Genomic DNA, 72,089 nt, shown 5'->3' with positions numbered 1-72,089 from the left:
TCCTATGCTCTTGGATTGGCAGGATTAACATAGTAAAAATGGCCATCCTACCAAAAACTATCTATAGACCCAATGCAATCTGTGTCAAAATTCAATCACAATTCTTTTCAGACCTTGAAATAACAATACTTGGTCTCATATGGAAAAACAAAAATCCAAGACAGCTAAAACTGTTCTTTAAAAGAACTTCTGGAGTTATCACCATCCTTGATTTCAAGTTGTAGTATGGAATGGTAGTAATAAAAACAGCATGGTATTTTCATAAAAACAAACAGATTGATTAATGAAATCAAATCAAAGATAAATAGAAGCATAAATCCACACACCTGTGGACGCCTGATATTTGATAAAGAAGCCAGAAATATACAATGAAGAAAAGAAAGCATATTCTAACTCTTTTAATTTCATAGCCTTTGCCCATCAGATTAAGGGCATGGAGCAAACTTCTCAAGGAAATCACTCCATTTCTCTTCCATATCATGATAACATTACTATTGTTGTTATAATATCTGAAACAATATGTTCGGACTCCTCTGGTGTTTGAGTGCATACATGTTCGTGCCTGTGTAGAGCTATGTACGTATAACTACTTGGAAAGATGAGTGGAGCAGAAAGGCAGACAGCTTAAGAAAGTATTTGAAGATCATTCCCCATTTTAGTCCTGTGATTTTCATGATACAATATCTAGGAAAACACAGAAAGAGACAAGAGTGCATAATAAACCAAGAAAGTAAGATTGACAACTAATCTAGTGCCAAAATCTTAGAGGAATTTCCTCTAATTACAATATTCATGAAGTGGAAAAGAGAAACACAATTGTCAGCTGACATTAGCACATAACTTGTCACTTGCAGGAGACCAAACTGCCAACGTGAAGGACAGAGCAGAAGCAGACCTCCGCATTTCCTTTGGATGGGAAATACAGAATCCATGACAGGTAGCAGGCACAGAATGGCTGTCAAGCCATAGGTGTACAAGACACAATGCGAAAACTGATTCCAAAGCAGCTATGTGCGTTTTACATGCATACGTGTACCTATTCATCTTCGCATAAATATGCATACATGTGTACTCATGTATATGAATGTGTATGTGTGCACTTTCACTGAGATTCCTCAATTTGGGTTGCTCTTTAAAATTAGACTCAAAGATAATAACTTTCAGGAATGCTCTAAACCTGAGGGCAACAGAGTTTTATGGTGACATATTTATCTTTCAGAGAATACCTTAAGAATAATTGGCACTATTGATCCAGAAAATAAAAGCAACTCACTACTTTAGATCATCCACAAATAATTTTTTTCAAGTCCTAATTCTAGCAAGTATTTACTACCAACTTTGAAAATGGAGGTCTTGCTGGCTGTCATGCTGTGTGAGTTTTGCCCTACCTTTTACAATCCAAGTGACCCTGCATGATTAACTTAATATAGAACGCTGTCAATTCTTTCCCATGCTATGCACATATATACATTCACTGAATAAATATATATTCAGGCCAGCTGTGGCGGTACATGCCCATAATCCCAGTGGACCTGAAACAAGAAAATTATAAGTACAAGTGTGAATCAAGCTACATCCATAGCGTGGCCTTCCTCAAACATAAATAGGGAAATCCTGCATGTTGATGTGCTTAAAGCACTTCAGTCTGTCATATTTTTATATTAATACCGAATCTGCACATTTGATGGAGAATTAAAAGGCAATTAAGATTTAGAAAGCAAACACTTATAAAGTTACAAAGGGAAACAGAAATTGGAAATGTTTTCTGCTCCGTAATCTCGATAAAATAGAAAAAGTATACATCTGAATAAAAAAGATGAAAGATGAGATTATATGAAAATAAGTTGAGATAAGAAGGGACGGGCTTAAGAGTCAGGAAGAAGCACACAGGTTGGAATGATAAAGATTAGAAGGAGATTAAAGTTGGAATAAGAGAATAGAAATCTGCATTAAAAGCAATAAAGGGCAACATTAAGACAATAGAAGTAATGACGATGAGTTTAAACTTTAGAATCTGCAAAAGAAATGCAGAGTGAAGGAGAAAACCTCACAGACACACATCTCAGCGACAGAATGAAGTGCTGCCAGAAAGACAGCTCAGTATACTCGGCTCTTATGAAGGCACACAGTTACTGTTATGAGAAAATAAAGGTTTTGTAAACATAGGCTTGATAATGCATACTGTATGTATGCAATGAGACAGTGTTTGCAATAAAAAGGATTATTAATGTGCAATACGTATGTGACTGGCATTTGAATTTTCCATGTGCTTGTGATCAGTGCTTCTTGTCACTGCATGAATATAATGTGCAATTTAAGAAAAATGCGAAAAAATTTAGAGAAAAGAAGAAATTATTTTTAAAAATTTCACAGTTTTTTTAAGAGAAATATTATTAACTATAGTATTAATGGTTAAATGCTGTGTGTTTGAGACTGAATATGAATATTTTAAAGAGATCATGCAAACATTGCAACTATTAATGGAATTTAATAGTGAATGGTTCATTCATAATTTTAGTTATATATTTTCTGCTCAAAAGCAGGATTTGGAGCTGGCAACATGTCTTAGTGACCGCGTGCTCCTTTACCATGGCAAGATGCTGGGCTTGAGACACCACGAACAAACCAGAAACATAGGTGCCTTCAGTTGGGATCTAGGACCAAAGCAAATGACCATGAGAAAATCAAGGAATTGCAGAAACTTACGAAAATGAAGAAATTTTCATATCACTCCAATTCTCATGAACTCAGAAACAAAATCTAAAACAAACTCTCCGGCAATTTTGAAGACTGTTCTTGAAGAAATTTTCTATGCAATTAGAAATCAATGCAAACAGGATGATAATTGATCAAAGGTAAATATAGAAACAGATTGTTATAGAAATACATTAAGTGAATCTCTTCATGTGAAGCGATTATGTGACCATTCTCTCCCCATAATCAATTCTACATGAGCAACTTTTAAAATTTAAAGTATTTTATATATTCTAAGCCAAATAATACAGATTTGTCTTTATCGCATTTACAACATTAAGTTATCATGTAGCTCTAGGCCTTGATTCACTTAATTCTGAACTTAATCATGGAAAAACACTTATTTATTTGAGGGTGCTGCCAAACTCAGTTTTCTCATATTTGTTTTGTGGATAAATAATACTGTATTGGGTTAAATGGATGCATTAATGGGTAGGCTGAGGACACAGGTCCACTTCAGGAAAAGTGTCGGCAATATTGTGAAAACGATGGAAGGACCTGCTATTTTCATTGTGTTTAGATTATACTTCATCTTTACAACAAAATATGACCATCGTGAAGACAAAGAATATTAATGTTATCAGTTAGGACTTTTTTTGCTTTCTTAGCAGCTTAAGTATGAAGGATTGAAAACGTCATTCTTAAGAATGAAAATTTAAAATTAGGCAATAAAATATCTAAGGCTTGGGAAAGAAAATCATACAAATGAGATAAGAAGGAAAGCAGTGTCCATGTCATGTGTGTTTCAGACATGACTTAGCACCATCACCGCAGCATGTTACACTGCTGGCAAGTACCGGCTGTGTATTCCCAGAGGGCTTGAATAGGAGAGAAAGGACATCTGACGTAAAACTAGAAATGCGTACTGATACAAGCTCCTCTCTGAAACACACAGAGGTACTCATTATGCATAGTCTGTATGTTTTATTTGCCACACTGGTATTAACTTCATCTCCTCCTTTTTTTTAAAAAATTGAAAATAGTTTTTCATATGATATATTCGTCTGATGGCTTCCCCTCTCCCAGTTCCACCCAGACTGTCCCTACCTCCCCACATATCCAAATCCCCACCCTTTCTTTCTGTCTCTCATTAAACAATAAACAGGAAACTTATTGTAAAAAGCAAAGAACAGAAGAACAAAACAAACAGAAAAAAAGCAGAATACAGCTACAATGCGCACGCACACGCGCGCGCACAAAACACACACACACAGACACACAGACACACAGACACACAGACACACACACACACACACACACACACACACACACACACGTACAAACAAATCCTGCAAAAAAAAAACCCCACAAAGTTGAAAACCATATTATATGTACTCATTGACTGGTGGTTTAGCCCCTGGGACCTCTGGTGGGGTCTGATTGGTTGATATTGTTGTTCTTCCGAAGGGGTTAAATCCCCTTTAGCTCCTTCAGTCTTTTCTCTAACTCCTCCATTGGGGTTCCCATGCTTAGTCCAGTGGTTAGCTGCAAGCATCCTCATCTGCATCAATAGGGCTCTAGCAGAGCCTCTCAGGAGACAGCCATATCTGGCGCCTGTCAGCAAGTACTTCTTGGCATCAGCAATAGTGACTGGCTTTGGTGGCAGCATATGGGATGGATTCCCCAGGAGGGGCAGTCTCTGGATGGCCTTTTCTTCACTCCTTTCTCCACTCTTTGACCCTGTATTTCCTCCCATGAGTATTTTGTTCTCTCTTCTAAGAAGGACTGAAGCATCCACATGTTGGTCGTCGTTCTTCTTGAGCTTCATATGATCTGTGAAGTTTTTCTTAGGTACTCCAAGCTTTTGGGCTAATATCTACTTATCAGCGAGTGCATAACATGCATGTTCTTTTGTGACTGGGTTATCTCACTCGGGATGATATTTTCTAGTTCTATATATTTGCCTAGGAATTTCATGAAGTCATTGTTTGTAATATCTGAGTAGTACTTTATTGCGTAAATGTACCACATTTTCTGTATCCAATCCTCTGTTGAAGGACATCTGGGTTCTTTCTAGCTTCTGGCTATTATAAATAAGGCTGCTATGAACCACCAACCAATGAGTACAAACAGAGGGACCCATGACTCCACATATGTAGCAGAGGATGGCCTTGTCCAGCATCAATAGGCGGTAAAGCACTTGGTCCTGTGAAGGCTCGTTTCCTCAGTGTAGCGTAGTGCCAGGGCGTTGAGGATGAAGTGGGTGGGTGGGAATGGGAGCATCCTCATAGAAGCAGGGGGAGGGGAGGGGTATGGAAGAGGGGGGAGAAGGGGATAAGATTTGAAATGTAAATACATCAAATATCCAAGAAAAATAAAATTAAAAAAATAAAACCATATTATATAAGTAAATGACCAGCAAGATTTTTTAAAAATACACAAGCAAAACATCATACAAAATCCTCCCAAGAATACCATTGACTGTTTTTTGTTGACCAGACATTGCTGAACATGTGGCCTGACATTAAGTGTGGTTTGTAGACCCACCCACTAGAGAAAACTAGTTTTTCCTTTAAGAGTGGTTATCAATTTGGAGATAGCTTCTGGGTTAGGGATACAGGCTTGTGTCTTTTTCTTGCTCAGCACTGGGGCCTCAGAGCTGTGAAGGCCCTGTTCACTCTGTCACTGTCCTTCTGAGTTCATATGCATGCCTTCCAGTTTTGATTCTCTGTTTTGTTCCTATCTACTCTATGAGGAAGTTCCTCTCATGATGGCTGAGCAGGGTGCATCTAAGCATAGCAGAATGCCATTAGGAGTAATTTTAGTGCTACATTCCATTAGTATGACACTAGTATTTGACTTTCCATTGTGACTCTAGCCTATCTAGTCTCCTGTGCATAGGGCACCAGAGCAGGTACAGGGATGAATTCCATCTATAGAATAGTCCTTAAATCCAATCTAGCGGTGGTTGGTTACGCCTACATCTTTTGTGACACTATTGCAGCCACGTGTCATGCAGCACTGCAGCATTGTAGATCAAAGGGTCAATAACTAGGTTGGTATTCACTTTTCTCCTCTGGAAATGTGAAGAGTGCTTTCCAGTACTAGTCACTGGGTGTGAAGGCTCTGGATAGGCACCAGGTTGACTTCCCCGTATTCAGTTATGAATTCTGAATTATGTAGGTGTTCTCTTTAGTAATATGACCTCACCCTCAGTTTATGAAGAACAACCAATAAACTTGGTAATAGCCTAGGTTTTTGAGGGGGTTTCTATGAGGCCTGTTGGTCCAACAACTTAACTATATGTAACATTCTTACCACTAGACACTTCCTTTCGTGGAGAGATGTCTATTTAGGGCTTTGCGTCACCTGGTATTTGGTATTTCCATTGATAAATTGTCTTTATTTCTTATTCATAGATTTCATTTGATTCTTTATGTTTATCTTATCAAGCATGATATTTTTGTTTTAAAACTATGTCTTTCTCACATTTTCACATATGTAAGTCAGAATAAAGCAAAAACAATCACATCATCGTACTCGTCAGACATATGCACAGATTCTCAGTGGGAAAAATAAGTTATTACAGCTACTGTGAAAAACAAAATAGATCTGCCATAGAACACAGCTATCTCACTTTCAGGTGCACATTTTTATGAAAATAAAAATTAAATCAGCATAGAAAAGAGATACCTGCTGCCTAAATTTATTCCAGCACCATTCGTAGTAGCTAAGCTATGGATTCAAGCAAGGTGATGATCAGCACATGAACGGATGAAAGTTGTTTTTCTACACAATGAAATCTTATTCCACCATAAAGAGCAATTAAATCCTGTCATTCCCGGAAAATGAATATAACCTGATGCTGTTGTGTTAAGTGAACTAAGCTAGACACAGACAGATAAAATCTGCATGTTCTGTTTCAGGCTTGAGATCTTCATAATGGTTGCCCTGCATGACTGTGAGAGGTTGCATGGATAAAGGAATGCTGGTTTGATTAGAACACACTGTAGGTCATAATATCAAATGATACTAAACCCTAGTAACGTGTATAATTTGTATATATTAGTCATATCAAAAGTATATGTTTAGAACCTGACATTTATTTTATCTATTTAGACAAATAATGAAGTTTAAGCATACTGATACTGGCATGTTCATGGTAAAATTTGAAAGGTTTGGTTTAACTATATATCAATATACAGAAGATGAGCAGGGGTGAAGAAGTGGGATGGGGATAGTGTGAATAAATATGGGCAAAGTACAAAGAATATATATATATATATATATATATATATATATATATATATATATCCATGATACAGCCCACAGAATGTAAGAAGTATATGAAGGAAGGCCCAAGTGAGGGTGCTTCCATCCCATTTAGAAGAGGGATTAAAATAATCATAGGAGGTAGAGGGAGAGAGGGACATGAGTGGGAGAAGGGAGGAAGAGGAGAAAAGGGGGCAGTTATGAGGACAGATAGGAGAGAACCACAGAGGGCCAGGGTGAATGGAAATATGCAGCTTGCAGGGGATGAGGTGTGTGGTTGGGGAACCTCTATAGTGTCCCAGAGACCTGAAATGTGAGAGGCTCCCAGGATTCATTGGGGATAACTTTAGCCAAAATCTCTAAGATGGGTTCCAGGACCCCAGTGGAGGGATGGGATCACCAATCTACCTTCAAAATTTTTCACCTGGAATTGTTCCTATCTAAAAGAAATCGGGAACAAAAATGGAGCAAAGAGAGAAGGAAAGGCCATCCAGTGACTGACACAACTTGGGATCCATCCAATGCATGGGCACTAAACCCTGACACTATTACTGATACTATGTTGTACTTGCAGACAGGAGTTGTCTTCTGAGAGGCTCTACCAACAGTTAACTGAGACAGATGCAGATGCTTACAGCCAGCCCTTGGACAGAGCTCGGGGACCCCTATGGAAGAGTGAAGGGAAAGATTGAAGGAGCTGAAGCTGATGACAACCCCATAGGAAGACCAACAGTCTCAACTAACCCTGACCCCTCAGAGCTCCCAGAAACTAAGCCACCAACCAAAGAGCATACATGGGCCCATCCAAGGCCTCCAGCCTCCAGTAGCATAAGAATGTGTTGTCTGGCTTCAATGGGAAAAGATGCACCTAATTCTGTGGAAACTTGATGCCCCAAGGAAGGTGCATGGTGAGTGAGAATTAAGTAGCTGCAGATGGTGGGTAATGGGGTTGATGGGTGGGGAGAGCAACCTCTCAGAAGCAATGGTGGGGTTGTTGTGAAGACCACTTGGTGGGGACCCAGAAGGAGGGCAACATTTGAAATGTAAATATATGAGGTTGGAGAGATGGCTCAGCAATTAAGAGCACTGACTGTTCTTCCAGAGGTCTTGAGTTCGATTCCCAGCAACCACATGGTGGCTCACAATGATCTATAATGGGATCTGATGTCCTCTTCTAGTTGTCATCTGAAGACAACTAGAGTGTACTCACACACATAAAATAAACAAATCTTTACAAATAGAAATGTAAATAAATAAAACAATTTTAAAAGAGAAAACAAACAACAACAGAAAGATACTGACAATCTTCAGGAGTCTCAACTGAGACGAACTGGCCACATCTGATGAACATGGCTGATGTATAAAACTTTGGGAATGGGTTACTATGGGATATAAAATAACTTGGTTGTCTCCTCTGATTCATCCCTTTTTAAATTTCTGTTTTTATGTGCATCATTTGTTTCAGACTCAGTAGCATTTACATTGTGCTCTGTAATTACCCATATCAATCAATATTCTTTGTACATTCAATGATTTCATGTATGTCCCTCCTCTTTCTTCAACACTCCTATTCATCTAACTGTTGCATCTGGGATCAGAAAGGTGAGAGATGAATGTAGGAAGTTGGCTTCCTCCCTTCTCTGTATGCATCCAGGACCCCAACCCATAGAACAGTACTATCCATCTCATGGGTTCATTACTTTGCTCTTTTGTCACTAAGACACCAGATGAATAGTTTAAAAAGGAATAACTTATTTTGGTTCATAGTCTCAGAGGGATCAGTCCAGTGCCATGTCTCATGGCTTCATTTTCCTGACTTCATTTTCAGTATAAAGCGACTGAGTAGGACTGCTTAGTTCACAGTAGACAGGAAGACAAAGAAAGACAAAAGGGAGGCAGGATAGTGTGTACAAAGGCTCACCCTCATTGGCCTATTTCATAAAATCACCTCTAGCTGGGGATCAAAATGTTGACTAGATGAAGCTACTACTTCATATGTAACCACAACTGAGTTTAAATAAATATGTATTCCTTTTCCTTCTCTATTTTTCCCTCTGGAATGTTTTATAATGCAATCCCTGACAGTCCAAAGGAAGTGTGTTAAATATTTCTGTCTCTCTATAGTTTAAGTAAAAGTTAATAGTGGAAAATGGATATTAAGACATTCATCTTTGTGAGTGGATAGTGTGGGAACACCCTCATAGAAGAAGGGGGAGGGCAGATAGGATAGGGGGTTTATTGACGGGAAACCAGGAAAAGGGATAACATTTGAATGTAAATAAAAAAATATGCAAGAGGGAGAGAGAGAGAGAGAGAGTCAAACAGACAGACAGACAGACAGACAGACAAAGACAGACAGACAGAAACAGACAGACAGAGACAGACAGAGAGCGAGAGAGCTGAAAGCACTGTTATCTTAAACTCAGAAACCCGGGCATTGAAAACATCACCTTATACTGTAAGTTTGCACCACCTCTAAATTGTTCATTCTGAAGAAAATTGTCATTGATATATCTAAGATAAACTATAGAGTACCTTGTTGATTTAAGTTTGGTTAGTTTTGTGTAGGACGCTAGTCTGAAACCAAGAAAACGAATATTAAAGAGGCTAACCAAGACCCTGACCTTCTGTGAACTCATAAGTCACCAAAGAAAGGGCAGTCGCACCAATACAATGGTGCAGAGCACACATACAGTGAATCATAAGACATTCCAGGATACATTTGATCTCAAATTCAAAAACAAAAAGACCCAATTTAAAAGTAAAATACAACCTTTACCCAGCAATTTGGAGTTGAAAATAATAACCAAGTGATATTTTTCATATAAGCAAAGAAGCATTCTAAATATATGAGAGGGGAGAGGAGGAGGAGGAGAGGGAGGAGGAGGAAGAGGAGGAAGAGGGGGAGAGGAGATGAGAGGAGAAGAGAGAGAGAGAGAGAGATTCAGATGAGTGATAGTACCCTCACAAAATGAAGGATTATGCAGTTTTTGCCTCTCATGAAACACAAGATTAAGTAGTCACAGGATTCTACCCTCCGGGCATATCAATAGTAGCATTATGAATTGAATATCATTTCAGCACATTTAAGACTGAAACAAGAAATAGATCTTCTCAACCACCGTGAGTCACCTGATCCTATTTGTGAGGCTCTTGAACATTAAATGGCTCTTTGAAAATAGTTCTTTTATACCTTAAGTACAGCTCAAATCAGAAACATATATATTTTGCAGCTATTTGAATCACAAGATGATTGAGTTTTTGTCAGTTTAAGAGAGATTATCAACCCTGCATATCATATCTTTGAAATGCCGGTCGGCTTTCGTCTTTTACAGGATTTTGACTGGAAGACTGTGTTGTCTGACACAATTCCGTTTTGACCATGCATTACCTTGTATATTTCTACATTTCCTTTACATATTTTATTCCCCATAAGTAAGGATTATAAAAAGTAGTTCTAATGTATCGAATGTGCTCAGAATCCTAAAATACATGGATTTGTTTATCTCACATGGTAGTGATTGTAAAAAATGAGTTCCAATTTCTACTTCTCTTCACTGTCTTTGCCTTATTATACTTTCTGTACACTAGAAGGCTTAGATAGGAAAGTAAATGTTTAAGACTCAAGACAGCATGGTGGAATGAGGGCATAGCTTTTTAAGCTTGGCAGAGAATGGAAGACCTAATTCCAGTTCCTCTAACCACAAAGGCTACATGCTCCCCCAGATGAAGTTAAAGCTAGTTCACGGAATCATCTGGGAAGAAAGAAGCTCCTAGCAATAACAAGACAGCCAGGCAAGTATAAAGAGGCAGAGACCATTTTCAGCTCAGACCATCTGGGTGACCTATGATCATAATAAAGGCAGACAGAACATAAAAACCCCAATCTGCCACCCAAATAGTCTGAAATTGAGCTAAGGAGGCCAAACCTCTTCAAGTAAAGCAGAGAGTAAGACCACTGGTGACATATAATAAAATTAATACCTGATAAAAATTTAATTAATCTTTACTAGTTATATTCTTTGGTAAGGGAAATGATTTATGAAATAAAAAATTAAAGTAAATTAAAATAAATATGTATTAATGTTTATTTTTATTTTTTTAATTTTATGTGTGTATGTGTTTTTATGTTGAGGAGTACACGTGAGTACTCGTTACACCCTGAAGAGGGAGGTAGATCGCCTGGAGCTGGTGCTACAGGGATTGTGAGCTTCACAATGAAGATGAGAGGGCTAGGAATCAAACTCCGGTCCTCTGCAATGGTATGTGCTCTTAACTGCTAAGCCATCCTTCGAACTCCAACTATTTTTAAAACTGCATCAAGTATCTTAGCCCATTTAGGCAGTGATAATAAAATATAATGACCTAAACAGAGTACAAGGAAATGAATTTTTCCCAGCATTCCTGAAGCTAGAAAGTATGAATTATGGCACTAGGAGATTGGAGTCAGCACCCTGAGGCATAGGTGTGGTCTTCTTACTAGGTCCCTATCTTGTAGAAGGTCAAGACAGCCCCCTAAGCCTCTCATAAAGGAAGAAGCCTCACTCTGGAAGTCCTTGCACTCCTAGTCTGTGATCTCCCAAAGTCCCACCTCCAACCCAGTGTTGGTTATCCTTAAAGATGTGAATTTGGGGCAGCACATAGGAGTAGCCCATAACACAGAATTTTAGAAGCAGAGCACAAGTAAACAATAGTGAAGTGGGATGAAGTTCAAGAAGAAGAGTCTGTCAGGAACAGTGGCGCAGGTCAATAATCCCAGCACTTTGGGAGAGGGGAGATAAAGCATGAGAATCCTTAGTTTGTGGATAATGTGGAGTATGTAGCCAGACCCTGTCAAAAATAACAATAAAAGCAACCACTACCACAACAAAAGCAGAACAATGAAAAACAGACAAACAAACTGAACCATGGTTTAGAAGAGTGAGTGGTGGATTCTCCTATGGCATCATTTATTTAGAACTGAGAGGCTTTTATGACTCTGAAAAGTGCTTCAGTGCGTCTGACCTGGCACTGAGCACAGTGCCATGGACGCAATTTATGGCTGATGAATGTTGGTTCCTTCCCTTGTCTTTTGACACTTGCCCTGCTCTGTGGCATTTAAAAGGCCATGAACCAGTGATTAGAGCCTCTCATCATGTTTGTAAAATGTCCTGACTATAGCAGCCAGCTCCTATGTCTTCCCCTGGTCCTGACTGCTGGAGTTTTTACAGTGCAGTGGAATGTCAAGTTTGGCTAAACACTTTCCAAAACGACAAACATCTCTAAACTTTCTGCTAGACAAAGAATTCTTCACCTCAATCTCAGGCAATTTATTCTAAAAATTATAGAAGAAAAATCAAGGCTACTAGCTATTTCCATGTAACAAACATAAAAGTACATTTGATTTGGTAGTAGCAATATTAAGTCCCAATGGGCTCTGTGATAACCGCCAAGAGAGATGATGCTCCAAGTTGGAGCTCTAATTGTGCAAAGCAGGCAGAGGAGAGACTTTCTGCTGGAATCTAAAGCAAGTGCTCCAGATTTAAGGGAACATAGAAGTGTGTCCAGGATGCAAGAAAACAGCATGAGTAATGTCAGGGAAGAGGCACTTTAAAGTGACATGACCTACAGTCAATTGGAGTGCAGAATTGAGTGTGTGGACCATACCACCCAAAACAGGCAAGTCAAAAAAAGGAAGTGAAGTCTCTTAAAAATTTACGAATGCACTGTGTATGAATCAAAGCAAATATGTTTAAGGGGTGTTTACAACGCAACAACAGCAGAAGCCACTGGAATAAAAATTAATGGAAAAGGAATCATCATTCATTAAATTATTATGTGTCAATTTTATGCAAATTATGTCATCCGTTTATTCATTCAACAACTATTTGTCAATACCTAACACATTGTTATGTACCAGAGGATGCCAAGGTAAAAAAAAAAGATAGCATTGGCGGCTTTACATACCTTAAAGCATTCGAGATGGTAACTGAAATAGTAAACATGAAATGTATTAAGGCATAACTTGCTATGAAGAAAAATAAAGCAAGAATAAAGTCTGAGAGTGTAAGAAACACTTTTATAACTTTATATCAACTTGCAAAAAAATGGATTAATTCAATGCAAAATCCTAAACGTACCAAAGCACATGTCAAGATGAAGACATGATATCATGATTGTGATGACTTTTGCATTCAAGTGACTTTCAAACATAAACTCTTGATCACACATCTTTTGTATTAATAGTTAAAAGGTAACAATACAGAAACATGTTTAATAAGGAAGGGGAGGGGGGAGGGGGATGTTTGCCCGGATACCGGGAAAGGGAATAACACTCGAAATGTATATAAGAAATACTCAAGTTAATAAAAAAATGCAAATAAACATCTTAAAATAAAAAAATAATAATCTTACTGAAGCAAAGTGATGCTGTTTTTTAAAATGATTTTATGTAAGCTGTAGTAATCTTACAAAGAATCAAGCTTTTGACAAGTGGGAAAAAAACAAGAGTTTACCTATAGAAATATTTTTAAATTTTTGTAACACAAATGTGAATTGGAAATGTTATATGTAATGATGTGTGCTAATACAAAATATGTGTTTATAGCATGAGAGCAACATGTCTGCCTCCCTCAGTTTGCATCCCTATGTGATTCATTAATGGAATCAGGACCCTTTCACAAATAAGGGTCAGGCTGTTTTTGTGCCAAAGCAACCAATATGCCCCATCAAAATGTGCTATATCACATAAAGCATTTTATTTATTTAAAAACAACATTTTTATTACTCCCGAAGCCCCCACCCAGCACTAATTGCTTGTCATTAATCTAATGCATTCAGCTAAGAACTCTGATAATTTAGAAAATATATATTATATATACTATTTACCATATATATGCACATTCATACACTCATATACAGATAAAGTTTTTCAGAATGATTTTCTAGAGTATATTAATTCCTTAAAATCTATCTACCAGACAACACCTACAGTAGAAGTACAAATGTAGAAGATTTTATTTCACTGCTAAATCACTGAGGAGTAAATAATAAAGCACAAAAATGACATTAAAATGCACATCTCCACATCACAATGACTTCACATAAGCACACTATAAAAACTTAGGAAATCAAAGGCTTCAAGACTGGGATGTAGAATGTGACATAACACAATCTCCAGTAGCATTCTAAGCAAACATCACTAAGGGGGTAGAAGTGGGAGGGGGGATGCTAATCTAAGGAACTGGAAATGAGCACAGACTGTAAGACTAAAGGCAAAAGAAACTAGACATAAGTACTGTACTCTAGTTGATAAAGCTGTGTCTCCTGGGCTTAGAGGTTAATAACTTGGATACGTCTGTATGTGTACACAGTAATTGAAAAGTTAAATGTTGGCAGATGGTAGGAGCCAGGTTTCTCACTGTTGGAGTAGAGGATACAGATAAGTGGAAAAGTCTCGAATGATCTAAATTGCAAGGTTAGATTCAGAGACATCAGTATGAATTTATATATAACGTAATATAGATACAGATTGTTGCTCATAGAAATTTTATAAATACCTATGCATGCACATGTTACAGGTTATGGTCACAGATTCCCTAGGCATGTCAGCTGAGCATGCCTAAAGTCAAAGCACCCCAACAGCAAGGAGTTTATCTAGAGACAAGATTGTTAACACCAATTTCCATTGAATGGGACCAGAGTTCTTTGGGGAAATGTCTGATTTGAAAGCAGGGATGACCAAAATGCGAATGTTTCACTCCTTCTTTAAAAGGGGAACAAGAATACCCTTGGGATAGAATAGGGAGGAAAAGTTTAGAACAGAGGCTGAAGAAACGCCCATTCAGAGCCTGCCCCACATGTGGCCCATACATATACAGCCACCCAATTAGACAAGATGGATGAAGCAAAGAAGTGCAGACCGACAGGAGCCGGATGTAGATAGCTCCTGAGAGACATAGCCAGAATACAGCAAACACAGAGGCGAATGCCAGCAGCAAACCACTGAAGTGAGAACAAGACCCTCGTTGAAGGAATCAGAGAAAGGACTGAAAGAGCTTGAAGGGGCTTGAGACCCCATATGTACAACAATGCCAAGCAACCAGAGCTTCCAGGGACTAAGCCACTACCCAAAGACTATACATGGACTGACCCTGGGCTCCAACTGCATAGGTAGCAATAAATAGCCTAGTAAGGGCACCAGTGGAAGGGCAAGCCCTTGGTCCTGCCAAGACTGAACTGCCAGTGAACGGGATTGTTGGGGTGAGGGAGGTAATGGGGGGAGGATGAGGAGGGGAACACCCATATAGAAGGGGAGGGGGAAAGGTTAGGGGGATGTTGGCCTGGAAACCGGGAAAGAGAATAACAATTGAAATGTAAATTAGAAATACCCAATTTAATAAAGATGGAGAAAAAAATTTCAAAAAAAAAAAAAGCAGGGGTAGAAAGTGTGCCCTAGAGTACAATAGTGCCAGAAGATAAACAGACACACAGGATGACAAATAATGAGGATTTAGGGCTAGGAGTGAAGGTCGATGATGCAGCTAGCATGCTGTGAGACCTTGGCTTCTACCCAATACTGAAAAATGATTGGATAAACGAATACACATAAGTGAAAAGAGGGATGGAGAGGTATCATAGAACAAACCTGTAAGAGGTTTAGTAGAAAAAAATATAGAAAAATGTAAAGTAGAATAGGATATTAAAGAGTAAAGAATATGCATAAGTCCACACTAATCTAAAGGGATATTAAATTCAAAAGGGCAAGAGACAAATCATTATCAAGACTTCCAAGCAGCTTCCTGACTCTATAGGCCACCAGATACATTATATCTCCTGATTCTTAAGCGTGGGCTAGATACTGCTTGTTTTGTTTTGTTTGATAGAATGCAGACAGTTTAAGTAGAGAAAGGAATAGTAAGTCTGCAGTGGGGAGATCACTGGCAAACACACCCTTAGCATGATGCCCAAGGTCAACAGCAGCAGTGACAGTCCTATTGGCTTATGCATCTTGATTCGATACAACAAGAATAGATTTGCTCCTGTGGACTCTATGTAAAATCCACTGAGACAAACTCAAGACTAAAATGAGAGACACTTCAAAATACCTGAACTGGTCCATTGAAACCAAGAGCAATCAAGGGCATGTAACCATAATAAGAAGTCTTCAGAGGCATGACCACTCAATGTAACACAGGCTCTTGGATGAGATTCAGAAACCAAAAGAATCTGAGTCAAAAGTTGAACAAATCCTAATGGACTATAAACTTTGCTTAATAATAATGCTTCAACATCTTTTATTAGTTTATAGGAAATGTATAGTACAATACTATTCTGTGATACCACTCACACCTGGATTAATTTTACTGTCATCTCAAATATATATATATATGTTTATGTCAAATATATTTATGTTTACTGTTATCTCAAATATATATATGTATGTACATATATATACATAATCATTTTAAATTGAAAACTGATTTCAAAAACTATAGTTGCATATTACTTAGAAACAGATAAAATTTAGACCTATATTCACATAACCTTCCATTCTTATCTTAAATGAAAGAAGACAACAATGACGCCTACAGAGATCAACTAACGTGAAATATCACAGCACTTGCTCAACAACATGACTATTTCACATGTCATATAGACTGCTTCAAGCTCAGTAAGATGTGAATGGAACATGTTTCTTTTAGCAATGTTTAACAGTATCTTGGACTATAATTTTATTTAGAAAAGTAACTAAAATTTCTCAGATGCTACTGATTAAATATTATCAAACGAGTGGGGTCTAACAAGAAAACATTTTCCACAGCGACTCACTAATAGTGTTTCTTTTTTTTTTTTTGCTTTGACTTACATCTTTATATATTTAATCATTTTTCTGTATTTCAGAATTTTTATACATATTTAAAGACATTTTCTTTTTTTTCCTTTTTTTTTTATTAACTTGAGTGTTTCTTATTTACATTTCGAGTATTATTCCCTTTCCCGGTTTCCAGGCAAACATCCCCCTAATCCCTCCCCCTCACCTTCTTTATGGGTGTTCCCCTCCCCACCCTCCCCCCATTACTGCCCTCCCCCCAACAATCACGTTCACTGGGGGTTCAGTCTTAGCAGGACCAAGGGCTTCCCCTTCCACTGGTGCTCTTACTAGGATATTCATTGCTACCTATGAGGTCAGAGTCCAGGGTCAGTCCATGTATAGTCTTTAGGTAGTGGCTTAGTCCCTGGAAGCTCTGGTTGCTTGGCATTGTTGTTCATAAGAGGTATCAAGCTCCTTCAAGCTCTTCGAGTTCTTTCTCTGATTCCTGCCACAGGGGTCCCGTTCTCAGTTCAGTGGTTTGCTGCTGGCATTCGCCCCTGTATTTGCTGTATTCTGGCTGTGTCTCTCAGCAGCGATATACATCCGGCTCCTGTCGGCCTGCACTTCTTTGCTGCATTCATCTTGTCTAATTGGATGGCTGTATATGTATGGGCCACATGTGGGGCAGGCTCTGAATGGTGTTCCTTCTGTGTCTGTTTTAATCTTTGCCTCTCTATTCCCTGCCAAGGGTATTCTTGTTCCCCTTTTAAAGAAGGAGTGAAGCATTCACATTTTGATCATCTGTCTTGAGTTTCATTTGTTCTAGGCATCTAGGGTAATTCAAGCATTTGGGCTAATAGCCACTTATCAATGAGTGCATACCATGTATGTCTTTCTGTGTTTGGGTTAGCTCACTCAGGATGATATTTTCCAGTTCCAACCATTTGCCTACGAATTTCATAAACTCGTTGTTTTTGATAGCTGAGTAATATTCCATTGTGTAGATGTACCACATTTTCTGTATCCATTCCTCTGTTGAAGGGCATCTGGGTTCTTTCCAGCTTCTGGCTATTATAAATAAGGCTGCAATGAACATAGTGGAGCACGTGACTTTTTTATATGTTGGGGCATCTTTTGGGTATATGCCCAAGAGAGGTATAGCTGGATCCTCAGGCAGTTCAATGTCCAATTTTCTGAGGATCCTCTAGACTGATTTCCAGAATGGTTGTACCAGTCTGAAATCCCACCAACAATGGAGGAGTGTTCCTCTTTCTCCGCATCCTCGCCAGCATTTGCTGTCACCTGAGTTTTTGATCTTAGCCATTCTCACTGGTGTGAGGTGAAATCTCAGGGTTGTTTTGATTTGCATTTCCCTTATGACTAAAGATGTTGAACATTTCTTTAGGTGTTTCTCAGCCATTCGGCATTCCTCAGCTGTGAATTCTTTGTTTAGCTCTGAGCCCCATTTTTTAATAGGGTTATTTGTTTCCCTGCGGTCTAACTTCTTGAGTTCTTTGTATATTTTGGATATAAGGCCTCTATCTGTTGTAGGATTGGTAAAGATCTTTTCCCAATCTGTTGGTTGCCGTTTTGTCCTAACCACAGTGCCCTTTGCCTTACAGAAGCTTTGCAGTTTTATGAGATCCCATTTGTCGATTCTTGATCTTAGAGCATAAGCCATTGGTGTTTTGTTCAGGAAATTTTTTCCAGTGCCCATGTGTTCCAGATGCTTCCCTAGTTTTTCTTCTATTAGTTTGAGTGTGTCTGGTTTGATGTGGAGGTCCTTGATCCACTTGGACTTAAGCTTTGTACAGGGTGATAAGGATGGATCGATCTGCATTCTTCTACATGTTGCCCTCCAGTTGAACCAGCACCATTTGCTGAAAATGCTATCTTTTTTCCATTGGATGGTTTTGGCTCCTTTGTCAAAAATCAAGTGACCATAGGTGTGTGGGTTCATTTCTGAGTCTTCAATTCTATTCTATTGTTCTATCTGTCTGTCTCTGTACCGATACCATGCAGTTTTTATCACTATTGCTCTGTAATACTGCTTGAGTTCAGGGATAGTGATTCCCCCTGAAGTCCTTTTATTGTTGAGGATATCTTTAGCTATCCTGGGTTTTTTGTTATTCCAGATGAATTTGCAAATTGTTCTGTCTAACTCTTTGAAGAATTGGATTGGTATTTTGATGGGGATTGCATTGAATCTGTAGATCGCTTTTGATAAAATGGCCATTTTTACTATATTAATCCTGCCAATCCATGAGCATGGGAGATCTTTCCATCTTCTGAGGTCTTCTTCAATTTCCTTCTTCAGTGTCTTGAAGTTCTTATTGTACAGATCTTTTACTTGCTTTGTTAAAGTCACTCCGAGGTACTTTATATTATTTGGGTCTATTATGAAGGGTGTCGTTTCCCTAATTTCTATCTCGGCTTGTTTCTCTTTTGTATAGAGGAAGGCAACTGATTTATTTGAGTTAATTTTATACCCAGCCACTTTGCTGAAGTTGTTTATCAGCTTTAGTAGTTCTCTGGTGGAACTTTTGGGATCACTTAAATATACTATCATATCATCTGCAAATAGTGATATTTTGACCTCTTCTTTTCCGATCTGTATCCCCTTGACCTCCTTTTGTTGTCTGATTGCTCTGGCTAGAACTTCAAGAACTATATTGAATAAGTAGGGAGAGAGTGGGCAGCCTTGTCTAGTCCCTGATTTTAGTGGGATTGCTTCAAGTTTCTCTCCATTTAGTTTAATGTTAGCAACTGGTTTGCTGTATATGGCTTTTACTATGTTCAGGTATGGGCCTTGAATTCCTATTCTTTCCAGGACTTTTATCATGAAGGGGTGTTGAATTTTGTCAAATGCTTTCTCAGCATCTAATGAAATGATCATGTGGTTTTGTTCTTTCAGTTTGTTTATATAATGGATCACGTTGATGGTTTTCCGTATATTAAACCATCCCTGCATGCCTGGGATGAAGCCTACATGGTCATGGTGGATGATTGTTTTGATGTGCTCTTGGATTCGGTTTGCCAGAATTTTGTTGAGTATTTTTGCGTCGATATTCATAAGGGAAATTGGTCTGAAGTTCTTTCTCTGTTGTGTCTTTGTGTGGTTTAGGTATAAGAGTAATTGTGGCTTCGTAGAAGGTATTCGGTAGTGATCCATCTGTTTCAATTTTGTGGAATAGTTTGGATAATATTGGTATGAGGTCTTCTATGAAGGTTTGATAGAATTCTACTAATAGTGTTTCTAATAGATATAGGGAGACAGAATCCAAAAGAGTTCACTCACGTGACTCGAATTTTCAGATTAATTTCAACTTTTTTAAATAATTTCTATAGTTTTTATCTGGTCTAGGGTCTTCAAATCCAAAACGTTTCTGGCTTCAGAATTGAAAAGACATTCATTGAGAAGTTAATTTTATTATTCAATTTTACAAGAGACTAGAGTTAATGTAAGGAGCTATTGTATTCATTCATATACAAGGAAAGATATAGTTATCTCATAAAAATAAATTCTGTAGCAACACAAGGAGGTTGGTCTTTCTGTGTAGTCAGATTGACATGGAAAGCCATGTTACAAATGCTAGTGTTTTTGCATGCTGTAGAAATGAGCAATAAGTGCACACTTCTCTATTCGAACTGTTTGTGGAAGTCGAGTGTATCTCCTGCTTACACCTGCTGCTTCCCCACAGGGCAAGAAGCCAGCAGTATCGTCTCCTGTGCTCATGTTGCCACATAATTAGAATCACCTCAAGGGCCTCAAGAAAATACTGATGCCCGAGCCCCACCTCAAAACAACTGACCGTCAGGATTTCTGGGAGGTAGGACTCCAACCATGCCACATTCTTACTTATGTTTAGCAGCCCTATTCGTGTAACATAAGGAACAGTTGACAATCACTAGTTCCATATCCCCTCTGACTCACTACGCTTTGAAGCTTGCTTTGCTTTGAGACTTTTCCTTTTAAAAAACGTAACATGTAGAATTACAATAAAAACTCCATACTTTGACAGACAGATGCCACTGGCAGACCACTGTCTACAGTGTAAACTGATGAATTTTCATCTTCAATGCAAAGAAACATCTTTATTTATACATATTTCCAAATCACCTTGAGAAAGAAAAGGGAATCATGTTTCTATCGGAAATCGGGAGTCAGAGCACAGCTCCCCCCCAGCATTCGCTAAGTGTCCTGTGAGATTTTCCATCACTGGGGGATACAGAGAGGCTGCAGGAGTCCGGTCTTGATTAGTCCGTGATTATTTCTCGTTTCAAAGTGTATCATCCCTATGGGTCTAAATGGTCAATTCTTGATGCAATCCCTTTCCTCCAATGACCGGTTTAGAAACGAGGATTTTGAGGTGGAAGGAGAAATGGCAATGACTTATTCATGGGCTTATACATGTATGTGAACTCCTTCTCTTCCTCCTTGCGTTGCTTGGGACATAAAAATATCACCAGCTCTTTACCTTCACAGAGGGAGAGCAAGCCTGAGAACAAGGTCCAGAAGAGGATTACTTTATTGCTTTTGTTCAGGCCTTTAATATTTTCTGGTTCAGTCTGAGAAGAGACATGAGCATCATCTTTGAAAATAATTTAAATTCAATAGGCAACTATGAAATGGTAGTTTTAAAATAAAATAAAATTTTCAAAAAATTCAAATATATAAAACATCTATTAAGAAAGAGGCACAGAAAAGGATCTAATTTTTTTAAATAAATGCATTAAAGGCCAGGTAGTTGGATACTGTGCATCTGGTAATAGTTCAGGATCGTTAAGCCCCAGCATTCCTTTGTCTCCTTAAGTGGTCTAGTGTATTTAACTTCCTGCTTCTGCTGGAGTGCTTTGATACTCAAAGAACAGCTGCATATTCTCCACCTAAATATCGGCCTCAGCCTCCATCCATATTTACCCATATGTCTGATTCCACCTATCACAGTTTGCTTTCAAGCCTTCCGCTAGGGAGACACACACACCTCACTGCCTTGTACAGTTGGCTTCATCAGATATGTTTGCCAGGCTGCAGTGCAGATGTTGATCATAAATACATCTGGCTGAATCAAGTATATATGTCCTTTCCCCACAACCTTTTAAAGCCTAAATTTTGTTCTACCTTATTGCTTTCTGTACAGTCCCACAGTCTCATTTTTATCCTATGAAAGGGGTCTAGAAGGGGAACTGTTCCCTTTCCTAAAACTTATTGGTTGTGACTTTCATTCCCAAGCTTAGGACTTCTCTGAGTTTGAGTGATAGTGTTATTTCAAGACTGGAAGAAAAACAAACAACAAAAAGCAGAGAAAATCAGCACATAATGCTGTTTTTTCCTAGTCTCATAGACTTCAATAATCTGGGAAAGTATTCATGATACCATCTATTATCTGCAAATACAAGCCACACTGAAGATAAAGGAAAAAGGAAATTTTAAGCCTTGGCTTGCTTCCACTGACAACTATTAAGAAACCTTATCTGGGGCTGGAGAGAAGGCCCAGCTGCTATGAGGACGTACTTTTCTTCTAGAGAATCTGGGTTGAGCTCTAGCACTCACAGAGTATTTCCCAGCCACCTGTAAGTACTATTCCAGGTCACTTGAGTCCCCCTTCCTGCAACGCCAGGCCCAAACATGCAAGCAAAACATTCATATACATAAAAATAAACACATCAAAAAAAGAAAGAGGGAGAGAAACAGAGAGACAGACAGATACAGAGACAGAGAAACAGAAAGAGAAGATAGAGCAGAGGCAAAGAAATACCTGGCACAGTTCACATCTTACCTATTTCATTCCAGCACACAGTTCACAAGAACCATGGCCCTTGTATTTCTTGTCAGTCTGCTCAACAATGTTCAGTTTCCTTGTACAATTTCTATGCGCCTAAAGCACTTCAAGGTACTGAAAGTAGTGGAAGAATGAAATCAAAGACACACCCTAGAATACGAAGAAAAGAGTAACAGGCTCAGCCTTCAAGGCAATTATGGTCTCATGGAAGAGGGCAGCAATATAAATGTAAAAGAAAAAAATCAATATTATACAAACTAGTGAGAGATTCATGAAACATTTTGGCAACCCAAGAAGAGCTTCAATGATACTGAAAAAGAGAGAATGACAAAGACACAAGATGTGGACTTAGAGAGTAAACACTGCAAGGCTTACAGCAACAAGAAAACAAAGAAAGGAAAGATCTCTGCATGGTAAGTGTCGGTAGCTTTGAGAAAATGAGCAGTGTTACTGTGCCCCTTGGAAGATGAGGAGGACAGGTTCTGTAGAAGGGTTTGAGGATGCTCCTGTGGGACTGAAGAATTCAGAATCATTCTTTAGCTGATAAGGATCCACTGAAAAGTTTTAAAGCTTAAGATGATTTTCCATATTTCTCATAGAAGTATAAGAAAGAAGGTGAGTGGCCATTATTAGGTATTAAATTGCAGGAAGCAGGAAGAAAGGAGCTGGATGGAATGGGTGAGGCTGATGTCAACATGTTACTCATAGCGGTCTGAGAAAAACCCAACCGGATTTTCTCAGGAGGCTGCCTACTTTCAGAGTTTTAAGTTATGAGTAAAGTTCTAAAGAGAGACTCCTTAACATAGAGATGCTTCTAAAACTATGACGGTATAGAATACCGACCAGTGTCAACCTGTGGCAGGAATTAAATGGAATAGAACGTTGAGGAACCTATTTATCCATTGAAGAATGCAAAGCATCCTAGAGGGGATGAAATTGAGTGTTGACTTCCTATGGAGGAATCTCACTGCCATCACTTCTGAGGTCTGTCACCATAGTCACTCTATTTTCTCAAATTTGAATCAACCCAACCAGGAAGGGCCTGGCCATATGCATTTTGGAGAAGGACCACACTCATTCAGATTCCTGCTTCCAGATAAACTGTGAGGTAAAAATTGAGAATTTGAAATGATGTGGGATCAGATATCATTGAGTTGCCTATAAACTGAAGAGCAGAGTCTCACTATACTGACTATTTGAACATCCTGTTTTTCTACTTTCTATTGGTGGAAGGAAAAGAAGTGAAGGGAGTTTGCAGTCAAACATTCTTCGGTTGACTGTGCTCCGTAACAGGAGACCGCAGACTCGGCTGCTCTAAGGAATACTTTTATATTGTCATATATTCTGTGGGATGTGGGAACAACTTAGCTGGGTTCTCTTCCTCCTGAACATCTCACAGTGCCACAACCAAGAATTTATTCATGTCTCCTGAATAAGAAGCTTTAATTCTAGGCTCATTCAGTTTCTTAAAAGAGGCTTTCTAGAGTCCCAGCTCATTGCTCATTGCTGGCTCCTAGCTAGAAACAACCTGTAACTAACTCCTATGGTCCCTTATTATCATGAGTGCTTCTCCAATATAATTCATCTAGCCAGTAAGATTACTAGAAATAAATCCACTATCAAGACAGAATACTGCATATTTCACCACAATAAAAAAGTGATGCTTTCTAATAGTTATATATTCTACTTTGCAGAAGCAAGGCACAGATCCCACCTACATGCATGTAGAAGAGGCTGTTTGTGGAGACGGAACATGAGATAGAAATCATGGAGGAAATCTTACAGTATGGTGCTGCAAAGTCCCACATTAACATCTGTATATTTTTTCATTCTGAACTTCGAGTTAAGGTAGAGATAGGAAGACAGAGGAGAGAAACAGAAATGTAGACAAAGAAAACTGTTGAGTATGCCTTTAAGAAGCCAGTGTGACTGTATTCTACTACTATAACAGAATAACAGGGACTAATTTTAAGAAAATAGTTGGTTTTCCCTCAGTTCTGGAAATCTGGGAAGTCTAAGAGCATACAGCCTACATCCGAGAAGGGCCCTCATTTTGTATCATAATATGTGTAGAAAACAAAGGGTCAATGACACATGGAGAACATAGGGGTCAGACTCTTGCGACAACTGTCCTACTTCCAAAATTCAAGTATTCATTTGCTTATAGGGGCAGGGCCCTCGTGACCTAATCACCTCTCTCTGTATTCACAATGGTAATTAAATTTAAACATAAGAAGATTTGTGAGCTCCAGCAAAGTGCCTATGGTGCTGGCCTGGTATCACTCTCTTCCTTGGTTCCCTGTGGTTCTAGGACTAAATGAGTCTACAAAGGTAAACGCTGACAATCTGTAAAGAAGTAACATGGGAAACCATAGTGCATGACAGAAATGAGCTACATACTTCTTTTTCATAGAAGTTTCTGTGTTTTCATTGCCAAAAGATATTGTTATGTTCTATTTGTTTGTTTTTTTACCTACTGCCCTTCCTTAATGGAACTGGGTAAATCTAGCAAGTCTCCTGAAATAGTTTTTTCTAGTTTTTCTCTTGTTTCTCCATTCTTACTTCTTGTAATATTATTTCCTTGTCCCCTATATCCCACAACCCATGCACACACATCCCATAACTTCTCATATTCCTTCTCTTCTAAACCCATAGAGTAAACTCTGGAGTCAATAAATATCATTCATCTATCTGCCCAGACATGTACTAACTGGGTTTTTATTTAAAGTTTTAGAAGTAGAAATATAACTAGTGCTTACCTGAGAAGGTTGCAATGAAGGTATCTGAGTCCTGCTCCTAAGCTGGGCACAGTGCCTGGCAGAAGAAGCATGTTACAATTGACATCTGTAATAATGATGAATGGTGAGGAAAAATGGTGCTCTATAGGCACAGAAATGTATCTGTGACTTTGGTGCCTAGATTTGTGGAATGGTACCCACTATGTTAGCTAGTTCAACAATAAAGGACACACATCAATCATCCAGCACGCAGTGTCCTAACCTTTACTTTCACCCAAATAAAGGGAAATTTTAGGACAAATGACGACTGACAAAATCAATAGCTCATAGTGTGAGGTACTTAGCTGTTGCCTAATGGGAGGAGTAAATAAGGTTAGGAGTAGATCCAGCCAATTCATGTTAACTTTTGCTTCTTGTTTATGTTTTAAGGGAACATCAATCAATAGATTAGCCAGGAACACTTACTGATCATTTAGGACATTCTAACGACAGTGCCCTGTCTTTGGCTTGTTTATCTCACCATCTGGGGGCACCCACTCATTCCACATTCACACAAACGATGCAGAATGTTCACAGGACCTGTATCACCTCTTCCAAAGGAGCATTAAGAAGGCAATTCTGGTTTGGAGGCATGAACAAGATGGATTATTGGTTGACCATAGGAGTGAGAAAAACTAGAAGGGACTCATGTAGAAAAACCAAATGAGCCATGAAAGGGTTTTTGAAAGCTTTAATGGAGTGAAACAAAGCCTATGGTACAATTATAAGTTTAAAAAAGCGCAAAATTGAAAACTGTATATGCAGCAAATATTCTGAGACATTTATAGTCGAGCTCAGCTTTAGATTATTGTCAGGCCATCCATTCCAATGTGTACCCGTCATTAGAAAAAAAAGTAGCATGATTATAATGGTTTATGATGTTTGGATGGTAGGAACCAAGATAATTACTTTATTTGTTTTTCTCATCTTCTATTCTCCCAACACTCCACAATACAGAACAATGTAGAATCATCTGACAAAAATGGAAAGAATAAAGCTTGTTTTCTTGGACTAATATATATACCTCCTGACTCAGCTAACTGACCTCTGCTCACTCATTTTAACTGGGAAGACATTGCAATCCAAAAACTGGAAGCTCACAGCCTTCCTTGTTATTCCCACAATTCTCATGCTTACATCTGTTGCATGTCCTATGCAATGTAATTCATTTTCTGTTGCCATATTAAACTGTGACCTCTGAAGACAGAGACCATGTGTGACCTCATTATGGTTGTGGACTTTCTGAAGTGTTTATATTACCTGGTATGAAGAAGTAATGACAGACAGGGTTAGGGTCAGGGTTAGGGTTTAGGGTTAGGGTTAGGGTTAGGGTTAGGGTTAGGGTTAGGGTTAGGGTTAGGGTTAGGGTACAAAACAGTATTTAAAACAAAATTATACATATAAAAGAGGGTTAAATGTTGACTTCATTTTAGTGATTAGGAAAGGTTGGGGTGCCATGTTGCTAAGGGAGGGGATCAAGAGCATGCCTGAGGAAGGACATGGTGAAACCAGGCAGGACCAGAACGCTCTGCTTTGGACAGTCACAGCTTACTGAGGGAAAAGCACGTTAAAGATAGACAGGCTGCAGCCACCCTACGATCTCTGAAGTTCAGTACCATGTAGGCCCCCTGTTATAGGGTAAAAGAGACATTTTCTAGAAGAACAGAGAAGAGAATTGGGGAAAAGAAACCAGGAAGAAGGGTTTTGTATCTGGTATTAGGGAATGGCTTTCCTTCTTGGTTTCACTGGAGTCCTGAAAGTGCTGCTTCATGCTGCTGAAACTTCCGTGTAAGTCTGGAAGGCTGGGAAGGCCTTTAGCTCCACTCTCTCCAGGTCAGCTAGGATAGGAGGACCACGAGCGAGTCTGTTCTAAGAGGCGGTCTAGGACTAAGCAAACATAGTCCTCCCACCCACCAGCTACTTCTACCCCTGTTTTCTCACATGACCAAACCTGAATAAACTCCTATAGAGGGGTGGTGAGTCTGTTTGCATTCATTTTAAGAAATATATTTATAAGTCCCATGTTATTTTTGCTTAACTTCCTAGTAAGTAAATAGGACCAGAAAAACCAAATCTCTTCAAAGGTTAGAACTCAAAGTATTTTTCTTTGAAAGGAATTCTAATGCAGTGCTCTCCTCAGTGAGTTGAAGGTCCTTGAATGATCTGAATGTCTGTCATGGAGAAAGTCATTATGTAAAAGACTGTAGGAAGCAGGATGACATTTGGTATCTTTGGTCTGCCTCTGCTGTCATGAGAATTATTATAAATCCAATGTACCCCTTAAGAAAGACTTGAATAAAAAGGGTTTGGAGATTCAGACTCTCAGCTCTACAATTTTAGAGGTATTTTCCAACTGGGCAAAAGATATATTCTTCTCAACAAAAGGTCTTGAGTACTCAGGGTATCAGCAAGGAAAAAAAACAAAAAACGGAAAGAAAGAAAGTCTGTGTAGCTAAGCTGGGTAATATGGGAACATCAGATAATTAAAGATTCTACAACACACTGAAGTCTTCAGCTTCAATTTGGAAAATGACATTTAATCCCCAGAGTCCACCTGTCTGTAGTCATATGAGAATATTAATTCTTAATTCAGATTAGATCTAGCCTAAAATGTGTTTATGACTCTAAAAACACAATTTAAAGCTTAGAATTGATACGTTAAGGCTTAGAATTGTGCCGATTGATACATTGGTGTTCTTATTAAGGTTTTGTAGGAAAGATGACAAAACAGAATTTCGCCTTTATTTTTAATTTATCTAGATGTTGAAATTGCTTCCTGACACTGAGTTAAAAGAAAATATTTGCCAGTAATTACAAGATAGGGTGATTGTCCATGTAGGCATCATCAACATTTTGTGGAAAAGCAACGGACATTTACTCAAGATGAGATTAGTGGAACATAATTCATTGGAAGAGTAAAAAGAAACTCAAAAAGCTAGTGGAAACTAGTGTTAGATTTACACATAAATAGATATCAAAAGAATTACACAGTAGTACGTAAGCTGAGCCACTACAAGCACTTCCTAACAGGGCCCTGGACAAAGTTCCTTAGAATTAAAATGTTCTATGAAAATCAGGAACACCAGTGGAAGGGGAAGCCCTTGGTCCTGCTAAGACCGAACCCCCAGTGAACATGATTGTTGGGGGGAGGGCGGCAATGGGGGGAGGGTGGGGAGGAGAACACCCATAAAGAAGGGGAGGGGGAGGGATTCGGGGGATGTTGGCCTGGAAACCAGGAAAGGGAATAACAATAGAAATGTAAATAAGAAATACTCAAGTTAAAAAAAAAAAGAGTGGAAGGGAGGTGGAAAGAAATTGGAAGATTAGAAGGAGTGGAAACCATAAATGGAGATAAATTATGTGAGGAAAAACATTTATTTTCAATAAAAGAAAAAAGAAAAAATAGATAGTTATTAAAAATGTTCTGTGCAGGACACTAGAGAGAGTTTCCTAAGACTCCGGAAGTAATAATCTCATAAGTCTCAGAAAGTTTCTGAAACTAATAAGATTTACTAAGTACCTCTTCAAAGCTACATGAACAGTAAATAATTTCTAGGGAATACAATGTTTTCTAGTCAGGTAAGATGCTTGGGGAAGACTCCCAGACCTATTCATCTGCTTATGAATCATAAAGAGATCTACAATGTATATAGTCAGTGAGTCCTCATCCATTCTAGTTGGGTAATACAGCTATCTTTGAGTTCTCCATGTTCATGTAAGTAAATCATCCATACACTCTAGGTAACCCCAGTGATTGACTTGGCAAAAGGATGTCAGTGGAAACAATATTTTGTTGTGGATTTGTATCTGGGGTAAGAAGATACAAGGTTTTATTCAAGGATTTCCAGGGAAAAGTCTGCTAGAACATAGCAAACTAGAGAGGAAATAATTTCTAGTATATTCTATTACCATTGGTAAAGATTAGAAGCTTCAGTCTTTTTAAAATTATGAACATAGAATAGATATCTTTTTATTTGTTTGCACATTCAAAATTAGTTTTCATTGATATTATATGGTTTTTATATATTAAGTCCTTTACTTCTTCTTTTAGATATATTTTATTTTTAATTATGTGCATGTATGTGTCTTTGTGAATGTGTATGTACCCACTGAGGCCAGAAGAGGAGTCCAGATACCTTTAAACAGGAGTTACACACAGTTGTGAACCACCTGACATGAATGTTAGGATGTCAGCTACCGGAGTCCTCTGGAAGAACAACAGCAAGCACTCCTAGGCACTTAACTGTCTCTTCATTCCTGATAAGTCTTGACTTCTTAAGTTAAAGAAACCTAGGTACTTTATTTTTCTGGGTAGTTTAGTAAATGGGATAGCTTTTTGATTTTTCAGGTGTTTCATTGTGAGTGTGCAGAAGTGCAATTGTATGTTGGATATGTAGTCTCAGGTTTACTAACACAATTTTTGGTGGAACTTTTAGGTTTCCTAATTATAAAATCATGTCATTTGGCAAAAAAATAGATAACTTTGCTGCATTTTGCTTTTTAATGTGAATGTCTTTATCTTCTTTTTCCTTCCTAATTTCTCAGGAATAGAATAGCAATAACTGACACTCAAAATAACACAAGTCAAGTGATAAACCAGAACTCCTACAGGAGGTTCGCACCACCAGAATGCTCTATACTCTGCTTGTTTATACTAGTCTAAGGACTACAGTGTCACTATCATGTAGAAATACTACACCCTGTAGAATCAAATAATCTTGATTTCAGTAAATGCATCTCTTTACATGAACTTTAGTACCTCAGGAAATGTATAATCTACAAGGAACCTTATGTTCTTTTCTGTGTATGAAGACAAATGCATGTATTTACATGTATTCCAGCAAGTGTGTGTGTGTGGGTGTGTGTGTGTGTGTGTGTGTGTGTGTGTGTGTGTGTGTCTGTGTGTCTGTGTGTCTGTGTGTCTGTGTGTCTGTGGGTGTGTTTACAACAGAAGGCAGGACATGACTTTAGGCATCATTCCTTGTATAATATCCATTTTGGTTTCTGAGTCAGAATACCTCACTTGAATGTGATGAGTAGGTTAGGATGGTTTGCCATCAAACCCCAAGGATCCACAGCTCTCTGCATCTCCCTAGTGCTGGGAGAATAAGAGTGGAAACCATACCTGTTTTTTATTTGTTTGATTGTTTGTTTTGTTTTATTTTGTTTTTTATTGCTTGGTGTGTTGATTTCACTATACATGTTAGTGTATCTCTTCACTGTGCACTTAAGCATTTCTTTCATTTGTAAATAAGCAATTCAAATTCTACTTCAAAGCAAAATCTCAGGACCACCTCACAAATATGATAGCCAAGTCTCACATGATCTCACTCATTGCTGGGATCCATGAGTTAATTTTATGCAAGTTAAGAGTAAGATGCTTTTGGCAGCCTGGGAAGCAGTGACAGAAAGAAAAACTTCCGGACAAATCGATCAGTAGATAATAGGTTTAAGGTGGCCAGAAACAAGAAGTACTGGTGTGCTAAATAGATTAACTACCAGTAACAGTGAACCATACATTGTGAATTAATCAACTTCTTAGGAAGCAGTAAGATGGCCCGGTTGTGATGGCTATCCTGTTTCTGGTTCTGTCTGTGTGTCAGAAAACATGCTATCTTATGTACTATAACTCTGTTAGAGAAACTATTTTGTCTGGTCATACTTTGTAAGTTTTGTATTCTTATAGAGTTGCATTCAGAGAACCCCAAAAGCCCAAAACAAGTGCCTCTCTTGTTGACATTTGTATGTAAGTTACTATGTAATAACTATGTCAGTTATTGTTGTTTGAATGACCAAAATAAGTTCAATGTGTTTTACTTTTCAATGTGCTAGGGGTTGGGGCAATGGGACTTTCAATTAAATAAGTAAAGTGGGGCAAATTTTCTTTCTACCTATTCAAATTTAGGGTTCAGAATGAACTCCAGTCTAAGTCAGACTGGAGAGAAATGCCAACATCCTTAGCTGACACTGGTTTTACAGTCTCAAGAGATTCTCAAGAGCTGTTCTGCAAGAAACAGGGAGACCAGGACTCTGTTTTTGATATTTCTTGTCCCAACACTTAGGTCCAGTGATACCTGTTACTTTGTATCAGAAGTGGGCTATACTCCTTCTTTCTATCCTAGCAATATGCAGTGTGGTCTGAAAGTTGGGGTGTGTTTTTTCACATTCCTGTTCATGAACATACTACTAATTATTTCAGGCATAATTCCTACAAGGAATATTCCAGAGATCCTACACTGCTCCTCTGCCTAAAAGTGACTGATAGCAATAAATGGGACTAATGGCATGGCGACTATGTAAATAAGGAAAAGTTATTGAAGAATAAGATATCTGAAAAAAGCTATAAATTCATAAACCAATAAATTATGACCTGAATCTGGGAATAGTGTTGTAAGACTACCTTGGAATATATTTACCTCTAAGACTAATCACCATGTGTGAGTGCATGTGACATGTATTTTAGTGGTCTTGAGAAAAAAAAGTCCTGGCCTGCACCCAGAGCAGACCGGGTCACACACCACTCTGTACCCAAATCCCATGAGAGAGAGCTGGTCTCTCAGAAGTGCAGACAATCCTGAGAGCTCAGGGGAGACCACTACTTCTGCTCACATTCCTGGCTCAAGAAGAACCACCCACGCCCTAGAGCCCTCTGGACACAGGAAGCTAGGAGGAGTCAGGGAGAAGATTCTTCTGGTCTCTACCTGTGCCCAGAGATGAAAGTCAGTCACCAGGAGGGCTCAAACACCTGAGAGCAGAGGTAAGACCAACACTTCTGCTCTGAGCAACCCGCCGGAAGCCCTCAAGACACATAAACTAAAGAACAATCTGGGACAGGAAACTTCCGGTTTCAGCCTAGGCCCAGAGGTGACTACGGCCCACAGCTCTCTGTACCTAAGTCCTGTGGGGGAGAGAGCTGTACTCTCAGAACTGTGGACAATCCTGAGAGTTCAGGGGAGACCACCACTTCTGCTTACATTCCTGGCCCAAGAGGAACCCGCCTAGTGCCTCCTGGACACAGGAACCTAGGAGCAGTGAGAACCAGGACCCTTCCCTTGCCAATTCATTTGAATAACAAAAATCCAGAATAGTGAAAACTATTCTCAACAATAAAAAAACTTCTGGGGGAATCACAATCCCTGACCTCAAGCTGTATTACAGAGCAATAGTGATAAATACTGTATGGTATTGGTACAGAGACAGGCAGATAAATCAATGTAATAGAATTGAAGACCCAGAAATGAACCAGCACATGTATCTATGGTCACTTGATCTTTGACAAACGAGCTAAAACCACCCAGTGGAAAAAAGATAGCATTTTCAACAAACAGTGCTGGTTCAACTAAAAGTCATCATGGAGAAGAATGCAAATAGATTCATTCTTATCACCCTGTACAACGCTCAAGTTCAAGTGGATCTAGAATCTCCACATAAAACCATTTACGCTTCCTGGTTGCTGACGCCGCAGAGAACTCGTGGGCAGCACCCCGAGAGCAAACTTGAGCCTTGGGACCACAGGTAAGACCAACATTTCTGCTGCAAGTGACTTGCCTGGTGAACTCAGGACACACAGAGGCAAAATTCCTCTAGGACCCGGCACTTCCTGTGTTTACCGGAAGTCCCACACCCGCGGATCCCGGCCCACAGCAGCTCTCTGCTCCCAGACCCCATGGGAGAGAGACCTCACCGCCTGGTCAGGTGGGCACTCCTGAGGCTGCAGAGCAGAAGAGACCACCAACACTGCCCACCCCTGCCCACATCCCTGGTCCAAGAGGAAACTGTATAAGGCCTCTGGGTTCCTGTGGGGGAGGGCCCAGGAGTGGCAGGACCCCTGCGCCTGAGACACCGCCGGAACCTGAAGGAACAAACCAGATAAACAGTTCTCTGCACCCAAATCCCGTGGGAGGGAGAGCTAAACCTTCAGAGAGGCAGACACGCCTGAAAAACCAGAAGAGACTGCACTCTGCACACATCTCGGATGCCAGAGGAAAACACCAAACGCCATCTGGAACCCTGGTGCACTGAAGCTCCCGGAAACGGCGGCGCAGATCTTCCTGGTTGCTGCCGCCAGCGAGCGAACTTGAGCCTTGGGACCACAGGTAAGACCAACTTTTCTGCTGCAAGTGACCTGCCTGGTGAACTCAAGACACAGGCCCACAGGAACAGCTGAAGACCTGTAGAGAGGAAAAACTACACGCCCAAAAGCAGAACACTCTCTCCCATAACAGGCTGAAAGAAAACAGGAAAACAGGTCTACAGCACTCCTGACACACAGGCTTATAGGACAGTCTAGCCACTGTCAGAAATAGCAGAACAAAGTAACACTAGAGATAATCTGATGGCGAGAGGCAAGCACAGGAACCCAAGCAACAGAAACCAAGACTACATGGCACCATCGGAGCCCAATTCTCCCATCAAAACAAACATGGAATATCCAAACACACCAGAAAAGCAAGATCTAGTTTCAAAATCATATTTGATCATAATGCTGGAGGACTTCAAGAAAGACGTGAAGAGCTCCCTTAGAGAACAAGTAGAAGCCTACAGAGAGGAATAGCAGAAATCCCTGAAAGAATTCCAGGAAATCATAAATAAACAAGTAGAAGCCCATAGAGAGGAGTCACAAAAATCCCTGAAAGAATTCCAGAAATCATAAATAAACAAGTAGAAGCCCATAGAGAGGAGTCACAAAAATCCCTGAAAGAATTCCAGGAAAACACAATCAAACAGCTGAAGGAATTAAAAATGGAAATAGAAGCAATCAAGAAAGAACACATGGAAACAACCCTGGATATAGAAAACCAAAAGAAGAGACAAGGAGCTGTAGATAGGAGCTTCACCAACAGAATACAAGAGATGGAAGAGAGAATCTCAGGAGCAGAAGATTCCATAGAAATCATTGACTCAACTGTCAAAGATAATGTAAAGCAGAAAAAGCTACTGGTCCAAAACATACAGGAAATCCAGGACTCAATGAGAAGATCAAACCTAAGGATAATAGGTATAGAAGAGTGTGAAGACTCCCAGCTCAAAGGACCAGTAAATATCTTCAACAAAATCATAGAAGAAAACTTCCCTAACCTAAAAAAAGAGATACCCATAGGCATACAAGAAGCCTACAGAACTCCAAATAGATTGGACCAGAAAAGAAACACCTCCCATCACATAATAGTCAAAACACCAAACGCACAAAATAAAGAAAGAATATTAAAAGCAGTAAGGGAAAAAGGTCAAGTAACATATAAAGGCAGACCTATCAGAATTACACCAGACTTCTCGCCAGAAACTATGAAGGCCAGAAGATCCTGGACTGATGTCATACAGACCCTAAGAGAACACAAATGCCAGCCCAGGTTACTGTATCCTGCAAAACTCTCAATTAACATAGATGGAGAAACCAAGATATTCCATGACAAAACCAAATTTACACAATATCTTTCTACAAATCCAGCACTACAAAGGATAATAAATGGTACAGCCCAACATAAGGAGGCAAGCTATACCCTAGAAGAAGCAAGAAACTAATTGTCCTGGCAACAAAACAATGAGAAGAAAAGCACACAAACAAAACCTCACATCGAAATATGAATATAACAGGAAGCAATAATCACTATTCCTTAATATCTCTCAACATCAATGCTCTCAACTCCCCAATAAAAAGACATAGATTAACAAACTGGATACGCAACGAGGACCCTGCATTCTGCTGCCTACAGGAAACACACCTCAGGGACAAAGACAAACACTACCTCAGAGTGAAAGGCTGGGAAACAACTTTCCAAGCAAATGGTCAGAAGAAGCAAGCTGGAGTAGCCATTCTAATATCAAATAAAATCAATTTTCAACTAAAAGTCATCAAAAAAGATAAGGAAGGACACTTCATATTCATCAAAGGAAAAATCCACCAAGATGAACTCTCAATCCTAAATATCTATGCCCCAAATACAAGGGCAACTACATACATAAAAGAAACCTTACTAAAGCTCAAAACACACATTGCACCTCACACAATAATAGTGGGAGATTTCAACACCCCACTCTCATCAATGGACAGATCATGGAAACAGAAATTAAACAGATGTAGACAGACTAAGAGAAGTCATGAGCCAAATGGATTTAATGGATATTTATAGAACATTCTATCCTAAAGCAAAAGGATATACCTTCTTCTCAGCTCCTCATGGTACTTTCTCCAAAATTGACCATATAATTGGTCAAAAAACGGGCCTCAACAGGTACAGAAACATAGAAATAATCCTATGCGTGCTATCGGACCACCACGACCTAAAACTGGTCGTCAATAACAATAAGGGAAGAATGCCCACATATACTTGGAAATTGAACAATGCTCTACTCAATGATAACCTGGTCAAGGAAGAAATAAAGAAAGAAATTAAAAACTTTTTAGAATTTAATGAAAATGAAGGTACAACATACCCAAACTTATGGGACACAATGAAAGCTGTGCTAAGAGGAAAACTCATAGCGCTGAGTGCCTGCAGAAAGAAACAGGAAAGAGCATATGTCAGCAGCTTGACCGCACACCTAAAAGCTCTAGAACAAAAAGAAGCAAATACACCCAGGAGGAGTAGAAGGCAGGAAATAATCAACCTCAGAGCTGAAATCAACCAAGTAGAAACAAAAAGGACCATAGAAGGAATCAACAGAACTAAAAGTTGGTTCTTTGAGAAAATCAATAAGATAGATAAACCCTTAGCCAGACTAACGAGAGGACACAGAGAGTATGTCCAAATTAACAAAATCAGAAATGAAAATGGAGACATAACTACAGATTCAGAGGAAATTCAAAAAATCATCAGATCTTACTATAAAAGCCTATATTCAACAAAACTTGAAAATCTACAGGAAATGGACAATTTCTTAGACAGATACCAGGTACCGAAGCTAAATCAGGAACAGATAAACCAGTTAAACAACCCCATAATTCCTAAGGAAATAGAAGCAGTCATTAAAGGTCTCCCAACCAAAAAGAGCCCAGGTCCAGACGGGTTTAGTGCAGAATTCTATCAGACCTTCATCGAAGACCTCATACCAATATTATCCAAACTATTCCACAAAATTGAAACAGATGGAGCACTAAACCAGGGACTAAACCACTACCTAAAGACTATACATGGACTGACCCTGGACTCTGACCTCATAGGTAGCAATGAATATCCTAGTAAGAGCACCAGTGGAAGGGGAAGCCCTGGGTCCTGCTAAGACTGAACCCCCAGTGAACTAGACTGTTGGGGGGAGGGGGACAATGGGGGGAGGGTGGGGAGGGGAACACCGATAAGAAAGGGGAGGGGGGAGGGGGATGTTTGCCCGGAAACTGGGAAAGGGAATAACACTAGAAATGTATATAAGAAATACTCAAGTTAATAATAAAAAAAAAAACCACGTTACAAAAGGCAAAAAAAAAAAAAAGAAATACTCAAGTTAATAAAAAAAAATAAAAAAATAAAACCAGGTACATTCAAACTAATTGAAGAAAAAGTGGGGAAAAGTCTTGAACACATGGGCACTGGGGAAATTTTCCTGAACTGAACACCAATGGCTTATGCTTTAAGATCAAGAATCAACAAATGGGACCTCATAAAATTGCAAAGCTTCTGTTAGGCAAAGGACACTATGATTAGGACAAAACAGCAACCAACAAACTGGGAAAAGATTGTTACCAATTCTATATCAGATAGAGGGCTAATATCCAATATATACAAAGAATTCAAGAAGTTAGACTCCAGAGAATCAAATATTAATAAAAATTAGGGTAGAGAGCTAAACAAAGAATTCTCAGCTGAGGAATATTGAATGGCTGACAAGTACCTAAAGAAATGTTCAACGTCCTTATTCATCAGGGAAATGCAAATCAAAACAACCCTGAGATTCCACCTCACACCAGTCAGAATGACTAAAACTCAGATCAAAAACTCAGGCCCTCTTGTAGGGGAATGTCAGAGTTAGGAGGCAGGAAGTGGGGGAAGGTGTATGGGAGGGGGCATTTATGGAGGGAAACAGGGAAAGGGGATAATATTTGAAATGTAAATTAAAAATATCCAATAAAAAAGGAACATCCTAAATAAGAAATGACTTGCAGAGTATTTTAGAGATCTACTAAAACTCAGGTCTAGGTCCAGGACAGATAGCATAAGACAGAAAGTGAATTAGTGATATTCTCTGTGATCAAAGTGGTATGTTTTGTTCTTGATGCGTAATGACCTACACGCTGGTTTTTGTTTTGTTTTGTTTTCTCAAGCCAGGCTTCTAACTCATTCAATGTAAGGCCTTTCATCATGTCTCTGTGATTAGTGACCTGACATTAGAAATCCCTGTAACCATTCCTTTCTAATCTAAATTTGTGTATAGATCCACTGTTGCCCCCCTCAGAAAAGTCAATTGGAGTAACTCTATAGTTTGATTTTGAATGTACCCTTTAGGTCCATAGTCTACAATCTTGAGTTCAGATCTATAGTCCTAGTGGAAGACGATGGAGATATTGAGAAGAGTCATGATCTTCAGGTTATAGGTATCCCACTCTTGATAGGACTATGGCACCCTAATCTTCTCTCTCAAATATTGGTCACAAAGTCATGTGCTCCTGCCAGGTTGTGTTCCTTTGCACAAATCAATGTGGCCCCTGAATCACACACCAATTAATTTCAAATTATGATCCAATTAAATACATTCTCATAAGCTGATTGTCTCAAACATTTGTTTTTGTGATAGAAATATCACTAACACAGACCTTTTTCAAAAATTTTTTTCAACATATGAAACTGTTTAATTAGGTTGTTGGCCATTTAGAACATCAGTTTATGAGGATACATCCCATTAGTCAGGGAGAACTGAGATCGCAGGTAGCCCTGGAACACAGACCATTTTAAGAATTTTTTTCATAGCTTGTGACTACTATATTCATATTCACAAATGAATATTTGTCTCCTATGTGGGTCTATCAACAGGTGTTAAGCTCTTGAAATTCATTGTCTGCATCTTGGCATTCAGCGCAATGCTGAGCATGCTTAATATGTAATATTTGCCTGTGGAGTGGATAAATGAATAAATATCATGTATTACTAGGCATATCCTGAATACATCATGTTATCTTACAAGTCAGAGCTGCTGTACCCCACAAACCACCTTCCTGATTTTCCACCTGCAAAGCTTTAGCTCATGTGTTTCTTTTTCTGTCATGCTTTGCAAGACTTCCCATTCCTCCTCAGAAAAACAGTCTAGTTTTCTTTGGTGAAAGCCTGATTGTCCTGGAGTTATTTCAGAAGAGCGCGCCATTGCACTTCATTGAAATCATACTGCTCTTATCGTACTCATTGTTCTGGGTTCTTAGCAACTACTAGCAGAGGGCATCTACCAGAGTAGGTATTTATTAAATATTTCTGAAATAGGTACCTGAGGTGAGAAAATAATGTTTCATTGCTAAATTTGGATCTGTAGATGTATTTTATAAATGAGAAAATGAGCGCATGAATTATTTGTATTTAACTTCCCAAACACTAGAAAGTGGATTGTACATCTGTCTTGCCCACCATTACATCCTAATGCTTTATGTTTGGCACAGTATATCTGTCAAATGAATAATGCTTAAATGTTATTGTCTTAAAAAATCTCTAATTAATTACAGAGCAAGTTATTGAATATTCCATATTCTCAAATACATATTCATCTTCTGGATCCACAGTTGTCCACCATGAAAGGGAGCTAATGTCATTTGTTTGTTTGTATTTCCAACTTCATGAAATCTCACGTTGACCGTTTCCCTTGGCTGGATCTTTTTTCTCTATTCTAAATTCAATTCCCTCCCTTGCAAGACTTGCAATAAGCCAGGCTCTCTGAAGACTCACTGCAGATCCACATCAAATAGTCAGCCATAAGCAAAGAGTGCCACAGCTGTGGTTCTTGGGAAAGCACCCAGTTCATTGGATATTGACACAGAGCGGGTCTAGGAGCCCCTTCTATTCCCTCATCCATTTGAAAAATGCCCTCACATCTTTCCTAATCCGTCTCTAGCATCATGAGCATCTTGCTGCTCAAATAAGTTGCAGCAGTTCAACCCACTAAGATAGTTTTCAGCCATTAGAAATATTTCTAAGCATTTTCAATGAATGGGTAGAACAGTATATACCATTACACAATGATTTTAGAGAGAAAATTGTACCTAGCATATGATTTTGATGTTGAGATAAGTGGGTAAGTAAAAGAAGTGTTAAAAAAGAAAAGGCTACATCAAAATATTGAGTGATTTTCAAGAGTGGTAATTCTCTGATGACTTAGTCTTCTATTTTTCTCTACTCTCCAAAATCTTTCAGCATTTGAAACTCCTCTAACTATACAAAGGGAGTGAGACAATATTTGATTCTAACACAGTGACATGAAATTAGTCACACATCAGCATAGCTTTGTTTCATTACTTTGCCCCCTCTAGGGGCAGTTTCCCTCAAGCCCTTTCTCACTATGAAATAAAAGGCTTTGTCTCCAGTTGAACACTTTCAAAAGTAAGACAGGGAGTGGTGCGGAAGTACAAATTGCTTTGGGGAAAAGAGAGTGAGACTTCTACAACAAGAACTGTAAGAGAAGATGCCGAGCTTGTCTCTCATCAGAAGATGATCTTCACCACGTCAGCTGAAGTCTGAGTTCATTCATGTGCAAACTTATATGAAAGCACACTAAACACAGCAAACATATATAGCTTTGATAGAAACGATAGGACAAACTGGGAAGACATAGAGGTAATGAGCCCAGACTTTGGGTGAATTGGTAACTTTCAAAAGCTTGCTCAGTTGTATTATGCCCAGCAGTAAGCTTGGGTTTGAGCATGCACTTTTCCCATGGAAATAAGAGTAAGCTGTGGGTTTTATAAGTGGGGGTAGTAATGGTGTTGGCCATGGGCAAGGAATTCAAAATGGAAATGCTCACGTATAGATGGTGTGAATGGAGGCTTAGATGTGGATACCAGCCCTCTGTACTGTGACATCTGTGAGGGTTATAACCCCCTGTATCTAGGACCTCTCTGGACTCAGTGAAGGTGAAGAGGTAAGATTTAAAGATTTATCCTTAAAAAAATTGTCAGGTGATTCTAAGATATTGTGAGAACTGTTGAATTAGATCTGTCTTGAATTAGACATGCAATTGCTTTTCATGTCCTATGAATTTGGGATGTTCACACTGTCCTCAGAGGCATTGCATTTCAGTCGTCAGGGGCAGAGGAAGGACCATTATAAAATGGACAATGTTTGGTATGTTGAGTTCATGTCAACAGCTGCTGGGTGGGTGAGTGCAGCTCTAATGTTAGAGATCTTCATCATTATAAAAATGTATTTGTAATTTAAGTGTACACTTGCATATGTGTACCAAGCATCTGTCTATGCCAGTGAAAGCCGGAAGAGTAGCAGATCCACTGGAACATTAATCGTGATTGACTATATGGTTAGGAACTGCCATGTGGGTACTACGACCTAAAACGAGGTCCTCTGCAAGAGCAACAAGTGCTCTCAGTCACTTAATGTTCTCTCCATCCACCCTCTTTTGAAATCAGAAAACGGAACTCAATAATTTTACCTAGATATGGTGCTTTTTAAGCCTGTATTCTCAGCTCCTTAGAAGCTGAGCCAGGAGGATTGTTATGATTTCAAATCCAGCTGGGGTTATGTAGTAAGTTCCATTTTCACCAGACTGGGCTGTAGTATGAGCCCTTATAATATAAGGAAAAAATAAAAGTAAGACAATGTTTAAAAGATTTTGTAGGAATTTTTTTGAATTTTTAATACTGGCTCAATATTTTTTATAAGACCACCAACCAAATAAGCCCAGGTCTGTGGATTACTCCATCCTTCTAGTCCATAGATTGGGACTTTGGCTTAAAATGTATTTGAGGCACCTATTATAGAACTCTGTGTGGGGCTGACAAAATGGGCTATTTGTTTGACGTACACCAGTTATGAAACAGAGACTGTCTTCGGCTGCTGAAGAGGTAGTCCTGTACTCTCTCCTCACAGGAGAAGCAGCACCTGCACTCATGTTGGCAGAGTTCAAGTTTTAAATAAGCCTGCTCACCTGGTTTGGGTTCTTGCCCAGAGACTTCAGCCAATGCCTGCAGAGGCTCCGGTGATAACACATGTAAAGTGCACACCGTAGCACCTGGACATGGGGGGTGTGCAATAAACGCTTGTGTTCTCGTCACCTCCTATTTCTTCATTGCTTCTCTCTCTCTCCCTTTCCTTCTGCCTAAAGCGCTTCTGACATGCTGCCTCCTCTTCCAGGAGAGCATCCATCAAGGCAATTAATGAATTGCTATCATCTTCAGTTTCGAATATGTGATCTGAACACACTGAGAATCTTCTAGAATCATCCACCCCATAATCAGAAGGGAATTCAACCATAGTATAGCTAAAACAAAGTGAAAATTGCATATAAAAGAATGGGCTAATACCTGTTTAAATATAAAATACATGAACCTAGGACACTGGAACTAATTTAGATATTATGTTATTAATAGGTTTCTCACTTACTCAAATACATGAATTGCTTTGTGATTTCTAAAGTTAGTAACAACTTAAGTATGAATTAAAGTGGAGTACATACTTTTATAATAAGATCCTTCTAAAACAGTGTTTTTCAGTCAGTACAGAGTACGCCAAGGGAGATTTGGTAATATCTGGAAACATCTTAGTTTTCACAAAGATGCTCACAGCATGTCATGAATAGCAAAAATACTACTAGACAATTTAGAGTACATGGGACTACCTTCCCAAATAAACAATAATCTGGCCAAATGCTCATGGTGGCAAGAAGAAGCCAGACCTGAAAGAAAAGAAGGAAGGTCTGCATGTGCAGGGAGGGAGGAGTTGTGATGCACACTGACAAAAGAAGACACGATGTACACCCACTAGTATAAGTGAGAACTATGCAAGAACACATTCATAGTATTCATGGGGTATGTACATACTAGTTAATTTATATTAAAATACCTGGTAAAAGCAACTTAATGACAAAACCAAGGGTTCATTTGGGTTCATGGTTGATTGTACTGTCCATCACGGTGAGGAAGTCATGGTGACAGGAACTTTAAGTGGCTGATCACATTAACTCTGCGGTCAGGAAGCGTAAAACAATACAAGGCAGCATTCAGCTCACCATCTCCTTTCCTTCAACTCAGGACTCCAACACATAAAATGGTGTTGCCAGATTTAGGACAGGTCTTTTCATTGCAGCTAACTCAAGCTAGATACTGCCCTTCAGACGTGCTCTGAGATCTTCTTCTCAGTAATTTTTGATCCAGCCAAACCAATAATCAGTTTGGGCCACCAAAGTACCCTAGCTGCTCTACTAGGGACAAATGTCAAAATATACACTGAGAGTATTCCTAGAAAAGTATGCAAAACTTCCTTAACATTGGTCTCTAAAGAGGGATCCGAAAGAGACTTGTAGGGCAAATAATTGAATTTTATTTTACTCCATATTCTGTTCTGAAGTTTTAAGATTCTATCAAACTAAATTGTTTTATTTGTAGTTAATATTCACAGTTTTATAGCTGCTTTTAAGTAATGTGAGCAAAGGTAAAAGGGGAGTGGGGTCAACACGGCTTTCTCCGTCCTTCACATCTCAATACGGCATCACCAAATTGGAACAGAGCTTTTCCTCTTGATGTGGAGTCTCCCAGGCAAAGCTCAGCTACTAGCAATTTTTGCTTTAATAAAAATTTAATTAAAATGTAAACTCTCTTAGGAAGATTTATGCTTTAAACCTTGTTTTCCAAATTCTGTTATGTAATAAAAGACTGTGTGGTGTGTAGTGGGATTTTAAGTAGAGTGTATTCTAGAAGGCAATTTTGGAACTTCTGAAATGAGGCCCCATATGGAAGCAGGAATCTCCCCTGGTTGGTTTTTATAAATAAGTTATGTTGTGTGTTTTCTATATATATGTATTCTATGTGTGTGTTCTTTTGTGTGTGCTTGTGCAGGTGTGCCTGTATGTGTGTGCAACTGGGTAGAGGCCAGAGATGGATGTCAAGTGTGTCCTTCAGTCACTCTCCATCCTGATTTTCAGGACAGTGTTTCTTGGTCAACCTGAAACTCATCCATTTTGCTTTCTGTCTGATGAGTGATCACCAGGGATCAACCTGTTTCCACATCCTCTGTACTGAAATTACAGACATTCAGCAATTTACCTGCCTTTTACATGGCTGCTAGGAATCCAAATTTAAGTCTTCAAATTATAGATCAAGCACTTCACTGAGTCCTCTTCTCAGCCATTATAGATAATATTTAGGGTATACAGTGTGACGCTATGGGATGCATGTGGATAGTAAAAATGTGTGGAGATGAATGAAAAAAAAAAGAAGTAAAAAGGAAAGGACATGAGGGTTCCTAGGTATGGAGGTAGAAAAAGTTTATTATAGACACATGGGTGTGCATAGCCTGAGTCAGAGACATTCAGAAGAGTCCAGAGTGGTCATGACTGTGAACTACATGAGGAAAGGGGATTGAGAAAGGAGACAGGAGAAGGGAGAACCAGCTTTAGCAGCTAAGAGGCCAGGGATTCATAAAAGGTGGGTAGCCAAAATGCCTGGATTGTATACTGAAGAGCTTCTAAGGAAAGGCAGGGAGGCCCATAGGGCTGGAGTGTTCAAGGTAACAGGCAGGATATGGATTGGGCCTGAGGGATGCTGGGAGATCCTGGAGGCCAGGTCCACTTCGACATGTTGAATAGACACATCATCTAGGCAGATGCAGGGTTTGAAATTTAATAGTAGTGTACCAAATATACACACAGTCTCAAAACAAAAGTTCCTTTATTTTCTCTTTTAGCTGAATTTGACTCAACAAGTCCATTACTAAGATACACCAACACTCTGTACACTGACCATTAGAACTCTCCTAAAGCCTTCTTCTCCACACCCAGTCTGAGAATTCTATTTTCTTTTCTGTCTCTGTATCTGACTTATTTTAGATTTCACATACAGATAAGGTTTACAATACTGTTCTTTCTCTGTCTTGCTTATTTGTTTTAGCATGGTGTTCATCAAAATCATCCATGATGTCATAGATGTCAAGATCTTATCCTTTCAAGATCCTAATATTATTTTTAGATATGAGATCTCACCTTTGTAGTCACAGATACCCCAGAACTCAATCAGTTGATTAAACTGGCCTCAAAACTTAATAGGAATCCACCTGTCTCTGCCTCCCATGACAAAAGTCATTCTATTGCTTATCAGGACCACAGTATCCTTGTCCATTATCTCAATAGTCACTCAGGCTTTTGGAGTGCAGAGGAGTATTCCAAAATGGTAATCTCCTCTGTTTTGTTTCTAATTTAACTAGGAATCTCCATAGTGCTTTCTATTATGGCTATCACAATGTTTGCATCAGCAATACAGACTGTCGTTCTCCTTGACATATTTTTTAGTATAGAATGGAGTTTATTCAGGGGGTGGAGAGTTAAGGGGGTAGTAGGGGCAGAGAAAGAAGAGAGAGACAGAGAGACAGAGGAAAGGTAGAGAAGTAGAGGAGTAGAGGCAGCCATGAGCACATGGAGAGAAAAGGGGGAGGGGAATGGGGAAAGAAGGACCAGAGGGAAGAGTGCAAGAGAGTGACTCTCCTTGACATTTTGCTGGTAGCCATTGGAACAGGTATGACATAGTACCTCTCATTTTTGATGACATGCATTTCTCTTCCCCGTTACTGTGGGGTTTAAAACTGTGAGGAGTATCTTGTGGGAGCTAGGTGTCCTTACCCACAAATCTAGGGGAACCAGAAAACTCTCCCAAGGGATGAGTTCCAGAAGAAGTGCTCCAGTTTCACAGGATACATGGAGATGATGGCCTTAATCTTCTGAATCCTTTTTTGTTGCCCATCAATCCTTAAATTAACAACTCTATCCCCAGTTCCAAGAACTAATCACAACAGTTACCTGATGGTCATTCTTCATGAGAAAACAAAGCAGAGGCTCCATCCTAATTGAAAAAGAAAAAAACCCAATAAAGTAAATTGGAGCTTTGAGTTTCTACCACCAAAGGAGAAAACATTCGGGGATGGGCAAAGTTATGTAATTTAAACTACAGAAGGCTAAATGATGAGTATGCAGAAATGGAGGGTTGGTGTCTGAGATCCTAAATAACATTGACAAATAAAATGGCTCTATGATTCCATCAGCATTTACTTTTTGCATATTTAAAATCTTTCAAGGCAGTAAATACTTTTTTAATATGCTTCTTCTTTGCTATGTAAAAGAGCCTTTTATAGATTGGCCTCTTGGTTAATATCAGCCCTTCCGATGAAGCATCCAATTGTAATCCTGGCTCCCTCCCTTGAATCGCTCTTGCTAGTTGTATATTAAATATACAGCCAATACCATATAGTTATGATCTCCATCTGCAGACTTTGATATTTTCAACGGCCCTAGCAAGATTTCCTTTGGGTACTTTGAACAGAGACAAAATAGGCAATCGGCTGTCCTGAAGCAATTATAAAGCTGGGCTGTTCAATTTTGTATGGTGAGAATTCATTTGCCTTACTCCTAACCTAACGTCACTGCATATAAACGTAATAAAAGCTATAGGCTCAGACTCAATCTGGGCATCATGTATCAGAACATCATATCTTATCAAAAACATTTTCTCAGGTGAAATAAGCTGCCCATAGTTATGGAAATGCTTCTACTGTAATGTGATTGCCATTACAAAAACACATTAGCAAAAGGTCTACCATTTACAGAGTCAAAAAAGCCATCCAGCATGCTTTCCAAAAAGACTCCACAGTTTTGCCTGGTGTACCTCAATATTAAAATACTTGTCTGTGCTACAAACACAGTGGTAACAGAACTGTAATGAGTTAGGTCATGTGATCACTATAGTCGTCTCCTAATTAGTCCCCATTTACAAAGAATGTCGAACCTTCAAAAACTAGCATAGAGTCTGCTTCAGGAATAATGCTCTTAAACGGTGGCGTCTTACTTGGTCATGCTCCAGTCCAAAAACCATTACTTTTTTCTAAGATTCTCTAGGGAAAGTCTCTTATATCCTTCCTCAAAGAGCAAGGCAACACTTCCCATGATTTTACTCCAGCCACCTTTTTCTAACTAGCATTTTCTCCTTAACTGTCAGCAATGCCTTCCCACATATATTCCCTGGGTAGTTCTGCTATCAGGCCTGTAAAGGTATAGTGATGTAAGAGAAAATTTTTTCAAGTGCAAAATTTAAAAGACTGTACCCCAGAGAAAATCACTAAAATAATGTTTTGATACAATATTTGAAAAATCAAAACTAAAGCAAAAGTCTATAATGAATCATTATCTAAGGTACATATAATATGGTGGGTATTAAAATATTTACACACAAATGATTAATTCTCCCTGCTTTACATATCTGCCCTTTGTTAACTTTGCCCATCTTCTTCCTCCTTTCAAGAAACACCTCTTCTAAGAAAAGTCAGGTGTGATTTTATCCAGAAAAATAGCTGAAGACATAAGACATAGTATGTGTTATCTTTTCGTCCTTTTTTTTTTTTTGCACGCTTACCACTGTTTATTTAATTCTTGGGTTAAATTTCCACAGGGTTTACATTGGATCACTGTGCTGGGATACACCCCTGTAAAGTGTTTTCTGCATGCTCTCCTTGAACACCCTGACAATTGGCAAGCAGAATTCTAAGACGCCCTATGATCTGAACCTTCTAGAGTTGGATGACCATGAAAAAAATTATATTATTTTGCAAAGATAAACTGACAGACTCACTCATTGGCTTCATTAGGCTCTAGGTAATCCAAGAATAGATGAATATTGCAGGCATAATAAATGCTCCATAGCAATTGAACTGAATCTAAAATAATATTTTTCCTGGATGGTTCTTGCTTTTAAAAGCCCTTTAATAGAGTATGTGGGTTTTTCCTGTAGACCACGTATCCTATGGCTCTGAAAAACAAGTTACCATCAAAAAACAAATATGAATTGTGCTACAGTATTGGGTAAAGACTCAGTGACCCCTTAGTACCATTTAACATCTTGATTTTAACTGGGTCTGACACTAAGAGAAATTCCAAAGTCTTCTGTGCTCTGAGACACATTCAGAATCTTGCACCATTGAACTTACTTTAAGTTTCTCTATCCACACACAACTTATTATGCAAATATGTAAAATGAGCACAGAAACTAGTACCCTACCCTTTAAAAGAATTCCCTGTCTATACTATAACCTTCAACCCTTTGCAAAAAGCCTAGATTGTTCCCTCTAAACATGAAATATGTATCTATTTTTTTTGCTATGCAGGCAAACAATGCAAGAACTTTATTCAATAGTTCTTGATTGCCCACAAAATAGAGTTAAATGCTACATTGCATATTCTCAATCCTTTTCTCCAAACTCACCTTTCAAACCTGTCTTTTCACTACTCTATAGATGTCTGCACTTCTTTTTTTATGTATGCCCTGGGTAGCTTTTCCTGTTATAGTTTTCACATTCAAGTTCGGTGATATAGTCTACTAATTTTTCATGTGTCCATCTTAATACTTCCCTTTTTTTTAAAATTATGTTTTAACTAACTGGACCACCCTGAGCTCCAGGGACTAAACTATCAACCAAGAGTATATACATGGAGGTTCCAGGACTCCAGATACCTATGCATCAGAGGATGGCCTTATCTGACATTAATGAGAGGGGAGAGAGGCTTGGTGTCCAGTGCAGGGAGATGCTAAGGGAGTGGGTTAATGGGTAGAGGAGGACCCTCACAGAGGCAAAGGAGATGGGGAGAGGGGGGATGGGATGGGGGAATTGTTGGAGGGGTAACTGAGAAGTAGGATATCATTTGAAATGTAAACGAATAAAATGATTAATGAAAATTGTGGTTTTAATGCTTTTAACACTTTTAAGGATGTTATAAAGGTATTCTCTCAATTCTTCTATAAAATCAGTGGAAAACAATCACTAGAAACAAACCGAACACAATTGCCTACTATAATGAAAGTAACATATATCTATAAACTGCAAATAAGCTCTGACAAATATTGTAAAATATGGCAAAATTGAAGGAATATTTTTGGAACAGTTAAATGCCCTGGCAGAAGATTGAAAACTAAAGTTATAAACGCCTTGCTAGTTCAGTGGATTTTTGCGAAGAGGGAATTACAGGCTTCTTAGGCAGCATATCATGACATTTAAGAATTTGAATGAGCTTTTTAAAATATCGAAGGCATAGAGAAGGCACCAAATACCAAATAAAGACAACCAATGCAGTGAGTGTTCAATGAAGAATAGAGTCAAATAATTTGGCGGGGGTGAGGGGTGGGGGCTGGAGTGTTCCACAAGCTGGAGGCCAGGACATTAATTCAGTCTGAGTGTCCCAATTCTTGATACTCAAAGAACCCATATCTTAAAATTCAAGAATAAGAGGCCATAAATTCTGTGTCTGGATCAGAGAGGATAGTAAATAATACAAATTTCTACTTCTGTTGTTGTTGGTTTTTTTTTTTTTTCCTTTTTCTTCAGGGAATTGGAGAGTGCCCACCTACTTGGAATAGATCATCTGCTTGAATGAGCCCATCAATTCAAATGTTAATCATATTTAGAAACAGCCTCAGAGATGTGCCCAGAAATAATGTTAAATTTGGGAACCCTCTGGCAGTTAATTGTTAACCATCACAAATGCATGCATATACTGACCCTGGGAAAAGGTGATTGCTACTGTGGCAAAGTGAATTAGGGGGAAAAAAGGAAGAATATTTGGCAATGAGATCTGAATCCCCTGTCCTTAAGCGGTCATGCCTCAGGAATGATAATTAGACTAAAATGACTGTGGCACAGGATGTTTTGTCTCAAGATTGTTTACACTTCTCTTGGCTTAGAGTAAACAAACACTACAGGTGTGAAATGTTATTGTCCACACACCAGAATCCAAGATTCTCTGACTGAGTTTGCTTACCATACATCCAGATACTCATTGCAAGTCTTAAGAAAACTGATGACTTAAAATAGCTAACTTACAAAAAATGGCATGAAAGAGTTCATCACTAGAATTATATAAGCATTTGAGATTGGAATAAAAAGCACCACGATAGCTCTCATAAAAGAGCTAAAAAATTATGTACAATTATTATGAAATCTAAGTTAAAAATTGCTGTTGTCCAGAAAGAAAGAGATTCTGTTGATTAAAAAAGAAAAACACATTGGCTGTAAAAATAGAAGCATTTATGAGAAAATGTAAGATAAAATTCAAAATAAACTCAGTTACTATAATTTGATTAAAAGGCATAAAAGCAAGAATAAACATTGCCAGAAGAATGATCGGGAATGAAGAGACAAATCTCAAAAAGTGATCAAAGTAAGTGATATTCTTTTTACAAACTTACAGAGTAAATGAAAGTACATGCAAAATAATATACAGATGTAGCAAAACATAAAAATTGAACAGAAAACATAGTAAGAGATATAATAAAAGAAAACTTTTTAAAAGAGAATGTGATTCTGCTATAATACAAATAATGATAACAATAATGAAAGAGCTCTCGAGGCAAATATTAATTTCAGAAAGAGAAAAAAACTCAGTTTGGCTTAAATTAGTATTTTTTCATTCATTTTTACTGAAAAGCAATGCCAGTTGGCAATAACGGATAACAGCTCTATAGTAACTTGCAAGTTCGTGAACAAATTTGAATGTGTGTCATGTGTTACCATGTACTTCTGTAAGACCCCCCCAATCCTGGATTTATTTTTTCAGCTCACCAGGATCAATCTTCAACAGTCTTTCAAGCAAGAGACCAGAGGCGAACCCGATTCTAACTTACAAGCACCTTTTATACATTGTTAGGGGAAGATTACAGTAACAGCAATTATCTTGGGAGGGTACCTTCAGTCCCCAGAGGGCCCAGGTGGTCTTTGCCCAGTACATTTTATGTTTTCTCTGAGAAGTGTTCTGTCAGAGTTGTCTCTGAAAATCATCCTGGGGAGCATGAAACTGTCCTGTGGGGCCTAACACCCTTTCCTGGAGCCATCTCAGGGTTGAGTCATTGTTGAATAATCTTATCACTACTAATTGATCTAAGTATATTTATGAATATAAAATTAAACAAAATACAAATGACAAAAGTAGATAACATCTTGTGTTGATAAGTACTATCATGGATGAAAGGGCTTACAAACATAACCACAATATGAAATCTTGAAAATGCCATTTATTCCTTTGTTCAATAAAGTTGGAGTTTTATTTAAAAGATAAAAAATAAATAAATAAAAGGAAAGCAATGCCAGGGTGAAAGGGGGAGTTGGAGCTGGAATGTGAGGATTTTAAGCATTCCGTCCTTCTTTTATGTTTTGCTTTAAATTACCAAAAAAGTAGTGCAATGTATAAATATAAGCATGGGGTCTTTAAAAAAATCCCAAAGTTTGGAATAGGTGAGAAATAAAATAAAACTAGGATTTTGTGGGGAACTCCTGCTAACTATTTTGCATTCAACTGTGACCAGATAGCTCATCAGAGGACTTCCTTTATCAGCAGGGACTCTCCTCTGGTCTCTTCTGAGGATCCTGATTCCCCACCCTCTACCTGAGGAAGATTGAATAGTCTTAGGGACCTCCTTACCCCCACCCCCATGAGAACCCACCCAACAAGGATTCCTGGAATGCACCTCCATACAACGGAAGCATACACCAAATTTTAAATTCTGGCCAATGGCTTTCCTTTTTCTATTGTTTTTTATTAGATTTGAGTCTGGCAGCTCAAACTGCTTGTAAATCCAACTCAGGTGACTTGATGTCTTCTTAACTTTTGACCTTCCAGGTACTCACATATACACACAGAGACAAATCATAAATAAACAATAAAATAAGCCTTTAAAACACTTTGAAGGACAGGTTTTCCTGTACACTCTAGAACAACAGAACTGAGAGAAGGGCAGCTTACAGGCTGTGGTCCAGCTACTCCAACCATGGCTGTCTACCAACAGAAACTCCAAGAATCTAGTAGTTTTTCAATCCATGAAACTAGATGCCATAGCTGGTCTTCAGTATGCACTGGAATCCCAAAGAAGCAGGCCTGTAATGTCAGTGAAGGAATGGACTTGCCTGTGAGAGTGAGAGCGAACAGGCAAAAAGAGAGCAGCTTCCTTCTTCCCTGTCCTTACATATAAGTTGTCACCAAACTTTGTGGCCCAGATTTATGGTGGGTTTTCCCATTTCAGAAGATCTGGATTAAAGGTGGATCTCCCCCTTCAAATGACTTCCTTAAGGAAAAGCCCTCACAGGTGTACCCAGCCACTTGTGTTTTAGTTAATTCCAGATGTAGTGAAGTTGACAACCAAAAATAGCCATCTCAACATGAATATAGATATAGACGTAGATATATGATAGAAAGATAATAAATTTCTAGAAATGTAATATGAGTGGTTAATAGTGATAACTTAGAAAGCTGAATCAGAAGAAAAACAATAATTTTTAAAATCTATTTAGCCTCTACCCCATGTAAAATTCCAGGCATAGTCGCATAATCCCAGTCTTTGTAGGGCAGAAATAGACAGACTCTTCTACTTAATTGACCAGCCAACATAGCCAAATTGATAAGATCTAGGTTCAGTGAGAGAATCTGTCTCAAAAGGTAAAGTGGAAAATGATATAGTAAGACAGACAATGTTGACATCTTCTTCAATAAACATTTATTTATGAGCACCAGTAGATACATGTATACAAGCACACACACACACACACACACACACACACACACACACACACACTTTTTATGTTGTTTACAGGAAATACACTCAGGTCCTCATACTTTTGTGGTAGTGACTGAGCCATGCCTCCAGTCACCCAGATTTTTATCATGTTTATTTATTTTGTATACTTAACTGTAATCTATGCTTTAAAACATTCAACGCATGTGTGCTATATATCTTATAGGTAGTTAGTGTACACCCGATTCATAAATGTAAGAAGTGATGGAAGAGGGTCTTGTACACTTTGTATTCAGATGCTGATTCTATACCCTGAGATCTAGTTACAGTCTGGACTAGGGCATTGTCATGAGTATTGAAGAATCTCCAGTATCAATGTGGTGTAAAGGATGCTTCCCAATTATCTCTGATTGGTTAATAAAAGGCTGAACAGACAATATATCAGGAGAGGAGAAAAGCTGAACTTCTGATCCCAACCATGAGTCCCAGGCGAGAAGAGTGAGAATGGAGTTTGCCTTGAAGTAGGTGAGAGTGAAGGAGACGGACCATGAGGTAGAGGAGGAGGAAGAAGAGAAGGAAGGATGAGAAGGAAGAGGAGGCAGAAGAGGAAGAAAGTGAGAGAAAGAAAGAGAAAGAGAGAGAGAGAAAGAGAGAGAGAGAGGAGGGAGGAAGGGATAGGGAGGGAGAGAGAGGGGGAGGGGGAGAGAGAGAGAAAGAGAGAGAGAAGGAAGGAAGGAGAAGGAAAGAGAAGGAAAGAAAAGGAGAGGGAGAAGGAGAGTAGGATAAGGAAGAAGGTCATGATGTCAGACATGAGGAGGAATCCTCAAGGGAGATCTTGGTGAGAACAGACAGCTACATGCTGAGCAAGCCAAGGAGAGACTAAATGCAATTAACTCGGGGTGTATGCCTGGGACATAGATGGAATAGAGATTTAGGACTACCTGCTCAGTTTTTGTGTTTAAAACTTGTTGAATAAATCTGTAAGCCCCCATCTGAATTATTTGGGAGTTAGCTGTGTTAGGAAAGACTGCTACTTTTAAACTTCATTCTATAGAGAAGAGGATGTTCATCTATTGGTAGACATTCTCCCTGTCCTATTATGACACAGGCTAATGTAGCAGCTCTGTCATTAGGTACCATGAACTCTCTACTAATTTTTCAATATTTTTCAAGTCCCCAACTACGTTAACTGTTATTTCTTAAAATGATATTTCTTAAGAAAATGAGATTTTACGTCCCCTAATAAGAATCCTCATTTATATCACTTTAGTAAAGAAAAAAAGCTATTGCTGACTGGAATCCATCTCTGCTGAAGTACTATGAGGCGTATAAACTTATAAGATACTATACTATAGGATGAGCATTACTGGAAACAGAGAAACTGAACAACTAAAAATCACCCAACAAATTGTTTCTGAAAGTCGGGTGGTTTCCTAATCTTTGCTTTCAACATACCAGAAGATGGTCTAATCAAGTCACCAGCTAATAGATGGAAAGTAGTTTATATTTGGTAGAGTGCTTCTTTTTTTTTCCGGAGCTGGGGACTGAACCCAGGGCCTTGTGCTTGCTAGGCAAGCGCTCTACCACTGAGCTAAATCCCCAACCCCTGGAAAGTAGTTTTTAATGTGATACTATGATATAAAGCAGGGCATGTGTTGTCAAAGAAGTTCAGATTGAGTGGCCCTGGCCCTCCCTACCTCATCCACTAATTATGGGTGATGTCTCAGTGCTCTCAACTACAGAACCAAAGCCAGAAGTATAAGTCAGGCAGGGTCTATGTAGCTCTAGTAATAAGTAGCATTCATCTGCAGTACATGAACCAAAGAATGAATAAAAAGATACATAAGATATATTCATCTCATTAAGAGATGAAGAGCTAATAAAATATTACTTTTATGCTTAATAATTATTAATAAAATTTGAAACATAATATGTTGTTTTGATCAATGGTGTGCCTATGCCAATTATTATAACTCATCATGGAAGATATTAACACTTAACAGTCTTATGGTACAGGAAACACTTAAAAAATTAAATCTCAATTTACGTTTATGGCTTATTGTAGAGATGTGTAGTAAGGCAATCAATGAAATCCTTCCAAGCATAAAACACATGATAGTAAGATAAAAAATTTGGGGCGAAGTGGAATAAAAGAACAAATTTGAAGAGTGGAATTAATGCCTTTATACTTAAAACTGCTCCTCTCTCTTCAGGGAATGCTCGTGAACACTTACTCACTGTGATCATTACATTGTATGAGAAACATTAAAGTACAATCTAATGCTTTATTGTTTTAATGTCAATATTTGCACTATGGAAAATGGAATGGCATCTGCAAGTTCTTACATATATGGTGGACACATTTATATATGCTGCTGAAAATTTACAGCTTTGTGTAAGCTCACTAAGTTCTTTTCAGATGTTCGAGTAAAAGCCTTTCAAGGCTATTCTATAAGCTGCACATATTAACGGTTATATTTACTATGAGTGCTATTACTAAGTAGTATACACACACCTAAGTTTGTTCTCCACTGAGTTCTTCTCCATGTCTTTCACATAACCACTGCTAGTCACATTCCAAAAACATATCCCATCCAAAACCCCCAAATCGTCTCTTCCTTTCACTAGATTGGATAATTGATGTATATCTAACAAAAGTAACCAATGAGCTGTTATCAGGGAAACATGAAGTGTGCTTGGAGATTGTGTCTTGTACTAATGTCAGAGGCTCCACCTATTAAGTCTCACCAATGTGAGTGCCTGAACTTGAGCTGACCAAACACAACAATACTACATATGCTATAGTGGGAGGGGAGGGCCTCAACCCTACACAAAGGACTACAGGCAACTAAGAAATGCTAAGCAATAGAGAAGAACACACCAATTGTTTATCCAACATTAAATGTTCATCCCTGAAAAACACAGACTGACAGAGCAGGTATTATATATTTAGGGATTCATATGTATTGTTGATATATATGTATCAGAAGGCCATGAATTTGAAAAAGTGCAAGGAGCAATACATAGAAGCATTTCAGGGAGGGGAAAATGGGGCAAGAGACGTAATCATATTACAATCTCAAAAAAAAATAAAATAAGTGGTAAATAAATTACATTCCCTCTAAAAATATCTTTTAGTACAATGAGATACAAATAATTTCAAATGAATTCAAGGTGCTGTGAAGTCAAGTATCTCTTTGCCAAGAAATGTGACCCGCTGCTCTGACTCCTACCTCTCCTGTGGCTCCTCCACTGGCAACCATGGTTACATGCGGGCATAGAACTCTATCCTTTATCGTGGAAGCAAGAAATGGGCTCAATGCTGTCTTCCCCAGTTCTTTCCTCACATCCAGCATGTCTGTTACATGGTAAAATGTTCCAGGTTCTCTTATTCAAAGTTCTCTTAATTTTCCTAGTGAGCACTTCCGGCTTCCCAGACCCATAGATTACTGGGAACTTTGTCTTCAGAAAATTAAAATAAGGAGTAGGATTAAAAAGGACCTTGACTAGGAAAAATATGCATTTACAAGATTTAGCTACCTTTTGTACTTAGGTGATAAACCCCTATGTACAAAGAGATAAAACCCTGTGTGCCAAAGAGAAGAGAGGTTTTATTTGGGCTTAAGGTTCCAGATATGGAGTCCTTAACTGGGAGAGGGACATGGCATAAGTTTTCCAGAAAAGGAAGTTAGAGAGAGGGAGAAGGCCATAAACTCTGAAAGTCTGACCTCAGTAGTGTACCTCTTCCAACAAGTCTCCAAATCTCTCAAAGCACCCCCAAACACACAAACTAGGGTCCATATTTCAAATACTTTAGCGCGGGGCAGGGGAGGAATTCTCATTTAAACCATTATGTAAGAGATAAGGAAGCCTGGTTGGTGTTGCCATAGTCAGGACAGACAATGCCATGAGTTGGTTACTTCTGACAAAGCTTCCTTCAGGACTCCTTCTTAAGCTAGCTGAAGACATAAAGTTTCCTTCTTTTGAGGAGGAGACAGCATATTTCCTTTATATAAATGGAAAATGCATTTTGTACTTGATGGGAAGCTTCAACTAAGATCTAATCCTCAAACGGCTAGGGTGCCTTCAACATGCAGAGGGGAAGAAAACGATGTGTCAGGCAGCATTTGAGCTTGCGATTTATACTCACTAAAATATAGTTACTAACAATGTAATTAAACCCAACTTTGAAATTACAGCAATATTAATCTGAATTGAAAGACGGTTAAGGAAAAATAATGATGTTATCCATTCCCACCTAACTTTTGTGTCTAGTACTTGAGCCTTTTATCTCTGCAAATGTGTGTGTGTGTGTGTGTGTGTGTGTGTGTGTGTGTTGCACTCACACACACAAGTGAACATTTGGTACTGGGGATGAAACGAGGTTTTGAGCATACCTTGCTAACAAAGACCAACTTCAAAGGCCACAAAATTTCTTATTAAATATGTAAGTCTCTTCAGTGTTAATGGTATTAGAAATTAGAGTGAATAAAATATAGCTCCTTATTAGAGTTTATAGCTCACAGAGAGATATTATTTAATATATAGTTGCAAATTTTGAATTTATATTTCAAATTTCAAAAGTACATATTTATGAAAATAATGTGTTAAATATTTAAATGGAGAGGATAATCACAGCCTTACCCCTTTCTTTATTCCATTCCATCTACGTAAGTTTATAAGGTTAAATGTGGGGTTTAGTATTTTCTAACAGTGTTCCACATAGATCTCATTATTCACTGAAAAAGCCTGGAGAGGGGCTGACATGTTTGGACTTAGTATTTTTTAAGATTTATTGTATTTTAATTATATGTATGTGTGCATGCTTGTGTGGATATGCGCTCATGCACACTGATGCCTGCAGACATCAGAGGCTTCTGATCCTCCTAGAATTAGATTTATAGGTGTTTGTGAGATATCCAATGTCAGTGGTGGGAGCCAAACTCAGGTCCTCTGCAAAAGCAGCCAGTGCCCTTACTGACTGTACCGTCTCTTCAGCGTCTGGATTTAATGTTTTAACAGTCTTGTTCCTCTGAGTTTTAGTTCATTCACTCTGTGAGACCCAGTGATAAGGCTGGCCTTCTCCCTGGCAGTCCAGTTCAGAACTTTACCCCTCTACTCTTACAGGCGACAGGATCTGCCATGCAACATCTCCATGGTACTACAACTGCCTGTTTGTGCATCCCAGGATAGCTATCTTGCACACTGTGTTTTCTTGTTATTGGTAGCAAGAGGGAAAATCCAGTCTCAATTAAGACTCAGCTTTAAATGAACTGTTTTTGAAATTATCCTCTCTAATTTGAATAGTTATAATTGTGTTTGCAGTCTACTTTAAACAGAATAGGAGGGGTTGAAAGGAAAACATTTAAATTATCCAGGCTATCCTAAAACTGATAAGCTCCGAGAGATGACTATGAAAACTCTGAACTCAAGGCACAGTTGTTATGAGTGTGGAGAGGCACATCTCATCTCATTGGTCCTCTGTGAAACTCTGAAGCATCTGATTGTGTGGGAGGCTAATCTTCACAGTCTCCTAGCTTTCCACACAGAGTCCTGCACAGCGATGACTTAGGTATGGTGTCATTTCTGGAATACACATCACTCTCTCACTGCTGAGGTCAACATAGTTGGCCTCCATCATGGTCATCAGAATGGTCTGGATTGGAGAGTGGATATAGGCTGTTTGTGGTGGGGACGTGTCAAACCTTATGTCCAGCATCACTGATTTCTTTCAATGTTGCTGTTAGCTCATATGCTCAAAACACTAGGACACAAACCCCACTTTCTACTCATCTATCGCAAGCATTTTCATTCATATATTTTCTTGTTTTAACTGTTTCTCTCAGTCTGCACCTATTTTTCCTTAAAGCATACAAAACTCTATCAAACAGCATTTCCAATTAGTAATATTTCCTGGCATGTATGTGTATTGCTTGGCACATGCATTTGGCCCTAGTCATGTATTTGAACTGGGTTATGGTCTTACATGAATCAACAGCTCTCCACTAAGCATATGAGACCCTTGGGGTGTTATAAATTTTCATATCCCTTGAAGTTATAAAGGCTGATAATTCTTAGTAAATAGTAGTAAATTGATTGATAATATTATATATGATTCTATGGGGTGATGACTTATTTCAAATATCTTCATCTACCTGGAATGATGTAAATACTAAAATACAATAAATTACTATAAATAGTAAAATACTATAAATAGTAAAATACTATAAATTAAGCGACTAGAGAGAAATACATCTCTCAGAGTCCTAGAGATCAACGTGTTAGCACATGTGGTATTTTAAAGGACTGCTTGTATGTGGCACCCTTTAACTTTTCTTTCCAAGATAGAAGGTGTAAGGAAGTCTCTGGGTGTTTCTGGTAAGGACAGAAAGAAACCTTCTTAAATCTTCTACCTTTAAAGGCTAGTCATCAACTTAGGTGTCAGGGTTCAAATATAAATTTACAGAGAAAGGAGAATTTACACCAAAGAAAATTAATTAAAATGCTATTAACAAAGATAAACTTGGGACACTGAAGTACAAGACATGAATGAAGAAATCACAGGTATGTTTATAACCACTTGGGATGGTTTGAATGAGAATAGCCCCCCAAAGTTTCCAACATTTGAATACTTGGTCCCCAGTTATTGGAATTGTTTAGGAAACATTGGGAGGTGTGGTTTGCTTGGAGGAGATGTATCACTGGGTGCCTGCTTTGAGCTCTCAAAAGTCATCCTCAGTTAGCCCTCTCTGCCTCCTGCTGTGGATTGGGATATAAGCTCTCAGCGACTGCTCCATTGTCATTTCTGCTGCCTGCCTGCTGCCTGCTGCCTGCAACCATGCTCCATGCTGTGATAGTCATGGACTCTAATTCTTTGGAACCAAGAGTACCAAACTAAACACTTTCTTTGATATGTTGCCCTGATCACAGTGTTTAGCCCCAGAAATTGAAAAGCAGTTCAGATACTAATAAATAAAAAAATACTTAATAGTTATTGAAATATAAATGAAAATATCAATAAGGTATGTATTTTCAGTTTTAAAGACAGGTTAAGATTTTATAATTAATGATACTCAGTGTTAAAGAAATTTGGATAAAAAGAATATATTTTAACTGGAAGAACTATAATAAGTACAACCATTCTGAAAGAAAGTGAGTAGTATAAATACATATGAAGAGTTTAAAAGAAATAATGCTTTTTAAATATATTTCTAAGATTATATTTTGTGGGAATGAGAGATTTATCAAAGAAACATGTGGGAAGCAATATTCCTGATTGCAGTGTTTATAAGAAAGAATAAATAATAACACCCATGATGGTATATTATGATGCCATTAAAATTTTACCTAAAAGATCATTTAGTGATATGTAAAATTAAAAATAATGAGCTTAGAACACACACAAAAACACACATGAATGGATATATGCTGAGATAGAGATGGATAAATAGAAAGACAGACAGATGGATGGACAGACAGACAAACAGAGGAGGAATTGTTTTGTTAAAAAACAAACCACAGAGAAAGTAGGGAAAGGGGAGATGACAGAAGATAATTAAAACAATACTTTAAAAAACAAATAATAAAATACTGTTTCCAAATATGTCACTAGTTACACTGAGTAGAAATGAATGAAATTCCTGTCGTAGTTACATTTAACAAGTAGCATCATGTCCTGTGTATTGCTTTTCTTGGTTCAATATACAATTTCTGACAATCTCTAGGATTACAGCTTCCATGTTTCTCCTTGCAGTAATAAGTTACTTTCTCTGAGAAAATTCAACACTTAAACTCTGTTCTTGCTTTATGAATATATTTTGGACTTTCTTTAGTGTGCACTGCTAAATGCTTCATTAGTGAGGGATGTGTGTTGTGTGTGTGTGTGTGTGTGTGAGAGAGAGAGAGAGAGACAGAGACAGAGACAGAGACAGACAGAGACAGAGAGAGACAGAGAGTTTATTAAATGGATTGTTGCAGATTGTTTCAATGGATGAGTTACATTTTTTTAACTTTTTTTTAACTTTAGGGTGGACAAAATCAATATATTTTCAGGAGAAACTTTACTTTAAATATTTGACATAAATCTTTTTTTAAGATAGAAATACATGACACAAAAGTCTTTCACAGCACAGAGTAGTGGCACTAAACTACTGTTCCAGCCAGCCTTAGGTCATAGGAGAGAAGAAAATTTTTACAGTGTTCTTTGTCGCTAAAGTTTGTTTCATATGTGCTAATAATGCACTCCTGACTTACAATTTCAATTGTGTGTTTTTCAGGATGAAACCTCTGTAAGGAAGCTTTTTCCCAATGTATAATAGCAGCAACTTGTTAAATAATGACAAAAATAGACAATGCTCTCATAAATTTTATATCATCAATTCTCACAAAATGCTTCCATTGACTTTTTTCGAACTTTTATATGCTCCATCAAAGTGATGCTTTATCCTAACAAAGAAATATATACAGAATGTGAATGGATTTATGGCTTCCTTCTATCATCAAACATTATAACAATGAAATTAGATAAACATCAAAGCTTGACACCTTAGCAAGATAAATTTCTTTACTAATACAGATTATAATTAAGCAGCAAGGTTGGCATATTCTCTACCACTTTCGAGACAATAAATCAATCTATGAGTTGCAATGTATTCTGATTCTCCTGGTATAAGTGCTGTTAAGATAATAAACTCCAAATCACAATATAGCATGCCTGAATGCATGCTGGAAAATTTTCAGTGCACCATTAGGAAATATTCCCATACAGAGATAGAATAGATATCAATCATATGAAGAATTAGCAGTAATATTAAATATAAGATGATAAATTGGATGCTATGGTTTTTTGAATAGTCATTATATATTCTCTTAATACAATTTTAATAACAGCACTGGACTTTAGTGTTTGGTAAAAATTAGTATGTGCACTGAACAACTGTCTTTCAGCAACAATGAACACTTTCCAGTGAGCGCCTACAAGTTGATGATTCCTGACTGCAGAATAATACTGGCATCTGTGTGAATTTCAATATTTCAATGTTTGTCATCTTCAGTAGTTTGCTCCTCATGGATTTAGTCCTTTTCATGATTTTTCCCTACTTTCATTAACATGCTTAGAAGATGAAAAGGGGGTGCACATCCTAGGAAATAGGAATGTTTTCTAAGAGTTTGACCAGATTCGAGAATGGCTTCTCTCCTAGAAATTTCAAAATTGAGTGAACCCATCACCAACATATTTGACTGTCTTCAAAGGTATGGTGACAGACTTCTGACTTATTGTAATAATATTCTGAAGTTTATTATTTATACTGCCAAATCATAGGCTATTGTGTAGCAGCAACACAATGCTACAAATTTCAAACTTAAGTCCATTTGGTGACACTTGGAATACAGTGTCACTTACATTCTTTTACAAATTAAAACCAATTACATTATCATCTGCTTTCCATCTTTTGTTTTTTGTTGTTATAAATCGTTTTTAGATTTATACCAACTCCTTTGAAAACGATATTAAATTTCTCGTTTATTCTCTTACTTGTATGTGTCTCCTGAAGTGCTGAGGATTGAAACCAGGGCCATAAGCATTAAGCTAACACTTTATCAGTATGCAACATCCCCAGAGTGTTTGTATTTGCCTTTTACATTTCTCATATGATTGCTCAGATTTCTCTGTATTTAATCATATTAGTCTTCACTAAGCTCTTACAATCAGTGCCTTTGTATCTGATATTGGCTTTGCAAATACTGTGTGAACATCGATTTAAAGCATTTTTGCTTTTTCCCCTGTCTTTTTTCCTACTCTGGGACATGAGTTACAGGTTGTTTTAGACTTCTAGATGTCAGGCACAGTCCTCTCTGAATCCTGTTTACTCTTCTAGTGTCTCCAACTGGGTGTTTCTCACTGCCTCATTTTCCCATTCTCTAACTTTACTGTCAACTGTGTTTAATCTTTGGAAATTCCAGGTATGTTGTTTTGTTTGTTTGTTTATTTGTTTGTTTTGGCACTAATATTTCCGTTTCATTTTTTCTCATATGTCTAAATTCTAAGTCAATATTATTTTTCTATTCACTTATCTTCAAAAACATTAATGTTTATTGATTATCTTAATATAATGTATATGTAACTCAAAATATTTAATTCATTTTCTGGATTTCTAGCTTCTTTTGCATTTGGTAATTTAGTTCTGATTCATAGCATTTATTTAGTTTGATGCTAGATATTACATGTAAATAATTTTAATGATTCTAATGATGTTGTCTTTCAGACAGGATTTTTTTCTATGACCACTAGTTTAAATAAGATCCAGTCATTGTAACCAATAGAGACTGCCATTTTCTATCATTTGTCCTTATTACAAATATATACCCATACCAGGCTCTCAAGAAAAAGTAAATTAAATAAAATAATAAATTAAATAAAATTGTTTCTTATTGTTTACATTTCACTTTCACTACTTACTACCAAAAAACAGGTTTTTTTAATCATTGTTCTGAAATTTTTCAACATTTTAAATTTATTTACCTGAAATTTATCTTCCGAATTCAGATTGCCTTAGTTGTTCTCTATGATTAAAAGTAACTGGTTTTGCTTTTCTCTGTATTTTATCCAGACTCTATAGTTATGTTTGGGGAAAGATTTAGCCTGGTACAAACCACAAAAGCCAGCAGTGAAGCAATTAAGTTTTGTGCCTTATTTCTGTATGTATTAAAGGTTTAACTGAATGTAAGCACATACTTGGTGCTTAAAGTGACTTAATGATGTGAAGGAATAAATCAATGAATGAAATATAGTATTTAGGGCTTAAAGAAAGAACTCAATATTTTTACCGATTGTTTAAAAATCATTGTAAGTGTTGCCTTTAATAAAAGTGTATACACCTGTATTCACTTTGGGGCAGTGAAGTTATATTCTGTAAATTAAATATATGTTATTAATTATAATACCTTTATTATATATGACACTATTGTGAGGTTATTTTATGCTCAAGGAACTTTTTCCTTATGATGCTGTATCTTGTCCGGGATGGTACTCAGCAGACATTTCTTTGGCCACAGCATTTATGTTTTCATTCTAAATTTATTATTAGATTTTAAAACTCTGGTAATTTTTTTATCTGAGCAGTTCTCAAACTCTTGACGGTGGCCCCTTTGAGAACCCTTCACAGACACTAGAAAATGCAGATATTTACATTATGATTCATATCGGAGGCTAAATTTACATTGATTTATCTGAAATTTATCTTCCAAATTCAGATCACCTTAGTTGTTCTCTAGGTTTAAAAATAACTGGTTCAGTTTTCTCTGTATTTTATCCAGGTAAGAAGTAGGGATGAAAACTTTACGGTGGGGGGAGGTTCACCATAACATGAGCAACTGTATTAAAGAGAAGGTTGAGAACCACTACACTGTCTCATATACTTTTTATTTTATATTTCAGGTTAGGATTTGGAAAACGATAGATTCCAAAAATTAATTAATTCAAATTTCTTACAAAGTGCCATCTTTATATTTTGTGGCCTTAATTGGTGTGCTATTGCTGGAAAGAGACACCATGGCCATGGCAACTCTGATAAAAAGAATACATTAAATTGGGGCTGGCTTACAGTTTCAGAGGTTTAGCCTCTTACTAGCAAGGCGGAGAGCATGGCAGCACTCAGGCAAATGTAATAGCTGAGCATTCTACATCCAGTTGCAAGCAGCAGAAATAAAAGAGGCAATGGGACTGGTTTGAGCTTTTGAAACCCCAAAGCCCACAGTGAGGGACACACTTCCTCCAGCAAATCGGCATCTACTCCAACAAAGCAACTCCCGCTCCAACAAGGACACATCTTCTAATCCTTTTCAAGTAGCACCTCTCCCTAATGACCAAAGAGTCAGATATGTGAGTCTACGCGTGCTAGTATATTTCAAACCATCACACATATACTCTTTGTTTCAAAAGAAACCAACAAATGCATAGTTAGTAAATTATGGCAAACTCCATTTCAACTTTATAGGTCACACAGACAGACAGAAAGACAGGAAAGAAGACAGGAATCTGCTGGGAAGAATGAGTTTCAGCTAAAAGAGAGGAGAGTAATTGGGAGGAAGAAGGACTGCTATTCAGTATGTACAGTTAGGAAACTGTCAAAGAATAAAAAAAACTAAATACATTTTTAAACCATGTTCAACTGTATTTGCATTAGCAAATTTGTTACACATCTACTTATAAAGCAACTCTTTTGTATTTTAAGTAATGCATTTACAGATTTTCCTGAGCTCTTTTATATCTAATGAAATAATGCAAGCATTAGCTTTGTAGCCTCTTCAGTAGATGAGGAAACCAGTTCAGGAAATCAAACAAACAACATGAGGAAAAGTTAAAATCCAAGCCTAATATCTTAATGCTAATATTAGTCAGATTAGTAAGGAATGAATAAAATATTTTATACAGGCAGCTCTTTAAAACATGGCAACTTGGCTGCTTACTTCCACTATCTTTCTCCTGCTCGTGAGAGTCTTCAATTAACACTACAAATATTTTCTGAAGTAGGATAATACTGTTTTATTTTAGCTTAGTACTTACAAATCCTTTCTTTGCTTATCACCGTGCTTTCTGTAAAATAAGAGCCCTTTAATTTGCCTTTCACATATTTATGCCTGAAGGTACACCTTCAAATGGATCAAACTTAATTGCATTGTGGCCCTTAGCTAGTTCAAATTCCTCAATCAATTCACCTCAGACTCATCTTCTTTCAAGACTAAACAACCCCATTTTTCTTAATCTCTTCTCATATGTTCAGTAATCCCTTCCCTTCCATTTATCATTTCTGTTGCCCTATGCTCTCTTCGGTTTAGCTATAATGTTCTTCAAATAAGGTCCTCTATCAGATGTGTGCATGCTTAAAACTCGCGCCTCTACCTTCCTATTAGGCTGAGAGGCTGCTCTGGTGATTGCAGCTTGCACGGTGATTATGAATCTCAAGACTGTGAAATGTGAAAGGTTACATTTTCAAAAAGTAGAAACAAATGACATTTTTTTCATGTTTCTCTTTTTCAAGAACATGCATTGCCTAGAAAATGAAGAACTACGTCTTCAAAGCCCAGGAAAGGAAATGTTTGGTGTGAGAAATTGATTTTGTAATATTCATATATAAAAGCTAATTTGAATTTTCAGGAGGTGAGGTCATAATTATTAATAATTAAATACAGTTTGTTTTTTCCAAAGTGCCCAGTGACTTTTCTAGACATAATTTATCATTATCAAAAAGATGTATTTGACATGAATTTAGGGGCTCTGTAATGCTGGAATAAATGCATCATGAAATTATAATCTGTTTTTTTAAAAATAAGAAAAGCAAATATCATCCAAATAAATAAGTCTGCAGCCCTCCAAGGCATCCCGAAAAGGAAACACAGCTATTGGAAACATCAATTATATAAGCCCCTTGATGGTACAGAGCTACTTTGGTGCAAGGAGTAATTACTGTCTCTAGAGCTGACCCAGAGAATCTCTGTAGGAAGTGAATGTAATGGTGTAGTTGAACCATATGTCATGGGCATTTCTGTTCACTGATGGGGAAGACTAATTTGGGAATGAATTGGAAGAAGTCATGTTTGTTTATGCAAAACAGTACTGTTATTCTCTTATGAAAACCTCAAATGCTATACTTAGATTCTTAAGGGCAAGACAGAGTGGCAGGACCAGAAGTTGGGAAAACGAATTCATTGTTCGGATCTCACCAGTAAGTACTCAATTGAGACAGGCCTGTGGAGCATGAATGAACAGCCCAAAGGCTTGCAGTTGTTTCAGTTGAATGTTTCTTTGTGCATTCGTAGTTCTAGTGATTAATATTAAAGAGAACACCTTGATTTTGTTGACTTTCAAGTGACAGAGTACAAATTTGTCTAGTTAAAGGGACAAATAATCTGTTGGTCCTGTAAACTAATACTCTTAGTGACAATTTAGCTTCACATCCATATAAATCTACAAGAAATCAAATTGCCTTCTTCTTTATCTACGCTTTAACTATGCTTTCTATGTTGTCTCCCTGGCCTTCACTTATGATGGGAAGGAAGCTACCACACAATTATAATGCTGTATTACAGAAGCATTAAATCAAGAGGGAATTTCATTAGCTGGGAGGATTTGCTTCTCCTAATTTCTGCTTTACTTCATTCCTCTTCAGGGTAAAAGTGTGGTGACCATAGCACCCTAACAATTATATGTCATTAAAGGAGGGGATTGGTGCTTTTCAAAAGGAAAATCATGTTGCTATCAGAAGAAAAAAGTGGAAATTTGATGTACTAATTCATTACAGAATTATGAGCCACTATAGAAAATTGTTAGCATGGTAACATGGGGGAGTGGAATCATTCTTTATGCTGGTACACTACGACAAGCACAGCAGAGCTGTTGAAAAGACTTGTGAGAACGAAAACCTCAATGGATTTCTATGCCCTCGAGGAATGCAGATAGCCCTGCACTGGTCTGGTACAGGAGGGTCATTCGTTCCTAGAACATTAGAAATCCTATTCTTAAAAAAAAATCCTATTCTTTCTTAATTGTGGTGTGTTTGTTTGCAAGTTTGTCATAAGACATTGGAAATCATGCTAAGAGATTTGCAAACTTTGCGCCCATTCAATCATCAAATGAGCCTGAGACGTGTGAATATTGATGATAGTTCTTCACCCATGAGGGCACTTGATCACAGAAGGTTAAATGGTGGGGTTTATGCTGTTCATGACCATTGATGGCAAAACATAGACTGAGATACAAATTTCTCTGGCTGTTTTCTACATAAGACAGATACCAACACTCTATGCTTGCAATACAGTTCACAAAGCAGAGAAAGCAAATCTGTTTTATTGCCAACTGTAAAGCTCTCTGTGCAATTGGCATATAAAATACTCTACTCCTTTGTCGTCCAGTAGTTACTAGTCCTCACATAAACATTTAAAGAGAACTGGGAGTTGATTCAGACTTCTACAGATGCTGATTTCCCTGTTTTAAAGGACTGATTTATATATCTTATGTATAAGTTTTACAAATGCTTTTGTGTACCACATGCATGGCTTGGGCCTACAAAAGATGTTGAATCTTTGGAGTCGAGTTACAGGCATGAAGGTGCTGGGAACCGAGCCCATGTTCTCTGCAACAGCACTCAGTGCTCTTAACTGAGCCATCTACTCAGTCCTAAGCTCACTTATACAGTTTTAATTACTGTACATTGCATGCCATCTGGTTAATAAGCTAGATCATATGTTTTAAAGATCCATGTCTTCTTTTCATATTTTTTTTAATTTTATTTTTCTTGGATATTTTATGTATTTACATTTCAAATGTTATTCCCTTTTCCCCTTTTCCATGTCCCCTTCTGCCTCCCACTGTTTCTATGAGTTTGCTCTGACTTCGGCCCACCCATTCCCATCTAAACACCCTGGCACTCCCCTACATTAGGGAAATAAGCCTTCAAAGGACCAAGGACTTTTTCTCCTATTGTTGCTATATAAAGCCATCCTCTGCTACATATGCAGCTGGAGCCATGGGTCTCTCCATGTGTACTCATTGGTTGGTAGTTTAGTCCCTGGGAGCTCTGGTGGGGTCTGGTTGGTTGATATTATTGTTCTTCCTATGGGGTTGCAAATCCTGTCAGCTTCTTCTGTTCTTCTCTAACTCTTCCTTTGGTGTCCCCATGCTCAGTACAATGGTTCGCTGGAACTATTCTCATCTGCAGCAGTAGGACTCTGGCAGAGCTTCTCAGTAGACACCCATACCTGGCTCCTGTCAGCAAGCACTTCTTGGCATCAGCAAAGTGACTGGGTTTGGTGGCTGCATACGGGATAGACCCCAGGTGGGGCAGTCTCTGGATGTCCTTTTCTTCAGTCCCTGCTCCATTCTTTGTCCCTGTATTTCCTATCAGGAGGATCTTGTTCTCCCTTCTAAGAAGGAATGAAGCACCCACATGTTGGTCTTCCTTCTTCTTGAGCTTCATATGATCAGTGAAGTTTTTCTTAAGTATTTCAAACTTTTGTCCCAATATCCACTTACCATTGTGTGCGTACCATGTGTGTTCTTTTGTGATTGTGTCTCCTCACTCAGAATCATATTTTCTAGTTTCATTCATTTGCCAAGAATTTCATGAAGTCATTGTTTTTATTAGGTGAATAGTACTCCATGGTGTAGATGTACCACATTTTCTGTATCCATTCTTCTGTTGAAGTACATCTGGGTTCTTTCCAGCTTCTGGCTATTATAAATAAGGCTGCAATGAACATAGTGGAGCACGTGTCCTTGTTATATGTTGGAACATCTTTTGGGTATATGCCCAACAGTAATATAGCTGGGTCCTCAGGTAGTACTATGTCTAATTTTCTGAGGAACCTCCAAACTGATTTCCAGAGGGGTTGTACCAGTCTGCAATCCCACCAACAATGGAGGAGTGTTCCTCTTTCTCCACATCCTCCCCAGCATCTACTGTCACCTGAGTTTTGATCTTAGTCATTCTGACTGATGTGAGGTGAAATCTCAGTGTTATTTTGATTTGCATTTCCCTAATTACTAAGGACGTTGAACATTTCTTAGGTGCTTCTCAGCCATTCAGTGTTCCTCAGTTGAGACTTCTTTGTTTAGCTCTGTACCTCATTTTTAATAGGATTATTCAATTCTCTGGAGTCTAACTTCATGAGTTCTTTGTATATATTGGATATTAGCCCTCTATTAGGATTGGTAAAGATCTTTTCCCAATCTGTTGTTTGCCATTTTGTCCTAATGACGGTGTTCTTTGCCTTACAGAAGCTTTGCAATTTTATGGGGTCTTATTTGTCAATTCTTGATCTTAGAGCATAAGCCATTGGTATTCTGTTTCTATGTCCCCTGTGCCTATGTGTTTGAGGCTCTTCCCCACCTTCTCTTCTTTAGTTTCAGTGTGTCTGATTTTATGTGGAGGTCCTTATCTACTCGGACTTGAGCTTTGTACAAGGAGATAAAAATGGGTCAATTTTCATTCTACATGCTGACCTCCAGTTGAACCAGCACCATTTGTTGAAAATGTTGCCTTTTTTCCATTGGATAGTTTTAGCTCGTTTGTCAAAGATCAAGTGACTATAGGTATGTAGGTTCATTTCTGGGTATTTAGTTCTATTCCATTGATCTACCTGCCAGTCTCTGTACCAATACCACGCAGTTTTTATCCCAATTGTTCTGTAATACAGCTTGAGGTCAGGAATGGTGATTCCCCTAGAATTTCTTGTATTCTATTGATGATGTTTGCAGCTACGACTCCTGCTTTCTTTCCTAGGTTTTCTATCTCTAGGGTTGTCACCCTTTGTGATTTCTTTATTGTTTCTATTTCCATTTTCAGATACTGGATGGTTTTGTTCAATTCCTTCACCTGTTTGGTTGTGTTTTCCTGTAATTCTTTAAGGGATTTTGGTGTTTCCTCTTTAAGGACTTCTATTTGTTTACTTGTGTTGTCCTGTATTTCTTTAAGGGAGTTACTTATGTCCTTCATAAAATCCTCTATCATCATCATGCGATGTGATTTTAAATCCAAATCTTGCTTTTCCACTGTGTTAGGATATCCAGTATTTGTTGTGATACAAGAACTGGGTTCTAATGGTACCAAGTAGTCTTGGTTTCTGTTGTGTAGGTTCTTGTGCCAGTCACCTGGTTATCTCTGATGTTAGTTGGTCTTGCTGTTTCTGACTTGAGCTTGTCCCTCCTGTGTCCTTGTGAGCCTGGGATCTTAGGAGTGAGAGTGCTCCTGAAAGACCAGCTCTCTCCTGGAGGTTTTGGGTTTGGAGGGCTGTAGGACAGCCCCAGCTCTGGGCATAGATAGAGACCGGAAGTGTCCTGTCCCAGGTTGCCCTGCGGCTCCTATGCCCTCAGGCACTATCTCTTTGGATAGTCAGTGGAAAGTGGAGTCCCCCCTGTGGGCTTAGGATTAAGAGTGATCCTGGGAGACCAGCTCTCTGTGGGCAGGTATTGGGTCCAAAGGAGTGTGGGGTAGCCTTAGCTCTAGGCCCAGCTGGAGACTAGAAGTTGAGGAGAAACTTCTAGACTCCTCCCGAGTAAGACACTGAGATGCAGATGATGGAAAAGCAGGAGGTTTATTTTCCGGTGCATTGGGATCAACCCTCAATTAGTCCCTTGAAGCAGTGACTAGAAGGTCTTCTTTTCATATTTTAATGTGTTCTTCCCCAGAATCCCTGTACTATTTTTTTAAGACAGAGCAGAAAGCCATGGGTTTCATTCTAGCATAATCAAACAGTTTATGTTCATTGTCCCTGAGCAGTTATGCTTTTTTCAACTTGACAAAAGTTAGGGTCATCTGCAATAAGGAACTTTAGTTATAAAATGATTCCATCAGAATGGTCTGTAGACAACTCTGAAAGCATTTCTTGGTTAATGATTGATGCAGGAAGACAGAGACCACTGTGGGTGGCTCTATCCCTAGGCAAGTGGTCCTGGGTTCTATTAAAAAAAAAAAGCAAGTTAGGTAAGCCATGGGTGGCAAGAAAGTAAGCAGGGTTCCTTCATGACCTCTGTTTTAGTTTTTGCCTCACAGTTCATGACCTGAGTTCCTGCCCTGATTTCCCTTCATGGCAGATTATCAGCAATAAACTGAAATAAACCTTTCTCCCTGAAAATTGCATTTGGTCAGTGTTTTATCGCCACATATGCCTCTTCCCGTCCTTTTCTTCCTTGTCCCCCACCTTTCTGTCCTTCCATGGCCCTGTTTCTGCTTTTATGTCATATGGGTTCTATTATTTTTTCTTTTTTCCTCTCTTGTTAAGATCTTGTCTTGCCTTCTTATGACCTCCTTTCTAGTGTCACGACCTATAGTACAGTCATCTTTCTGAGTCTCACTTGTTTTACTTCCATAACAATTTCTGATTCCATTACTTTTCTTGAAAATTTCTCCTATTTTACGACTAAATGCAATTCTATTGTGTGCACGTTTTCTTTATCTCCCAGTCATCTTACTGGACATCCAAGCAGCTTCAATTTCTCAGCTCATTATGAAGAGTGTAGCAGTGAGCACAGATGTGCCAGCATCTCTGTGATAGGACTGGCAGTGCATTTGAATATTTGTGGTAGAGCTGGGTCATATGGTAGTTCTATTTTTAGTGTTTTACGGAACATCCACATTGATTTATATAGTGACTATATGCCAGTTTGTACTCCTATCAGCAGTGAATTGGCTTCCTATTTCCCCGCATTCTTGTTGGAATTTGTATATTGTTTTCTTTATGTTCATCCTGAATGGGTTAAGATGGGTTCCCAAAGTAGTTTCAATTTACATTTCTCAGATGGCCAAGGATGTTGAACATTATTTCAAATATTAATTGGTCATTTGTGGGTTTCTTTTTTGTTTGTTTGTTTGTTTTTGTTTTTTGATAATTTCTATTTAGTTCATTAGTCTCTGTGTTGAATGAAAGATATGGGGAGAAGGTGTTTGAGGTTCATATAATTCATATATTCTAGCTGTTAGCCCCTTGTCTGATAGGTAGATATCAATGACTTTCTCTTGATCTTTGGCTGGCACTATAAACTGGTGATTGTTTTCTTTGTTGTGTAGTAGGAGTTTCTTAATCTGTTTAATCCCCTTTGCCAATTGTGTGTGTGTGTGTGTGTGTGTGTGTGTGTGTGTGTGTGTGTGTGTGTGTGTACATGGATGGGCATGAGTGTATGTGTAGTTGTATATGAATACGTGTAACTTGGTGTGTGGGGGATATACATGTGTGGGTGAGTATGAATGTGTGCATGATTGAGTGTTTCATTTTGTGTTTGTATGTGTCTATCTGTGAGTGTGGGTATGTGTGTGTATGAGTGTGTGTGTGAAAGAGACTCTATGTGTATATGTGTGTGTTTGTGTCTATCTGTGAGTGTGGGTATGTGTGTGTGTTTGTATGTGTGTGGATGGGTATGAGTATGCATGTGGTTGTGTGTATGAATGTGTGTGTGAGAGAGACTCTGTGTGTATGTGTGTTTGTATGTGTTTATGAGCATACGTGTATGTGTATGTATGTGGCATGTGTGCAGTTGTGTGTTTCTAGAATCCTCTTCATATATTTCTTGCCCATTCTTGCATTTTGAAGTGTTTCCCTACATTTTT

This window comes from Rattus norvegicus, chromosome 14, assembly GCF_021556685.1.
Source record: "Rattus norvegicus strain SHRSP/BbbUtx chromosome 14, alternate assembly SHRSP_T2T, whole genome shotgun sequence".
Taxonomy (NCBI): domain Eukaryota; kingdom Metazoa; phylum Chordata; class Mammalia; order Rodentia; family Muridae; genus Rattus; species Rattus norvegicus.
This window is presented reverse-complemented; position numbering follows the sequence as displayed.